The sequence below is a fragment of the Pseudonaja textilis genome, chromosome 2 (genome assembly GCF_049901715.1).
Source record: "Pseudonaja textilis isolate UNSWEBS1 chromosome 2, rPseTex1.2, whole genome shotgun sequence".
Lineage (NCBI taxonomy): Eukaryota > Metazoa > Chordata > Lepidosauria > Squamata > Elapidae > Pseudonaja > Pseudonaja textilis.
This window is the reverse complement of record NC_141991.1, coordinates 30,003,057-30,075,145: the sequence shown is the minus strand read 5'-3', so window position 1 is coordinate 30,075,145 and position 72,089 is coordinate 30,003,057. Positions and strand designations below refer to the sequence as shown.

The 72,089-nt window shown below is 41.4% G+C and overlaps 1 protein-coding gene across 1 annotated transcript; it reads left to right on the top strand.

Annotated features, from left to right (window-relative positions):
• Positions 1-19,720: 19,720 nt before the first annotated feature.
• On the top strand, positions 19,721-25,470 carry LOC148126818 (uncharacterized). The gene is made up of 5 exons (XM_087923155.1): positions 19,721-19,747; positions 20,526-20,822; positions 21,830-22,018; positions 22,548-24,536; positions 25,025-25,470. The coding sequence occupies exons 1-4, from the start codon at positions 19,721-19,723 to the stop codon at positions 23,784-23,786; spliced, it is 1,752 nt and encodes a 583-aa protein (XP_087779281.1). The 3' UTR covers positions 23,787-24,536; positions 25,025-25,470.
• The last annotated feature ends 46,619 nt before the right edge of the window (positions 25,471-72,089 follow it).

The following is a 72,089-nucleotide window of genomic DNA, read 5'->3' as shown; positions in this document are numbered from 1 at the left end:
GTTCAGACCGGTTCGAGTGAACCCCTAGCTCTGATGATCAGCTGCCCCCGAACCGGTTCGCTCCAATGATCATGTGGGCCCGTCTGCCCACCCGCCCCTGTACTGTATATCTGCTCAGCTGATTTGTGTGGCAAGAGTGGATTGCCGCACCTCAGCTGTGTTATTTCCCCAAAGGAACATCCAAGATGAGTAATTATGAAAGCTGCGCATGCGCAAAGTGCTCAATTAGTGAACTGGTTGTTACACTGGCAGCATCCCACCACTGCTGGAATCCCCAAGTTGGAAATACCAAAGAGGTGTCAGTGCTTTGAGCCCAGATCATAGATTCCACACGAAGATTTTAACTTGATTTTATTGAGAATATAAATACAATCTTGCAAGCCTGATTGTTCTTTACCTCCGTTTCCTATTATATCCCAGTGCTGAATGATCCTGAGCAATATTTTATTAGCATCTGAAATTAGGGATGTTGAAAGATAGTCTCCAACCAAATCTCGCCATCAAACACAGATGAATGCTCTACATAGAAAAAAAGCAGTCCAGATGTTCAAGCTGGCTACAGAAAAGGCTGTGGAACAAAAGACATCATGCATACGGGGTAGTTGAGAATGCCAAAGAACAGTCATATGTGCTTCATTGATTATAGACAGCCCTTTGATTGTGTTCATCATGTCAAGCTGTCCTAAAATAGAAATTCCAGAACATCTCATTCTTCCTATGCAAAACCTATGCACAGGACAGGAATTTTCAGCCTGGAGTACAGATTGAGGAAAGCTAGTTGATGAATATGATTTGCTCGGCTGATAACACTACTCTGATATCTAAAATGCAAATGATGCACAAGTACTAGCAATGAAACTGAGGGAATACAATGATAAAGAAATAGAAGTAAATATAAATGAATATAAAAATCAAATAATTACAACAAGCACATTAAAAACAACTGCTACCTACCACTTAAATATCTTCACTGTCAAATTTAATGCTGGTCTTAAAATTGCCAATAAAGATATTCATGTAGTAAACAGCTTCTTTTTAGGACGAACAATCATCTAAAGGAACCAGCAGACAGGAAGAACATTGAGGATTAGCACTTCTTAAGATAGGAATGGGGACCGTGGAAAAGATATTCAAATGCTGAGGCCTGCCCATATTTATGAAGATCAGTATTGTGCAGGTAATGTTTTTTTCCATGTGATATCTAAATAGTTAAAGCTATCTATCTGTCCGTTCATCCATCCATCTAATTCTAAACTTTGAAGAAGCAAAACTGAAGAAAAATATATTGATGCTTTGAATGTTGAAGTTGAATATGTATGCTGCCTACAAATGGAAGAATCAAGGAAATCACCACATGGATCATTGGGGGAAAAATGAATTCGAAATTCTTACTCAAAGCACAAATGACCATGCCTGTATTATCTTACTTCAGACTCATTATGTGAAAAACCTAGTTTTCTTGAGAATTCTACAATACTGGGAAACATGGAAGGAAAGAAGAGAGTACCCTTAGGGTAGATGGACTTGATTACAGCATGAAATAATGAAATCGTTGAATGGAATTGTTGAAGGGCCAATTTTGACCAGATCATAAAGAGGCACAGTGGCTTAAAAATGATGAAAAAGGTCCGTTCAAGTCCTGTTAAAAATTTTGTGTTACATCTGAATCAGAAATAAATTTGCATAAAGATGTTGCCTCCAGCCCTAACCTGCTAATTAGTTTGCTCTGTTCTTTTGGAGTTTGACTTTGGGAGCCTATTTTGATCCAGTGAGATTTATGTGTAAGCTTTCATGAACTATCTGATTGCTGCAGAAATAAGATGTAAACCTATCTAAAAGTATTCCCTATAGTGACTTCATTAGAAAAAAACATGGTGGACAGACAAGCTGCCCACCGTTTCTTATTGCTGTCCTATAGCTGTCATGGAAATTTTGTAACATTGGATATTTTTCCAGAAATGCATGCAAACTGAATTACCCCCCTTAAAAAAGAATTCCTATGCATTCCAACTCAACAACTCAGCTTTAAGAGGAAAGTACAATTCATTAAATTTGCAGCTGAGTTTTATAGTAGCCTAGTAACTTAATGTAACTAAATAATCTCTGTACAAAGATTATCTGGAACTTAGAGACGGTGAGTTTGTATATCAACAAAGCATCTTTTTCTGGGCGCTGGTGTTCTATGTTTAGTTGCATGCAACTTTCTGAAAAGAAAGGCTAAAGAGATGCTGACCTTCTCTATTTATATAGCAATTTATAGAGTGCCAAGTGTTAGGCAGGGCAGTCACTATCTGCAGTTATTGACAAATTGATGGAGGGAGAACATTTTAAAATAACTTTTCTTAGACACTGTGATGTTACACAAGCTAGCCAAAGCCTAGCTTCACAAGAGAATTTCTTTCTCAGGCAGACTTTCTGTGTGGTCTTCTACTTCAAAATAGCTAGCTGAACTGAATCAGAACATATGTGGCAGATTTTTTAAAAATTAAATGAATCAGCCCATATCCAAGAGATTTACAAATAAGGACCAAATTTAGGTCACCTGAAAGTAAATACATGTATTCCTGCTTTTTTAAAAATGTACCAGTTAGATGGCCAGTTCATGTAACCCAAATTACTATCCCCAGCCAGCGGGCATTTGGTACCAAGTGGGTGGCAATTAAGTTATTATAGCTTAGGGATCCAACTACTAGCAACCTTCCCCCCCAACCCCATTTCTGGCTGAAGATCAGATACAAAAGTCCTCAACTTGGAACGGTACTTCTTCCCTCGTTTTCTTTCCAAGGAAGAGAGTTACAGAATGAATGCACCTCTGAAACCCACTAAAGTCATATCAAGAAGGATTTTCGCCCCCAGATGGACAGGTTTTTGTCTTGTTAGATCCCCCTTAAGAAGAAATCTTTAGCGATGGTGGTCATAGACACAATGCCAACATATTTTTGTTCTCTGTTGATTTCTTCCTCCACTACCATCCGTCTTTCATCTGTCTACTCCACCCAGAAAGGCCAACAGCATGAACAGATGACTTGTCAGAGATCCAGAATGAGCCTTGCCAGACAGCTTTTAAAATCGGATTGAAGACCAAAAATTCCAACCAACTTTGTGGCATTGAGAATACCGCCTTACAACAGCACTTGGTATAATATCCATAAGCTCTAAAAGCAAAACAAAATATTTAAAAGTTGTTCAAACTTTGTTTTCACAAGATTTTACACAAGATCCATGATGGTCCCATGAAATTTCAGCAATCTACCACTAGTTTTTGGAGGAGATACTAATGTCACTCTGTGAAAATACCCAGTTGCACAGGAAAAGCTGTTGATCTTTGTCTTAAAGCAATTGCTGCAGGAAATCAGTACAAAATGCAGATGCTAAATCTAGGACAAACTTCCTCTCTGGTGTTACAGTACATAAAATTATCTAAAAGCTTGTAATGTCAGACCATGTAAATCGAGTGTCTTAGCTACTGATAATTTCTATACACCAAAAATGAATGTCCTATAGGGAGATTTAAACTAAAAAAAGATAGTCATTTAAAAAATAACTTGGGAATCCTATCAGGGGAACCTAGGCTCTTTATTCATGAGTGATGTTGAAATAATTTTATTCTCCTTTTGCTTAAAAGCTTGAACTTAATGTCATACAGAACAGACTTGCATCACTATTCCATACATGTGTTCCACAATAAGAGACAGAAAGCAGTTATGATGGGAAGGCTATTTTTGTTCAAGAAGCATTTCAGTTTCTTTTAAAAATAATAAGGTTTGGCATGGAAAGAGATCAAAAAATAAGGATGGGGAAAGAAGTAATTTGAAGACCATGTCAGTCTTGGTCAAGCTAAATCATACTTTCTTCCTTTCCTCTCCAAAGCCATTATATATGCAGGTTTAAAAACTAAAGGCTGTATTGCAAAACACAGAGAAATGTGAAATGTGAAAAGTAACTGCATTTCAATCTATTTTAAGTGTAAATAAAGATGAGGACCGGCATATGACCGGCATCTCTATGATGACTAACTACTATGAGGACAGCAAATTAAACAACCCATTTTCCTTGCAAGAATTGTAAAGCAAAAGCATTCTAAAATTAAAGATGGATCTGTCATCCCAGAATTTGGAGTCAGAATGTGAACATGGAGTTATGCTCTTCTAATGCAAAAATGAAACACACTTTTGGAAGAAGAAGAAAAAATCCATTTTGAAAGCGCAGAACACAGAGAGAAAGAATAAGCTTCATGCTAAACTTAAGATTTCAGATTTATTTTACAAGACCAATCCTACCACTGATCAGGGTGAGGCAGCAGCTGTTCAGAGCTGTGTTTCATCTGTTGCTTTCAAGTTTGGTAACAAATGCTATCCAACTGAGCTGCTATTGGCACAAAGACTGAAAGGTAACACCAAACTCTGTTTCATTTTTTTTAAAAAAATAAAACTTAGTTTTACTATTTTCCCTCACTTAACAAAATGTCTTAGGCTAGCTATACTGGTTTCCTCATTCTATTGGGTTTGGCAAGATCAGAAACTAAGTAGCTACATATAATTCAGGTGTGTCAAACTGATGGCCCGCAGGCCAGATGCATCACCATAACAACCAAACTTATATTTGTGCTACATATACATGATCTCAGAATGTGAAGAATCCTTGTTCTAAGACTGATTCAGCCAACTGGTGAGGAGTATTATCTATTCTTCAAGATCACTGCATTCTGATCAAGTTTTTACATGAAATAATTCACCTGCCAACTTCACTTGGTAAAAGAACTGTACTAAAGAACTGGATTATAGTATTAGTCTATAGGTAAACATGATTTGGGAAGGGAAATCAACACTCCTTTCATGAAAATTGTGCTTCCTAAAGCTTTCGCTCAGAGTGCCAACAACAATATGAATAAGAGCCAATGTGTCAGTATATTACGCACTCAAATTTTCAGGAGTTCTTAGAGAAAATCATTCAGCAAAGGCCATTATGAAAAAGAATGGTAGGTTGAGGTGGTGGGTTTTGATTTTATAGTTTTGCAATGGTCTAGTCATTGGGTGGGCAGAATGAAAAAAAGACAGGGCTGTTCTGCCTTAAATAATTGTTCAAAAAAGGGGGGATTTAGCAAGTATAGCTTTTGTAACAAGGAGCATCTACTGAAATTGACCCTTCTACAGTATCTTTCTAGTTATTATAAATACATTAGCTTTATCCTCTTTTGCATCTGGTATTTTTAAAAAGCAAAGGAACAGATTAAACACTCAATGTGTACCAGTGCAATGGCTAGAATTATGTGAGAAGAGACAGCCTAGCTGACTGAACACTGATCCTATAACTGCAAATAGCAGGTCATTTTGAATTTGGTTTTTCATACAAAGATCGAAGAGTTCCATACTGTGACATATTTGCACCTGACTGAGCAGAGTGATCAGTCATGCAGTCATACATTGAGAGTATTTTAACAAACTGCCTCACTGTTTGGTTTGGTGGCTGCAGTGCCTCAGAGAGAAAGTCCATTCAGAGAGTGGTAAGGACAGTGGAGAAGATCATAGGAAGCTCCCTTCCTGTCATTCAGGATACTACTTTTAAGGTTTATGTGTTTAGAGCTCAAAGCATTGTTAGAAACCCCACACACCCACTTTACAGTCTGTTTCTGTTGCTCCCTTCTGGGAAGAGATTTCAAAGTATTTCTATCAGGACTATCAGATTCTATAACAGCTTTGTTCCCTATGCCATTTGTCTGTTAAACTCACAAGATTCATTTTTCTCGGCATGTACATGTATACATCCAAACTGGACTGTGTTGTTCCTCTGTGTCATATAATATATATGGGTATATGCATATTTTTGTATTTATTTATCTTGTCATGTTTATGTTTATATTATGTGTATATTGGAGGTAAGAGAGAGCTGTATGAAATGAAATTTCATTTTAATGTATGCTGATTAGTGTACATTCAAAGCGACAGTAAAGTTACTCTAAGTTCTAACATAGAGGAGCCTTGTCATGAAATGACAAACAAATTTAATCAATAAATAAATACAGCAGCTTCACACTGAAAACTCAAAAATGTTTAATACAGCAAGCTATTGCTAAAGTCTCAATTCAGCCTCTTTGTTTTATTAATCAAATCTGGTAAATCACATGTGTTTTTCTGAGAGAGAGAGAGAGTGTGTGTGTAAAAATAATTTTATTCACACAAACACACACACACACCACACAAATTGGTAATAACTTCTTATAAAAAGAGGCTCTGTTCTATCTGTTTCACAGAATTATTTATGGACTGTGCAATGTCATTCCAGTTTTGCTATGGTCCATTAAATATTCACCTGGACATTGCATCATTTAACAAGTGGAATGTGGTGTTCCATGTGTGTGTTTTGCTTTTCTAAGAGTGCCATGGTAGACATTCGGTATTGTGTATATACACTACCTGTTGGGTCAAGCAATGCTCTGTATGTTTTCACAGGGTAAAGTTATTATACATTTCATTATCATTACATACAGCTGTAGACAAAGCATTGGTCTAACTCTTACTACAGCCATTGCTATTTGTTTACTGTCTCATGACAACAATATTTACTAAATAAATTTACTTTGGACATAATATCTCCACATGACCAGATTTCTATGCATAAGACCACAAGCACATAGCCTTTTCTTGTTCTAGTTATTCTTCTGATAGGGAAAGAAGTATTATTGAAAAATGATCTCTGGAACCCTTGAAAATGGATAGATGCTATTCTAGGTCTCATGTTCAATAGTTCTTGCACAGATTTTTCAAAAATCTCATTCATTTTCATGGAAAAGCAATTACTTGACAAACTACAAATGATTTTTTTACAATGGAATCTTTATGAATTATAGCAAGGTACAAAACTAGCAATAATTAATAAAATAAAATGTTGGCTACCTTTTTAAGAGTAAAGTGAGGAAGTTCTTACACAAATATATGAGTCACCATAGGATACTTAGTGGAGTATTGCCACTGAATTGAATAGATGCATTGTGAGAGAAATCACCATTCAAGACCTTCTCTTATTTGGCTTTTTCCAAAAAGACTGGTGCTTGAGGTTTGCTGCAATACAGCAGTAAAGTAAGTATCAAGGCAGCCAATAAATGTCACTTGAAAACATTCTAAACCTCATGTGTATGAGATGAAACCAGAAGCATTTTTCCTAGGTGTTTTCAAAAAATCCAAAGGCAGATTTACTTAGCTAGTTAGCTGATCCATATCCTGTCTTTCAGCCCAGAGCATTTTCTGTCCCACCTCATTGGAAAAATCGGCTTGGGTAAAAATTAAGAAACAAGCTCATTATTTTACTGACTAATATTAAGTTCTGCAAGGAGTACGAACCAGCTAAAAAGGTTGGCCTCCCAGTACATTGTTGGTATCCACGAGCGGCAAATTTTTACCAGTTCCAGATATCTAATTTTATTGAACTGGGTTGTCACCTTGTATCACCTGTGCATCTTGAAAATTAAATAGAATATATATAATATACAGTATGGTTGGTGATCTGGCATAGTTCCTATATTTAATTAAATACATTTTAATTTTAATTACAAAGAAAAATTAATTTAATCAATTGAATTTAATTTTTGTCCTGGCCTCACATTTTACAATTCAAAGATGAAATGCAGTCCTCAGCTCAGAAAACATCATGTATCTCTAAAATGAAAGAATCTACATATAGAACTTACATATAGACCCTGCTTCTTCTGAGAAACAATGGGCCTCCATACCTAGATCTGGAGACTAAATCCTGTGAAGAATGACTAAAAGGACTATATATGTTTATTTAACAAAGATAAGACTGAGGGAAGACATCATAGCAGCTGTCATAGGGAAGAGGATATCAATTTATTCTCCATAGAATCTGAGGTTAGGACAAAAAGCAATGAGTAGAAGCTCATCAGAGAGACACCCAACATGGAAGTAAGAAGGAATTTCCTGAGAATAACTTCTATTAAGCAATGGAACTCCTAGAGCTGTGGGTGTTCTATCATGAAGGTTTTCCACAAAAAATTTAACAACCATTTGCACTAGATGGTTGAGCAGATGAGGATTCCTGCTTCTGCGGTTGGACTTCTAACATCATTTTCAGCCCTATACAAACTAAAACATTTATTTATTAATTTGTTTATTTATTTAACTTTCTTTCTCCTCTTTTTCCACCTTATAAAGTTTGAGAAGAGTCTAAGTTTTGTTGAACTGAAGTCCAGAATATTTTTAGGTCTTCCTAAACTTGATTCCAGAATAGCTCTGAGGTTTGTCAGTCCAGAACACTTTTAATATCTTCTAGGCTCAGGATGGAAAAATTTTTGAGTTTTGCTGGATTAGAGCCCAGTATGGTTCTGAGATTTTCTGGTTGAGTTAGGTGATCTGTGTAATACAACTGAACACAGTGTTACAAAAATCATTGCAAAATTTGCCCTTCTCCTCTTTGCCCTTCTCCTATTTGCCCTTTTGGGAGCCATTTTACACAACAAATAACAAGGAATTTTAAAATGAATAAATGTCTTTATGTAAGTTGAGTGTGCTTTGGATTCAACCCCAAACCTAAGCTGTCCTTTCCTTTGATAAAGTCTTTCATGTTCCAGATCTCCTCCCACCTTGTTAGATAACAGAGGAAACAGAACGTGATAAAAAGTTCCTTTGTAAACCAAAATCATTTTTATCAAACCTTTTCCTCTCATAGCTACACAGCACTTCTCTGAGATTAGGAAATCCCTGTTTGAAGCGGTTAACTTCAAAAAGTATAGAAAAAAATAAAATAAAACAACAAATGGATTGGTTTCCTCCCTCACACAAATACAGATCTGTTCTGATTTGTACAGCACCAAAAACATGATCTCATCTTTATGCTCCTCACTAAGGCAAAAATAAACCAACTGCATTGCACCTTAAAGATAAGGCAAAAGTAGTTGCATTCTTACAAGTAAAGAATTATTCAGAAGTAGGACTGTCTTCATAAGGAGTCTCCAGAGAAGCATGATATGGCCCACTGCCCACCCAAAATTAATAATTGACCATGGTAGTTATCTCATCTTTCCAGAACTGCAACACATATCAAATGATCTTACAGGTAACTTCACACAACCCAAATGTCTGCCAATGGAACTTAGCTGTACTCCAGGAATTTATGCACACAATCCTCAGTTTTGAGTAAACAGTGCTAGAACAATGTTTCTTGTTTTAGTTTTCCCTTGAATATCTGCAGTAGTTGATCCTTTAGATAGTTTATTGATTTTGACTTTGTTGGTCAATTCCAATGAGTGGATTTGTGCCTTGTTGTCTGAACTGCTGGACAATTAGTGAAATCATAACAGAAATTATTTTGCAGACCTAAGGAAGAGAATGTGGCTTTTGATGAATTACCAAGACTCTAATAGGCAAAGAAGCATTTTTGTGCTTTTGATGGATCAGTGTTAGACTGAAATCACTCTCACCCCTTCTGGATGTGACAAGCCTGCAGAAAGACTGGAAGTAAAGTCATTCATAGCAGCCAAATAGAAGTTCAAAGGTCCTAAATAAACAGAAGTAGAATTGCCAAGACCTTCAGAGTAGTTAGTTTGTTTTCCTCTGACATTGTTGGTGAAAGAGAGAGACCTTTTTACATTTTGGTAGAAATCAAACATTTAATATTTACTCATGTTACTTTTTTCTTGTTGCTGTTGATTCTTGATAGCTTGGGTTAGGACTTTAGAAAATCAGTTTTAGGCATTGTGCGAAACAATCCATCAACTTATTTTTACCAGAAGAAACAGGCCAACAAAAAGCTATGCCACCAAGAATTTAACTACTGTGTCAAAACTCTACCTTTCTGAAGTTCTTCCATTGCTCCACTGATTTGTTGCATAAAGTTAGTTCAAATGGCCCAATCCCTAAGTTTGATAAACAATAGAAGTAGCTCTCTAAATTTAGGACAGAGAGATGGGGATCTAAGCAATATATGCCTCTACTATTGCAATATTGCATAGAGGTAGAAAAGGAATTCTTGGTGGAACATAGTGGATTTTGTGGGCAACTCAGTGCATGCTCTGAAAATGTCTACTTAATGGGGAGGCTGGCCATTCAAAAAGGGCAACTATCACAACCCTTTGATTTTCTTGAATATTTCCTGCTCTCTACATAATGGTCCTTCCCTACAACCTACAGTACATCTTGGGAGGGGGCACTTTAAAACAGTGTCTTGAATTTTGTATTTACAAACCCATTTGCATTATGAGGTTGGATAGTCTTGATTAACTTTGTAGCAAGTCAACTTTCTATTTCTTTTTGTTTTGTTTTTAGGAAGAGTAGCCTTGTTCCAATCCAATCCAATAAAAATAATAACTTTTTCATGTCTTTCCATGGCCCAAGGTTATGTGCAAGGGATGTGTTTAAACATCGAAATGTAGTTATGACAGAACAGTGGCAGGATTTCATGTGGTGGTAATCGCCATATTGATTTCTTACATATGCCATTTATACCTAACACCCATAGGAATTCCCCAGTACTCTTGTCTCTGACAATAAATTCTCTTTAGGAAGCTGATTGTAGCAAATAAATGAAGGAAAATTCCTGTTCTTGGCTGCATTCCTAATATTAAATCACCTCCTTTGATTAGTTTTCAATTCTGCACCTTCCATTTTATTTCCACCTGCAGCTCTCAGTTCTCAGTCACACTATTACAGCCTAAAAGGGAAGTTTATTTGATTCAATGCCGGTATAAATGATCTACTCTAGATATAAAAGGGAGCACACAATTTTTTGCTGGAAAAGTGGCAGCTAAGGTAGAAAAGAAGGGATACTTTGACTGTGAACAATTAGAAGCTTAGGGTTCAAACATGAAATATGAGCAAGTCGCCCATATACTTCCAAACCTTGAGCCATTTTCTGTGCCAGTCTTCTGTTTCAAATATAAGGTGCATTTCAGAAGTCTGTAAACTTAACCTGTTTAACTCTTTGCAAACAGCCAGTGTTATGTTGTTGGTATCCCTTGGCAGTAAGGGAGAAGATCTGGTAGAATGTGCTTTTGTGGTGTACCCCTTGAAGTCAGAAATAGAGCGAGACTCAGAGAACTTCTGGAATTTATGAGCTATCCTTCAGTGTAATGGATTACACTGACTATCTAAAATAGTTGAATGGTTCTCAAGTCAAGATGAACAGACCCTGATCTCCTTGATGGCAATAGAAGAGTCTACAGTACTACAGAAACGGCTTATTCTCCCTGCTGAACTCCAGGGCCTGAGAAACGAACAGGTGAAAATAGCTTTGAGGCTCATTTTGTGGCTCTTTCTCTCCCGCAGTGTTAAACCACTCTGGTCATCGTTGGCTGTGACAGATGTTTATTTTATAGCCACCCCTTTTTTCATTGCAGTGTTTTATTTCTTTTTGCTTGTTCTTTCTTCCTTCCTTCCTTTCTTTTTCTTTTTTAAAGAGGGTGAGGGAGGATAATTTATAGGCGGCAGAAGTAATTGATTACCCCTGGCAAATTTAGTGAAGGGATCAATTGTTCCATATGGAAAGAGCCACCGGGCGCTATTCACCAGGGAAGACTGATGTGTTGAGGGGCAAAAGAATGTTGCTTTCAAGTCCCACATTCCTAGCCAAAGTGTGGCATTCAAGAGACCTTGGTAATACAAGGGGGCCTGGCGGGCTGCTTACGTGAGGAGACTGGGAGCGTTCCCAAGAACAAGGATTCCCTGTTCAGAGTCTCTCATGTCTGAAGGATCTAACAAATCCAGGAGTTTTTATACATATTCCCTCTAAAATGTATTGGATGTATTGGTTTGGTTTAATTTCCAAACATACCCCCTAATCCCCTTCATAAATCTAAATTGCAGTTTAGTGCTATTCTTTCACCATTCAGGGTAAAATTGCTACAAGCTACAAAGGGCCATTAACTCACCACTGACACAGCAAACCAGAGAAAGTGAGACTGAATGCATTTGCTTATTTGACCTCAGATATTCCCCCAAATGCCTAGATAATTCATTTCATGGATTATACTGAATTATACTGAATTATCTGAGCACAATTCACACGAGGAGTAATCTTAAAGTAGAAGCATTCTTTGACTTACAGTCACTTAGTGCAGTGCCCACCAACCTTTTGAGTACTAGGGACTGATTTTGTAGAGAAAGGTTTTTCCGTGGATCTGAGGGAGTGTGGATTTGCATGCTGTCTACATATCATAGATGGGGCTTCACTTGTTTGTATGTCCCAGTTACTGGCATGCCATGGCCTGATGCTGGTCCACAGACTGGGGATTGGGAACCCCTGGTTTAGTGACTGTTCAAAGTTATGACTCACTCCAAAAAGGGGACTTACGATCAGGATTCGAATGTCCAATGATCAGGGGCCCCTCTGTGGTGACATGACCAAACTTCAGACACTCAGCAATACAGCTGCATTTATCACTATTTGCAGCATCTTGCAGTTACATGACCATGTTTTATTACAGTTTTGCCGAAAACCAGCCCTTAACTTCTAGTTTTCCACACCCATAGTAAACCATTAGTTTCCTTAACAACTAAGACAATTGCTAACACTTGTGAATTCATTTAATGACTGTGGTGATTCACTTAATGACAATCTCAAAAAGGGTCCTAATTTTTTAAACAGCTTTACAATACTTTGTGTTATGTCCTGAGGACTCCAGGAGTTCTCACTCAGGTCCACTCACTTTGTGTGGGCGTTATTCCCCTATCCTCATTGGTTGGTTCCTCCCCAGCAGCCAGCTATAAAAGCAGGCTGCGGGGTCCAACCAGTTGCTGATTGCTGCGAGCCAGTTCCAGGCGTGGCAAGCACGGTCAGCCCTTTATTGTAAAATAAAGTACTGTTGCACTCATGCTCTGGTTCAGCCTCTCATTGCTCAAACTTAACACTGGCGACGAGGATGGGATGGCTACCAGAAGCACCATGCAACCGCTGAGTCACTAGCCACCGAGCCGCAGCCCAGAGAGAGCGATCGGCTGGCAATAAGAGGAACGCTGATCCGCAGCCAGAGAGAGCGGTCAGCCAACAAAACGAGCGATCAAAAAGAGCAAACGCTGATCCGCAGCCAGAGAAAGTGGTCAGATCCAAAAGTTAGAAGCGTCTGTAGCCGCTTGTTAGCCCCGCTATAGGGAAAGTGAAGCGCTGCGAGCCGCAGCCGCTCTGAATTTGCCGAAATTCAAACGGGTGTCATTTGAATTTCGAGCTGGTATGAGACACAGCACAGCGCTGTAGGAAGTCACTAACGCCCACATTTGGCGCGAATCGAGACACCTCCAACGGCTAACAGCCAACGTGGTAACCCAGAGAGAGAAGAGAGGGTAGCAAAAAACCTCTCCAGAGCTGATATCACTAGTAACCCACGAGCGCCCGTTGTCCCAGAGAGATTTTTTTCGCAGGTAGCCCAGCCGTTCCAGCACCATGAGTTCCAACCCAGTATTCCCGGCGTTCAAACCAGACGAAGAGAAGTGGGAATCGTATAAGAACCGTTTCAACCATTACATCGATGCGGTCGGCCTGGCGGATGCGGGAGAGCATCGGAAAAATCCTATTTCCTAATCTACTGCGGAGCCACCGCCTTTGATACCGCCGCAGCACTCGTGGCGCCTAGAGAATTGAAAAACGCCCGTGGTCCGAGTTGCTCGAGATCCTCACTAACCACTATGCTCCCAGACCTTCACAAATCGCCAGGAGGTTCACGTTCCGTATGAGGAAGCAATCGAGTAAGGAGACCATCAATCAATATATGGCCGCCCTCAGAACAGCAGCCCTGCACTGCGGGTTTGGAACATACCTGGAGGACATGCTCCTCGATCAATTAGTTTGTGGGGTCAAGGATCTCAACCTACAGAGGCGCCTGCTAGCAAAAAAAGACCTCAACCTCGCGCAAGCGGTCGAGGAGGCCCTGGCAGCCGAGCTAGCAACGAACTCAGCCACCGAAATTCAGGGCCCTAGTGCCAAGCTGGCATCGTTCCCAGTCCACTCCGAAGAGGTGGAAGCGGAGGAAACCCACAACGACGAAAACGACGTCCACCGCCTCGCCAACGACAGACGGTCGCAGGTAGGGGCCAGACAAGAAAACATCGGTCCACCCAAGCACATCACATTGTGCCTAGCCTGTGGGGGATCGCATCAAAGGGCCACCTGCAAGTTTAAAGGAGCCACCTGCAACAACTGCCATAAGAGGGGACACATCGCGAGAGTATGCCAAGCCCCCCAAAGCGCTGCACACAGGCCCCCTTCCTCGCACTCGGGACCACAGAGGCAAGTACTAAATTGTCGCACGCACCGCCTTGCCAGGCGTACTTGCCACACTGTTAGTAAAATTTCTCTCTCCGTTTCCCTAGAAGGTAAACCGTGCCACATGGAGGTTGACACAGGGTCAGCGCTCTCAATAATCTCGTGGAACACCCTCAAGAGACTCCACCCCAGCCTATCTACTACCCGGCTTCAGAGATGCCAGTTCGGTCTGAAGGACTACCAGGGGAAGACCATTCCCGTGATCGGCAGAGGCAAGTTCTTTGTCAGTTTTAGAGCTTTTAAAGGCCACCTACCTCTAGTGGTAGTTAACGGCAATCTACCCACCTTATTGGGGCTCGATTGGTTTCCCCACCTCGGCCTAGGGCTAACAGGAGTCCATGCTGTCTGAACCTCAGACACTGACTCCTTATTCGCTGACTACGCAGATGTGTTCAGCGAGGAGCTGGGGTGTTATAATGGAACCCCATCTCGTTCACCGTTGACCCCAGGCAGTCCCAATCAGACTAAAACCACGTAGAGTTCCATTTGCTATTCGGCCAAAACTAGACGCTGAATTGGATAAACTATTAAAACAAGGGGTCATTGAACCAACAGATTTCGCCAAGTGGGAGACGCCCATTGTCACACCCCTTAAGAAAGATGGTAGCCTGAGAATTTGCTCGGACTACAAGACAACAATCAATAAATATTTACAAGTTAGCGCCACCCTGTGCCCGTCATCCAGCATTTATTACACACATTCGAGCCGGGCAGTATCTTTGCTAAATTGGACATGTCACAAGCATATCAGCAGTTCCCTGTTGATAGCCAAACAGCGGAACTTCAGACCATCGTCACTCACAGGGGTGCCTTCAGATGCAAGCGTCTCCAATTTGGCGTAAGTGTTGCCCCGGGTATTTTTCAATCCCTCATGGAGCGGATCTTACAGGGCCTCCCTGGTGTAGTACCCTACTTCGACGACATCTTGGTCTCGGCCAGGGACAGACCCCAACTCTTCCAGAGAGTGCAGCAGTGTTAGAGAGGTTCAGACAGCATGGCCTCAGGTTAAAAAAGAAAAATGCGCCATTGCCACTAGACAGGTGGACTTTCTGGGTTATAAAATTGACGCCTCTGGCATTCACCCCCTGGAGTCCAAGGTCAGGGCAATCCACGAAGCTCCCACGCCAACCTCCAAAACAGAGCTGCAAGCTTTCCTGGGGCTGCTGAACTTTTATGCGTCCTTCTTGCCCCATAAAGCCTCAGTAGCCGAACCCCTACACAGATTACTAGACAAAAAGTCACCGTGGCACTGGGGGCACAGAGAAGACCAGGCGTTTAACGCCGTCAAATCACTACTTACGTCCAGAGGCGGTGCTCATCCAATTCGACCCCAACCTTCCTTTAGTACTGGCAGCAGATGCATCCCCTTTTGGAATTGGGGCGGTCCTTAGTCACAGACTTCCCAATGGCGCCGAGGCTCCCATCGCCTTCTTCTCCAGGACGCTCTCGGCCACGGAGCGAAACTACAGCCAGATAGACAAGGAAGCCCTAGCAGCTGTGGCGGCCGTGAAAAAGTTTCACGAGTTCCTTTTTGGCCACTTTTTCGAACTGGTCACTGACCATAAACCCCTCCTGGGCCTACTGGCGGCGACAAACAGACCCCTCAAGTCCTTTCCCCTAGGATGACAAGGTGGACACTTTTCCTAGCGGCCTACTCATACAAACTTACTCACCGCCCGGGCAAAACCTTATCCCACGCCGACGCTCTCAGTCGCTGCCCTTTACCCGCGCCGGCTGAAGACCCAGCTCCTGTCAACGCCATTTTCGAGATCACCCAGTTGGACCTGCCCATCACCGCCTTTGACATCGCCGCTAAAACCAAGGCAGACCAAACGCCGCCCAAGTGCTCGACTGGGTGAGGAGGGGGTGGCCGGGAGGCAACGTTGATAACAAATTCTCACCCTTTAAGACTCGCATGCAGGAGCTGTCCAGTTTGCAGGGTTGTCTACTGTGGGGCACTCGAGTGGTCATTCCGTCCTCGCTGCACTCCGAGTCCTGGAGGCGTTGCACGAAGGACACCCGGCATCGTGAGAATGAAGGCATTAGCACGCAGCTACGTGTGGTGGCCGGGTCTAGACGAGGACATTGTCAATTGGGTAAGTTCCTGCAGCATTTGCCAGGAATCCCATCCTGCTCCCCCATCGCCACCCCTACCAGATGGGAGAGCGCCAGCGCCCCTTGGTCTAGAATCCATATCGATCTGGCCGGCCCGTGCATGGAAAAATGTTCCTAGTGGTCGTGGACGCTTATTCCAAATGGATAGACGTGGCACAGCTATCCACGACCACCTCACTAGCAATCACCAACGCATTAACGCGCCTGTTCGTTACACATGGACTACCCGACTCCATTGTCTCCGATAATGGCCCACAGTTTGCATCAGTAGAATTCAGCCGTTTTGCTGCCAACCTGGGCATTCGCCACATTTTCACAGCCCCATTTCACCCTGCCAGTAATGGGTTGGCTGAAAGGGCCGTCAGGACCACCAAAGAGGCCCTCGCTAGGTTTGGCAGGATGACTGGCACCACAAACTCTCACGGTTCCTGATGAGCCAGCACTCAACCCCTGTGCAGTCACCAATAAGTCCCCAGCGGAACTCCTGATGGGCCGGCGCCTGAGGACTGTATTAGACAGACTGCACCCACAATACTGCCTGACTCTCCCCTCGCTTCTACTTGGGGTTAGACATTTTTGTTACAGGAGCCAGTCTTCGCAAGGAATTTCGCTGGGGACCCACTTTGGATTCCAGGCGAGATCGCCGCTGTCACCGGGCCGAGATCGTATAGGGTCAGGCTGGAGGATGGTCGCATCTGGAGGAGACACATAGACCAGCTTAGAAGGCGCCTCAGCACCCTTGCCAACAAGAATCCTGAGTCGCCAGCCGAAGGGGACCGCCTCATCCGCCGCCCAGCCTCATCGCACCCAACGACCAGTTTGCACCAGCAGTCGTTCCGGTCAACCCGAACTCGGACAACAGTGCCCAGAGAGTTGACCAGCCTGATCCAGCCCACGAGAGATCGACCCCAGTACCCAACCCGGTGGTTTCAGAGGATGCCCAGTCCGGAGAGAGCGTTAGCGACACTATGCCGGCTCAACCGTCACAGACTGATACCGAACTGGCAGACAATGTCCCCGAGCTGCGCCGTTCCGGGCGCCAACACAAACCCCCCGTCTACCTCAAAGACTATGCATGTTCGCATCTGGGGGGGAAGGGGTGTTATGTCCTGAGGACTCCAGGAGTTCTCACTCAGGTCCACTCACTTTGTGTGGGCGTTATTCCCCTATCCTCATTGGTTGGTTCCTCCCCAGCAGCCAGCTATAAAAGCAGGCTGCGGGGTCCAACCAGTTGCTGATTGCTGCGAGCCAGTTCCAGGCGTGGCAAGCACGGTCAGCCCTTTATTGTAAAATAAAGTACTGTTGCACTCATGCTCTGGTTCAGCCTCTCATTGCTCAAACTTAACACTTTGGACACCAAATGAGAAGGAAGGCCTCACTGGAGAAGAGCATAATGCTGGGAAAGATTGAGGGCAATAGAAGAAGAAGGGGACGACAGAGAATGACTCCATTATGGTCATATGTTAAGGATTATCTGTATTCTTAAATGTGTTGTGTCAGCAGCCTTTTAATGACCAAGGGCTGTGTTCAATTTTTAGGAGGGGATGAGAGCTTCAAAATAGTGGGGCCACAATATACATGTATGTATGGGGACCAGGGATAATTTTTCTGATCATCTGTGTGTGTTACAGTGAGATGCCTATTTCAGGTCAGATATTATATTCTTCCCACACCAAAATGATGGGATGCTGCCAGACTGGTCAGAATGGTGAATTCTGCGCCACATTTGACCAGTCCTCAAGTACAGGGAAAGAGAAAGAGCAGGCTAAACTACTTTAATCCCAGATCGTTGAATAAACCATAACTGCAACTTTTGTCTTTTTTGAAAGATCTTTCCTCTGATGCTTCAGAAGACAACAGCAAAATGGGACAAATAAGTAACATGAGCTTTTAAGCTGCAAATCAGAGATCATCAGGAGGATCAATTCATCTGTAGAAACTTTTCACAATGGTGGCACCTCAGCTTTCACGGTTCTAGTCTTTCTTTTTTTTAAGCAAAGTGCCAGTCTCTTACTACCATCTTTATTTATAAGAATGCTTCTGAGCCCCAGAGACTGAAAAACTCAAAAAAGCATTTAGTGACAATTTGCCATTTGTCTGAAAAGTTTGTGCTCAGAAACAAAAAGACAGGAAAAAGAGAGAGAAAGGAAGTTTGAGATCATTCTCGAGCAAGATATTAAACAAACAAGAAACCATATGATTATTTTGTGACTGGTTATGCCCCCATAAAGACAATTTATAAACAGAGAAATCTCTCCTAAGTAGCTTTTTTGAGAGAATACCCATAATATATTTCCCAGATTCCAGATTCCTTTTTAAACCCAAAAATGTCTTCCACAGATTCCCCATATAGCTTTCAAGAGTTATTTTAAATGTAGGTCTCTCATTATATGATCCCAACACATTAATTGTACTTTGACCTACCGCGCAAGTCTAGGTCTAAAGTCATTGCATCCTCACAGGCCACATAGGCCCACAGTTAAATATGTTCAAAATGGCATCTAAATTATAATATATCCTTTTGAACTTCCCCCACCCCAGTTGGAAAATACAATTAAAGAATGCTTATGTAGCTACATGTTTATGAAGCCAGTTTGGTCTAGTGGTTAAGGCACCAAGCCAGAAGCCTGGAAATTATAAGTACTGGTCTCACCATGGGCATGAAAGCCAGCTGGGTGTCTTTGGGCCAGTCACTCTCTTTCAGCCCAAATCACCTCACAGGGTTATTGTTGTGAGGAAAATATGAGGAAGAAGGAGAATTAGGTATGTTTGCTGCTTTGAGTTATTTATAAAAATAATAAATGTGGGAAATGAATGAATAAATGAATAAAAAACCCAAGGGACTAAATGACTTAGAAGTAGACAAAAGACAACAACTTGTTGACTTAAAGGCAATAATTTGGTCCAAGGTCAAATCTCATATATTAGGTATACAATTGTGAAAAGTGAACAAGAGTAAAGCCATTTTCATGTCATTTTTTGATCAGAATATTACTTTATGATCAGACTTCATTTTGTAAGCTGTGTTTCAAAAGTATATTCCAGTAAACTTTCTAGAGGAAGTAGTTTTCCAAGGAGGGATTGTGACAGTTATTGAAACACCTATTAACCACAAAGAAGCACCTGTATCCTGTTTTAAGATGAATCATTGTAACGTTAGTTCCTTGTAAAAGAGGATAAAAAGATGAGTGTAACTGTGTTCGGGGTTCCATCTTTTGCCTTGGATGTGAACCCGTTCTGCAGAATCGTAAGAATAAAAGCAACCTGAACAAAGATCCGTGTCGTGTCGATGTTTGTGTGAAGGCAATCTGACAATCTGGCGAGCCAGGGGGGAGGCTTCATGGCGATCCTCGGCGTTTGGGGACAGGTGAGTTGTGGCCACTCAGTCTCCTTTAGAGACACCCTTCTCCCCGATCGCTGAGAGGTCCCAGGAGCCTCCGAATCCGAATACCCAGAGAGAAAATTGTGGCCGACCGGACTTCGAGAGATAGAGTGATAGAGTGATGGTACCGTCGGGAGAAATGGTCTGGGACCATATAGAAGCCTGAGTCGGGGACGCCCGCACATCCGCAAACCCGAGGAGGGTCCCGGAGTGATCAGGTAAATTTGTTCCTTTTCAATAGGAGTAGAATTGAAGGCACGTCCTTAAATTTTCTTCTGGGAAGAAAGTCCAGCGCCTGCTGGAGGATTGGGGCTAGGAAGAGAGGTCCTTAAACTCTCTGGGAGAATCCAGCGCTTGCTGGAGGACTGGGACTGGTGAGTCAAGGCTCTGGGAGCCTGAAAGAATAGAAATGGGGAAAGGACAAAGTGAGGGTCTTGGAGACCTGGAAGAAGCCTGTCCGGGACAGGGAAGATTTGACAAAGGCAGCAAACCTATTCCTGTGGATTCGCCTTTGGGACAACTGTTGCAACAATGGTTCTCCCCGAATCTCAAACATTTTACCCGGAATCTTGAGAAGAAGCACATGATTTATTTGTGCAAATATAGGTGGTCAAAATATCCTCTGATTGATCCTAAATTTCCATATCACTGGAGTCCTGAGGGGGAAACCAGTACCTATTGGATGACCAAATTGCAAGACTATATTCTCCAACACAAAATGACCACCCAAATTGCATAGAGATGTTCAAAATTTTCCCTTCAGCCAAAACCTGAAGTGGATGCATTTCCTCTTAGGGAAGTCCCTAATGGGATCAATGCTGCAGGCAATCCGGTGACAGTCTTTGTGGCTGTCCCCATAAAACCAGCCGAGTTGCGAGAATTGAAGAAGACTCTTCCAAAGCTTCATGAAAATGCTCATGAGGTGGCCGAACAGTTAGAGCTATGGTTGGGTCCGAATGATTACACTTATCAGGAGCTGATGTACATTTTGGGACATCTATTTACTCCTGAGGAGCGGAATCTCATCCAGACCTCAGCCTGGAGAGTGTGGAATGAAAGAGTGAATGGAAACAAGGGGCAGTGGCAGGAGATCAAAAAATCCCCATAGAAAATTCAGAAAATGTATAATTGGGGAGCTGTGGGAATGGTTGATCTCCTGAAAGCAGCCCAACAAGTTTCTGTGAACAGAGACACTGTAAAAAAAAACCAGACAGAAATCACAAATGATGGTTGCAGCTGTATAGGCTGCAACAAAGAGCAAAGTAAAGAAAAGTAGGAATTTTGAATTTTGGGAAGGGTCCAATTGGAGAAAGAAGAGAGAATTTTTTGGGGGTATACAAGCAGGGAAGTTTTCGAGATAGAGGAAGAGGTTCCAGAGGAAGAGGCATGGGAATGAGACAGCCTGGAATGGATAGGAGTTGCTTCAGGTGTGGGAAGGAAGGTCACTTTGCGCGCGAGTGTCCTACCAACCAAGAAGAGCGGAGTTATGCATTGTATGATGATTAGGGCTGTTCTGGCTCCTTTAAGAGGACCTGCGGGGAGCCATTGGTAAACATTTTAGTGGGTCCTAACCATCAGGAGCGGCTGTTCCTGATAGACACCGGCGCAAGCCGGACTTCTGTGTGTGACCTGGTAGAAGGTGCACATAGATCAAGGAAAGTGATAAAAATAGTTGGGGTGAGTGGAAAATCTCAGGATGTGAGTGTGTTTGAACAAATTAGACTGGAAATGAATGAAGTGGTGACTGAAGCTGAAGTGTTGTATATTCCTGATTCTGGAGTGAATTTGCTGGGGAGAGATTTGTTGCCTGTGTTCAGTATCCAGCTGTGGGATACCGGGAAGGAAATAAGGATGATTAGTTAATGATTTGAGAAGGATCTCCTGATCCCTATACTATCTTGGAACGAATTCCTCCCAAAGACTGTGATAGATCTGAAGGCCTCGAGGAAGGAAGTAGAGACCTGTTTTGCATTTGAATGGAATGATCCTGGGACTGGGAGAAAACAGCAGTTAAGGTGGACAGTACTTCCCCAGGGCTATACTGAGAGCCCTTTGTTGTTTGGACAGGCTTTGGAAGAAAAGTTAGTGTCTTTTGAGAAAGGGAAAGGGATTGTGTTGATTCAGCATGTGGATGACTTGTTGTTGACTGGGGAGAAAGAGAAAGAGGTTAGAGCAGCATCTGTGGCTTTGTTAAATTGGCTGAAAGAACAAGGATTGACAGTTTCAAGGGAAAAGATCCAGTTTGTGGAAAGGAAGGTGAAATATTTGGGGCATTAAGTCAAAAGCCCTTGGATTGTTGGGGTATTGTAGAGTCTGGGTGGACCAGTACACTGTGCTAGCTCAATTCCTGCACAGGAAGCTGGAAGGAAAAGGAGAAAGTATAGAATGGTTAGAGAGAGATGATGAAAAATGGGAAGGTTTGAAGAAGGCACTGTCATCCGCACCGGTTTTGGCTTTGCCCAATTTAGAGCTCCCATTTCATCTGTATGTGTCAGCAGCCCAGGGAATGGCTGTAGGAGTGCTTGCTCAGAAAAGGGGGGGGGCGATTTCAACCCATCGCTTTCCTGAGCAAGACTTTGGAGCCTGTGGTGAGAGGATGGCCAGTATGTGTACTAAGGTGAGGCAGGACTTAGAGGAAGTTCCCCTGGATGAGGGAGAACGATGGTTTGTAGATGGTTCTAGTAGAGTGGAAGGAGGTATAAAGAAAGGCTGGGTATGCCATTGTTGCTCAGTCTGGGGAGGTGATTGATGGTCAGCTCAGAAATGTGAACTTTTTGCATTAAAGAGGGCTTTGGAATTGGCTGAGGGGTTGGATGTCACTGTGTGGACAGATTCCAAGTATGCTTGGGGTGTGGCCCATACGTTTGGGAAAATTTGGCAAGAGAGAGGATTCATCAAGACTGATGGGAAACAGATAGAACAATTGGGGTTAGTGGAAGGAGTGCTGAAAGCTTTGATACTTCCTCATAAGGTAGCAGTGGTACACGTAAATGCACACCAGAAAGGGACAGAAGTTGAAGTAGTGGGAAAAAGATGGGCAGACAAATGGGCAAAAGAAGCAGCTGGGGAGGTAATCCTGCAGATGGTATCAGTACCCATGTTGCAAGAAGAGCCCGAAGAAGCTTGGGAGCCAGATGAAAAGATCAGGGAAAAGTTGAAGAAAGAGGGGTGTCATAAAGCTGAGAAAGGATGGGTAACAACAGATGGGGTTAGAGTGTTGTCTGAAACCCAAATGAGAAATGTTATGCAGTACTTACATGAGGGAAGTCATTGGGGGACTGAAGCTTTAGTTCAGGCAGTCAAGCCCACATATTGGAGTTTGAATATGTGGACTACTGCACATGCTATTTGTTGGAAATATTTACTGGTTATTAAAGATCATTTGACTGGGTGGATGGAAGCCTACCCTGTCAGGCAGGCAACAGCTGCCACAGTGACTAAGATTCTGCTGGAACAAATCATACCCAGATATGGCATGCCAGAGGTAGTAGATTCAGACAGAGGCACACATTTTACACAAAAGATATTACAAGAAGTCATGAGGGCTGTGGGGGTGAAATGGGATTTACACACCCCGTGGCACCCAGAATCCAGTTCTAAAGTGGAGAGGGGGAATGCAGAATTGAAGAAACATTTGACCAAATTACAATTGGAAAATGGGTTTCCATGGACAAAGAAGTTATCCTTGGCACTGCTCAGAATCAGAACATGTCCCTGGAAAGAAACTGGGGTCTCTCCATTTGAGATGCTAATGGGGTGGCCCTACTTGGCAAAAATAGGGAATCCAATTCCTGAATTCAAAGATTTGTTCTTGAGAAAATATTTGCAGACACTGTCCAGGTCTTTGCTTTCTCTTCATAAACAGGGATTGTTGGTGCAACGACCACCTCTTGCTGGCAGCCAACATCCCCATGAAGTTGGAGACTGGATCCTGATAAAAACTTGGAGGACTGAGAAATTGCAACCTAGCTGGGAAGGACCATATCAAGTGCTTCTTACCACGGAAAGCTGCACCAGAACCTGAGAAGCCTTGGAGAAGCCACCCAGTGGAAGGACAACCTTTGAAATTGACTCTGAGGAAATAATTGGGACTGAGAAATATGTTTCTGTGTATTTCAACTGTACTTGTGAGTGTTTTTGTCTTACAACAGGTTGGAAGAGCAGGAACCGAACAGACTGAACATGTGCAAAGAGCTGGAGACTTGGGAGATGACTTGTGGACAGAGAATTCGTATATTAAGGACATCAGGAAGACCGCACAAACTTTAAATCTGACAAATTGTTGGTTGTGTATGCATATGCCTGGAACAGGGAAAGGAGGGGTTATATTGCATGGAATACCACTAACACGACAAATGATGGTGCCAGATGGGACAATCAAAACTACTGGACCTGTGGGTGGGGCTGTAACAAACAAGGTATTCATTCAATTAAGGGAGACAGCCTATGTTTGCTTTAAAAGAAGTGTTAAAGGAGGACCATTCCTTGGAGATTGGGAAAAGTGTAATAAGACTTTTGAAATCCCTGCAACATGTTTCAATCATAGTATAGTTAATGCTTATGAATGTAAGAAAGAATATCTGCCATTCTGGAAAAATTATTGTCAAATGTGTGTTTACTTTGAGGACATGATTAACTGGACTAGAGTGTCAAACTTAACTTGGACTATGAGAAGGAATAAATGGTTGCTGTGTGGGAAGTACGCTTATAGAGAAGTACCAAAATTATGGTCAGGCACTTGCACTATGGGGTATGTGTTACCTGCAGTTTACAAGTTGGACGAACTACCCAACACTCAAATCCGGAACAAAAGAGAGGTTGATTCTGGGATACATCACAGGTCTTGGTATGAGGGATTAGCAAGAGCCCTAATATTCCCTCTTGGGGTAGGCATGAACTATAGGGATATGACTCGAATGAACAACTTTACTATTGCCATGTTTAATGACACCGTTAGAAGTATTAAGATGATTAATCAGGAATTATCTGAAGTCAGGCAAGTGACCCTGCAGAATAGATATGCTTTGGACATAGTCCTTGCAGCAAAGGGAGGAGTATGTGCTCTGGTACATTCCCACTGTTGCACATATATCCATGACTATGAGCCCAATATTACTAGAACTGTAAGAGATATGGAAGATCGAATTCATGAATATCAGAAAGAATGGGATGAGTCAGGTATAGCAGGATCATTGTGGGATGCTCTGTGGTCCTGGCTACCTGATGGTTCCTGGTGGAAATCTATTCTGACCACTGTTGTAGCCATAGTAGTTATGTTAATATGTTTATGCTGCTGTATACAATGTATTCCAAACTTGATAAACATGTGGGGGCGAACTTGGGGAAAGATTAAGTTCACTAGGGATGAATAAGAGAAATTGTTATACAGCATTTCAGGGGATGTGTTACAAAAAGTAAGTCGGGATTTATGTGCTTTTGAAACAGAAATGATCCAGAAAAGGGGGGAATTGTGAAAAGTGAACAAGAGTAAAGCCATTTTCATGCTATTTTATGATCAGAATATTACTTTATGATCAGACTTCATTTTGTAAGCTGTGTTTCAAAAGTATATTCCAGTAAACTTTCTAGAGGAAGTAGTTTTCCAAGGAGGGATTGTGACAGTTATTGAAACACCTATTAACCACAAAGAAGCAACTGTATCCTGTTTTAAGATGAATCATTGTAACATTAGTTCCTTGTAAAAGAGGATAAAAAGATGAGTGTAACTGTGTTCGGGGTTCCATCTTTTGCCTTGGATGTGAACCCGTTCTGCAGAATCGTAAGAATAAAAAGCAATCTGAACAAAGATCCGTGTCGTGTCGATGTTTGTGAAGGCAATCTGACACAATGTTACACACTTGGACAGTATTTCAGTTTTTGAATGATAGAGTAATACCTGTTTCATAACTTTCTACTACAGTTTTCAAACAGTTTTCAAGAAGTGGGACATGGAGATTTTATTAAAGAGCCTGAGAGTTTCCTTTATAATGGAAACATCTATTCTTGCTGATGCCAACTCCAGCCATTTGGCCTTATATTTAGTCTTTGTGGCATGTCCTCTGGCAAAGGGATTTATTGTGCATTATTGTTGTTATTGTTGATCATTTAATGTTTTACCTTGGCCTACCCTATCTGTAATATAGTCTATGTCTACAACAGAGAGAGAGAGAGAGAGAGAGAGAGAGAGAGAGAGAGAGAGAGAGAGAGAGAGAGATCAATAGTTGACAGACAGACAGACATTGAAGAGTGTCTGTGTTGCACAGATACATTTGTTTGTACAGAGTATGTACATGAATTTTTCTGTGAATTTATTTCTTTATTATCTGTCTAATCTTCATTTTTCATAGGATAAATTCTTTTTAATAGAAATTGTCTGGGGGAATATTATCCTTTTGAGCCTTGGGCCTCACTAGTAGAAATGGTTCAGATTCTCTTGAGAAAGAAGCATTGGGAATTCTCCCCTGTTCATGCTTTTATTTATTTTTTTCTGCTGAGAGATCCACATAGTTAGAAATATGTTTGTGTATTTTTACACAAATGTTCTGGTCTATGACCGAATAAAGATTCATTTGATTTGATTTGATTTGATTTGATTTGATTTGATTTGATTTGGATCAAAAGATAAGCGGGATCTCAAAGGGTAGAAAACAAAAGGAAAGGAATAAAAGATTAATTTATTTAACACCAAAAACAAAGCTTACCTCTTGTAGTTTTGTCCCATGTGGGAAATAGAACATGGAAAGTTACTTCCATGTGTAGGGCCGATCATGCTCTGAAAATTTGACAACACAGATGCCCTGAAGCTCAGAGTGACTAATTCTAACAAGCTGCTCGCAGTGTTACAAAAGGCAAAACTTCTGGCATTTTCATCTCTAACCACCTGGCTTGGACAAACACTGTTTACAAATACCACATATGTCATCTGGGATGGACTCAAGAGGTGGAGTGAAGAATTCAAGGGCTAGAGAGTTGAAAGCTGTGTTTTGTTTTTTGGGCCAAGGATTACAGGGTGAGGTTGGGGGTTGGGAATGTCGTGAGCTATTTTGCAAATGAACCATTCCATAAGGCCATGAATTATTTTGTGCATTGTGGAGAGCCTCTAAGTATCAGGGTATCTGCTCACGATGTCTCACTTTTGTTAATGTTGGACAATGGCATTCTGAGAGCAAACCAACCAATCTTTGAAGGGTTTTGTAATATTTTATATTTGCCTTCATAAATATTTGACTGAAAGCACCACACAGAATAATTTAACCCTGTCAAAAAGTAATCTGAGCTTGCAGATACTTATTGTTTGAGAAGGACTGCAGCTTAAGGGTATATCATTAGTGCAAATATAAGATAGAAAATCTGATCTGTATTCTCTGATTAGAGATGATTTGGGGAACTTTCTGACTTCCGGTGGCAAGGCAAGGATGAACAGAGGTGCAGAAGCCTGTCTGTGGTTTCAGTTAATCTCTTTTTGTGGTTGGCGAGATCCTTTGAGAGTGCACAAGTCCCAGAGAGATTCATGCCGGTGTGGGGAGACTCGGGTTGCAGTGTGGGGAAGGCAACCCCACTGCAGCAAGAGGAGCCCTCCATAGCCCCCTGTCAATGGTGGTTCCAAAGTCCGGACTGCCACTGATGTAAAGAAGTGAGTGAGTGACAGTTTGTGAGATCATTGGGGAAGAGTGTGGCAGAGAAAATTAGCGGCAGAGAAGATGATTGGAATGTTATAGACTTTTATAAGGCTGTTACAAGTGTCTGTCCGGAGCCCTAAAAGAAAGTGGCCAAAAAGCGAATGCAAGGCAAGTGAAAGTGAAAGGGCTTGGCAGACAGAAGAGAGAGAGAGGACAATATCGAGTAAAAAGGGAAGTTTACAAGGTCGGGAGACTCGCGGCTGGAAGGTGCCTGGAAGTTGTGGAGGATTTGGACTATCTCATTTGATTTTTATTCTGAAAGGCTTTATTAAAGCGGAGATGGGAAGAAGATTGGAGCTGACAGAACAGAGGCAGTGTGGTGCCACAGGTGATACTTAGAAACCCTGAAGCTATCATAACAATATAACTGAACTAATACTGAACTAATTGAGAAGGTGGTTCCATCTGAAGAAAATCAGGAAAATTGAACTTAGGAACGCTAAGACAAAAAGTAAAAGTGGAAGCTTCCGAATGTGTGGAGATACCATGTAATTGCAGTCACTACTCAGCATTTTTTACCTCCCTACTTCTGGTGCATTTGGAGTGAAAGCTCTCAAACTTAGAGACGGAGACGGAAAGCTAAAAACCTACTTCAAAATTCCTTTTTCCCCTTCTTTACTCCCCTTTTTCTGTATACATTGGCTCAATTTTTTTTTCCTTTTTCCCCCACCATCCAGCGCTATGATGAAATATCTCTCCTTCTTTATTCTCTCTTTAGAATGATTATAAATATGTATACTGGGGAAAGGAAAACTGATTGTTGTAATTGATTGTTAAATGATTTAATTGATTTAATTGGTTTATTAATAATAGTGATAGTTATACTTTGATTAGATATATAGGGAAAATAGTAAGAACATTAAGTATTATTTAATTAATAATTATAGGACTATATGTATTAATATTATAATTTATTGTATGATCACAATTAATCCACTTGGGGATGAATGGAATACTGTTTGTGTTTAAGAATATTTAAAATAAGTTTAGATAAATACATGTATTTATTTATAATATTTAAATATAGTTGGATTTGGAATATATATATATATATATATATATATATATGGATCTTTGGTTGTTCGGGTTTCTCCCGCGTAAGATTCAAGTATCTAGGCAACGTTTCGATGAAGTCTCATTCATCATCTTCAGGCTTCTGTCTCCGGCTCTGTGCTTCTCAGAGTAATGTGAGATTGCAGCTGCTTCCTCCTTTTAACTGCCAGTGGGGTGGGACTTGATTGGGTGGGGGCTTGGCTGTGTTCTGATTGGGTGGGGTGTGTTCTCATTGGTAGGGGTTTGGCTGTGTTCTGATTGGTTGGGGGTTAGCCGTGTTCTGATTGGTTGGAGGCGTGTTCTGTTCAGGTGGGGGCTTGGTTGTGCTCAGGTTAGTCTCAGTTGCTGGGGATTTGAGTTGGTGAGCTGTGATCTTGCTGTTTGGCTTCGAGTTCGTGGTCGTGCTGCATCTTCATAGTGGGTGTCGGTTTGCTTCATGTATGGCTCGGAGGGGTTTGAAGTGGGTAGTGATGCAGCTGCAGTGCAGCTTCTGGTCCATGGTCATGTCTCATCTTCTGAGTGGGTGTGAGTCTGTTTTCTACATGGAAGTGTGGTGGTGGCATCTTGTGTGGCTCTCATGGGTGTGGGTCTGGTGTCCTTCTTCATGTTAGGTACTCGTCTGTTCATGAGGGCGGGTTTCCAAATGGCTGGAAGGCGGAGGTGTCATCTCGTTTGTTCATGCTGTGTGGGCGTTTTTCTATCTCTATGGCTTCTCTGATTATTCTGCTGTTGAAGTGTTCGGTTTGGCGATGGTTCTGGTATTTTTAAAATCAATTTCATGTCCTGTGGCTTTGAGGTGTTGGACCAGGGAAGAGGTCGTTTCTTCTTTTTGATTGAGTTCTTATGTTCTTCAATGCGTGCACTTATTCTTCTGTTAGGTTTGTCCAATGTATGTGGTAGGGCAGGCAGTGCAGGGGATTTCAGTATACTCCTTGGTTTTCTAATTCGATTTTGTCTTTGGGGTTTCTTAGGATGGTGGATATTTTTCTGTTTGTGCAGAATGCTGTTTTGATGTTGTGTTTTTGGAGGATCTTGCTAATTTTGTCTGTAGTGCCTTTTATATATGGGAGGAGGCTTTGCCGTTTTCTTGTTCTCTGTCTTGGATTTTGGTTGGGGTTTCTTTTGGATTAGGTGGGTAATCTTCTTTCTTTGGAATCCATTGGCTGTAAGTACGTTGGTGAGAGTGTGTAGTTCGGTTTTTGGTGTTGTTCATCGGCTAAGCATTTTGTTCTGGAGATGAGTGTCTTGGCTACGGAATTGATCTGTGCTGGGTGGTGGTGTGAGAGTGCATGTAGATGGCGGTTTGTATGTGTTTTCTTCTGGTAGATGGTGTGTCCTAGGGAGCCATTGGATCTTTTGTATACCAAGACATTTAGGAAAGGAAGTTGATTGTTGGCTTCTGTTTCCATGGTGAATTGTATTTTGGGGTGTAGGCTGTTGAGGTGTGTGAGGAAGTTGTTCAGTTTTTCTTTCCCGTGTGGCCAGATTATGAAGGTGTCATCTACGTATCTGAGCCAGAGTTTGGGTTTGTGGTCGTATTTTTCTAGAGCTTGTGTTTCAAAGTGTTCCATGTAGAGGTTAGCGATGACAGGTGAGAGGGTGATCCCATGGGTGCTCCTTCTATTTGTTTGTATTTTTGTTCATTGTAGGTGAAGTATGTATTGGATAGGCAGTGGTTGGTCAGATCTAGGATGTGCTTGGGGGTTGTATTTGTTTTCGGATGGCTGTCAAGGCTTCTTTTATTAGCACTTGGGTGAAGAGGATATGACATCGAAGCTTACTAGTAGGTCGTTAGGTTGTAAGTTTTGTTTCTTTATGATGAACTGGAATGAGTTTCTTACGTGTGAGTTGATGGATTCTGCATAGGGTTGTAGTTGTTTGGCAAGAAATTTGGCCAGGTTTTGTAGAGGTGAGCCTATGGAGCTGACTATTGGTCTGAGTGGGGTTCCTTCTTTGTGTATCTTGGGAGACCATAAAGCTTGGGACATTTGGATGATTTCTCTCTGGGTATGATTCGTTTGCTGGATTTCTTCACTGATGGGGAGGCTTTATTTTGGATTTGGTAGTTTTTCTAGGTAGGTGGTGGGGTCTGTCTTTAGGGTTTGTATCGGGTCTTGGAGTAGGTTGGTTAACTTGGTTTGGTATTCAGATGTGTTCATAACCACTGTCGCATTGCCCTTGTCTGCTGGTAGGATTATTATGCTGGTGTCTTCTTTCAGGTTAAGTAGTGCAGTTTGTTCTTCTTTGGATAAGTTGCTTTTGGGTGGTTTGCTAGTGCAGAGGATGTTGGTGCTTTCAAGTCTGATTTTGTTAGCATCATCAGGGTTGGTTCTGGTCAGGCTGGTTTCAACTCCGCATATGATGGTTTCTGTGGGGATGTGTTTGGGAGTGACAGCAAAGTTGAATCCTTTTGAAAGGACCTTGGTTTCAGCTTCAGTGAGGATCTTGTCTGAGATGTTGTGCACTGTTTGTTTCATGTGTGGCTGTGGGGGGAGGAGTTGGTTTCTGGCATTGTTGTAGTTTCCTGAGTTTGTTGGTGTGTGTGTCTGTCTTGAGGGTGGTCTGTGTTTCAGCTCTCCAGACAGCGAGTTGTTTGGATTTGTCCCAAAGTAGGGGGTGAATCTTGTTGCTGAATCTGAGGTGGAGTGTGAGGAGAACTTTGTTGATTTGGTCTAGGAGAAACCTTTTTGTGTGAAGTTCATTTCTAATTAGGGCCAGTTCTGTTCTTTTTAGAATGCATTTGGTGGCTGCTGTGTTGGTGTGGAATTTCAATTGGAACAACCAAAGATCCACATACAAATACCCGCGAGAACCTCAGAAAACAAATATTGCACCTCTACGGGGAGGAAACCCACCATCTGACCAGGACTTATGAAAAACTTGAAGTCCAAAGAGCCTCCATTTTATGTGACCTTGCATTCCTATGCAACTGCCGAGATCAAAATTTAATTCCCACAAGCTTCCAATTGAAATTCCACACCAACACCCACTCAGAAGATGAGACACGACCATGGACCAGAAGCTGCACTGCAGCTGCATCACTACCCACTTCAAACCCCTCCGAGCCATACATGAAGCAAACCGACACCCACTATGAAGATGCAGCACGACCACGAACTCGAAGCCAAACAGCAAGATCACAGCTCACCAACTCAAATCCCCAGCAACTGAGACTAACCTGAGCACAACCAAGCCCCACCTGAACAGAACACGCCTCCAACCAATCAGAACACGGCTAACCCCCAACCAATCAGAACACAGCCAAATCCCCACCAATGAGAACACACCCCACCCAATCAGAACACAGCCAAGCCCCCCACCCAATCAAGTCCCACCCCACTGGCAGTTAAAAGGAGGAAGCAGCTGCAATCTCACATTACTCTGAGAAGCACAGAGCCGGAGACAGAAGTCTGAAGATGATGAATGAGACTTCATCGAAATTGCCTAGATACTTCGAATCTTACGGGAGAAACCCGAACAACCAAAGATCCACATACAAATACCCGCGAGAACCTCAGAAAATATATATATATATATATATATATATATATATATATATATATATATATTCTTAAGTTTTCGTGGTACTTACATATATGGCATTCAGCTTTGTTCGGGTATTTTCCCACGCCACTGTAGTTGTGCTTTTACACTACTGTACACTATACACTGTACACTGTACACTATACACCATACACTATATACTGTACACTATACTGTACACTATACAGAAGCCTGATGGTGGCAGATGAGATTCTGCCAAAACGTTGCTACAACTTTTAAAAGCACAACTACAATGATGTGGAAAATACCCGAACAAAGCTGAATGCCATACAGAGATATATATATATATATATATATATATATATATATATATATATATATATATATTCTTAAGTTTTCGGTACTTACATGTATGGCATTCAAAGAAGAAGACCTGGAACAACTAAGGGTGGGAATACTGGCTGGACTTTTGGAAAAGGATAAAGATGACATATTGAGAGAGTTTGATGAAGTTTACAGGATTAGCACTAATTATGCGATATGCCACAAATGCCCAAGAGAAGTCCATATACTATTTGCAAGAAGGAATGCCCGGAATATCATATATAGGATGTCAAGAGATGAAACAATCACATATAAAGGCAAAGAAGTCTTGATTCTCAAACAAATACCAAGAAGAGTAAGAGAACAAAGACAAGATTACAAGTTCTTAGCAGCTTACCTAAATCAGAAAAGAATCGTATTTAAATGGCTAATCCCAGAGGGGATGTTAGTTTTTTGGAATGAAAGGAAAATTAAAATAGACTCCATGGAAAAGGCCCAGGAATTTTATGAGTGGTTGGTAGGTCCGGAAGACCAGACCAGTAAGAATGAACTGGAAACAAACTCCCAGGAAGATCAAGGCTATCATAAGAACAGAGATGGAACTTCAGGAAATCAAGGAAATACTCATCTACAACAGGAGAGAGAAGAAAGTAGGACACATCTTCAAGCACAAGGAGAGACCAGAGCCATTACAAGACAAAGAGCAAAACAGAATTAATTAAATGGAAGAAGAAAAGAAACTACTATCAATTAATATAAATGGCTTAAACTCGACAATAAAAAAGAAAAGGATAATAGCCAAACTAATCAAACAAAATGCTGATATAGTATGCCTACAAGAAACTCATATAAAGAAAACAGATGAAAAATACCTAGAATGTCCTAGAAATACCTAGAAATTAGGGAAGCTACTTACCGCACCAGCAGACATGGGGAAAAAGAAAGGGATTGCAGTATATGTTAAAGAGGATTTGAAAGCAGATTTAATATGGTCGGATTCTGAGGGAAGAACTCTGGTTTTGCAGATCTGAATTAATAACATCCCAATTCTCTTAGTGGTAATCTACACCCCGAATGGAGATCAAAAAGAGTTTTTTAAGCATCTTTATGGAAAAATAGTAGGATTGGAAAAAAGAAATATTTGTATCATAGGAGACTTTAATTCTATTGCTGATTATTAAAAAGACCACAGTAATGGGGGAAAGAACAAAGGTGGGGGAGAGAGAGCTTCCCAAGATATGTATGGAAATGATGAAGGAGTTAAATTTGATATATGGAGAAGATTACATCCTGAGAAAAAACAATTTACATTCTATTCAAATCCTCATCAAATATGGACATGAATTGATATGGCATGGATGAATGGGAAAATACCAAATCAGATAAAAGGGATTGAAATTTTACCAAATGAATGGGCAGATCACAATCCAATTCAGATAATATGGAAGGGTAGGGAAAAATCCAAGAAAAGATGTATGTTAAATACTCAGTTAATAAGAGAAAAAGAATATACCAACAAACTCAAGGAGGAATTAAATTATTGTTTAAAGGAAAATGATAATGGAGCAACTATGAAACAAAACATTTGGGATACAACGAAGGCAGTAATAAGAGGTATAACAATCTCTTATAATGCCAAGAGGAGTAAGGAAAGATACACCCAGCAAAACAAATTACAACAAAAAATTAAGGAATTAGATAGAGGATAGAGGAGGATTCAAAATTGCAAAATCAGATAACAATAACTAAACATAAATTGAATTTAATTGAATAAGAGAGAATGATTATAAATTTGAATACAACCAGACAAACTTATTTTGAGCATGCTAATAAGCCACGGAGATGGCTATCATATAGACTTTTAAAAAGGAAAGGAAAGAGATTGATATACCAGCTAGTAGATGGAAAGGGGAATATACAACAGGAGATAGAACAGAAAAAAGAGATGATTTGGAATTAAGATTTCCTTATCCAATCTTTATTTTTCCATTACATTTGACTTTTCTATATTTGGGAAATATAGAGTATTCTTACAGATAGTCCATGATTTACAACTGCAATTGGGACCAGCATATCTGTTGTTAAGCAAGTGAGTTGGACTCAATTGTAAGACATTTTGCCACAGTTGTAAAGCATATCACTGCAGTTGTTAAGTGAATCACATGGCCATTAACTAAATTTCGCTTTCCCCCATTGACTATACTTGTTGGAAGCCAGTTCCAAAGGTTGCAGATGGAGGCTACATGGTTCCAGAAAGATACAATTGTTGTAACTAAATGCCAGTTGCCAAGTGCTAAAATTTTGATCACATAATTGTGAGGATGTTGTGATAGTCATAAGTGCAAGGACGGATCATAAAGCATTTTCTTTGTGCCATTATAATGTTGAGCAGCTGCTATATGAGTGCTTGTAAGTCAAGAGCTACCTATACGTATATGACCTCTTACACTCTGTTCCCAATGGTAGACAGCTAGGATTTGGAAATTCTTCTGTGAATGCCTCCAGTTTAAAACATTTTAAAGAATTGCAATTTAAAAGTTCAAAGATTGTGTTTATTTATGAAAGCCATAATTGCCTTTTTAAAAATAAAAATAAAAGAAAGACTAAGTTAACATAGACTATCAAATGAAATGAAATATCAGATTCCTGAAAAAAAAATCAACAAAAAAAGACACCAGGGCTAAAATACGGTTAGGCAGTGTGATTTTTTTAAAAACAAGTTTTATTCAGTTTTCCACATTTTAACATCTCTTTTTAGTGAACAGCATGATTACAGGTTTCACATATACATACAAATATGAACATAATTACATATTCAATTTTTGTATTTAATTTCTTATCTTAACCATGCTTTTATACATTTTCTATTTTATTATATTATTCCAAATGCTTATCTCATTATTTAATTCACATATATTAACTTCATAATTATTATACTTTAGTACTTTTAACTGTCACATTAGTATATTCCATCTTAAATTCTGATTAATAACACGCCTTCTATAAATTGGTTTCCCCCCCTAAAATATCAATTTAAGTGTGCCACCTCTAAGTTACATATTCATTAATTATCTCCCCTTTTAAATCCCATTAAATGTTTAACATTTTATTGCCTAAAACATTAAAATTAATAATCCCATTTAAAACTACATAACATATATAAGTCAGATTCTGCATGGTTTCCCCTTTTTAATTTCATAAGGTTTATCTACAATTTCAGGAAAAAAAAAAAGGACATATTAATCTATTCATTTAATCCTAAACCCTGATGTTAATTCCATTTCAGCTCTCCTCCTGTATCGTTTCATTTATTTCAGTATATTTAATACACATATTCCATTAATTATTCCATTCATATTTAAACAAGAAAACCAGCATTCCAATCCTAAAAGTATTTCAATATATTTAATAAACATATTCCATTATTTGTTACAATTATCTCTATGCATAAAGGAAAAGAGCATTGAATTCCATTATCAAAAAATAGCAGTTTTGTTTTCCATCTTCCATGTCCCCATTTCACAACTACCAATTTATTTCTGTTAGTCCCCAGTACCTTACAGTATCCCCTCTCCAAATATCAATCACCCATTATCTCTATGTCTAATTAAACAATATTCCCATTTTTTTTTTACAATTCCCATATTTCTTTGTTCCCAAGTCCTGTTTCTTATCCCTTCTTTCCCCTTGTATTTTCCCCTTTATTCTTTCACTCCAGTTTTTATCCCCCTCTCTATTTATAACTTCCTTCCGCCCTTCAAATTTCTGCTGATTCTTTTTCCCTTTTTTAATTTTCTGGATATTTCCCTCTTTATTCAACTTCCCAAATCTCCAATATTTATTTCCAACTCTTTTCCTCCTTCTTTCCAGAGTTCTTTGTTGTCGATGGTAATTAAAGATGGCTCCTTCTATGATTTGCTCCACTTCCTCTTCTGTCCTTTGTTGTCATACTCTGCAATCGCGTTTTCAATGAATTTTAAAGAAAAGCCCAGCATTTCACCTCATTCTTGTAATATTTCTTTCATGTTTCTAAGTTCCATTTTTAATGCCAGAAGAGATATCGCCATTTTACAGCTTTCTAATTAGCAATTTAATCCAAACAGTGTTTTTAAAGTTAATTTCCAACAGTCAGCTTTTATTTTCTTCCTCTTTTAATCCTCAAATAATCCAGTGCCAAATCCATATCAGAATCAACAATTAATCCAAGGGCAGAATCTTCCTGTTTCTTTCTTTGTTTCAATGTTTTTTTTCAAAGTTCTTGTTTTATTGTATCAAATTTCCTTACAGTTTTAAGAAACAGAGTCTTTTGAAAGAAAAAAACAAGTTAGATTTAACTCAGATGGCACTCTTTGTTATGACAAATCTACACCCCCTCTTTTCTTTTTTCTTCCCAATTATTCAGAGCTTTTTAAATCACAATCTTCCAAATAAAGGTCAAATTCAATTGATATTAAATCTTCCCAATCAGCTTTATTAGTGCCTATATAGAATCAAAATATACTTATCCAAATTGATTAGAGGATTCCTTCTTCAGCTTCTACCTTTCTTGGTTCAAAGCCCTGCCGCTGTCAAAAGCAATTCACACCTTTCTTCTCTTTCTTTCTATTCACCACTTTAAGTCCTTTCTTGAAAATTATTTGAAATGTGAATCCTGCGGGTACCTTCCATTTAATTGTATCGTCCCATTCCTCCTGCTGTTCACTTCTTTCTCTCTCTCCTGCACAAACTTATTCCAGTCTAATCTTCCCCTTCAGGGTAGCCATTTTAGACCACTGCTCCAGGTGTCTTTGGGAGGGAGCAATTGCCAAGCCAGGGAGAGGATTTGCGACTCCCCTCTACTCAGCTGATGGTCTCCCCTTCCTCCGCCGCTCCTACGAGGTGGCTTCTGCCCCAAATCTGGTCGGTTGTGGCTCTCCAATGCTGAAGCACGAACCAAAGCCACGCACAATCGCGGTCAGAAGTCCATCATCAGGGAAGCTCCTAGGCAGTGTGATTTTGATGTGCTTGAATGTATCCATGGGGTCCACTTGCCTTTCTCTCCCACCTGATATAATTCCATAATGATTTTTTTCAACTACTTAAATAATGGGAGCACAGCATATTGTAATACCAAGCTTCAATCTTTAGAAGCATCTTGATTTCCAAACATGCCTGAATTCCAAAGAGGTTCTAGACATCTTTCTATACAGAATATGTGTGATTGCAGACCAAGAAATGTATTACCTGAAACTGGGATAACAGAGGACATCTTGGGAAGTAAGGACAACCTTACCAGGTGGATTTTCTAATACAAGGGTCTCCAAACTTGGCAACTTTAAGACTTGTGGATTTTAACTCCCAGAATTCTCCGGGAGTTGAAGTCCACAAGTCTTAATGTTGCCAAGTTTGGAGACCTCTATTCTAATAAATAGCATCATTTTGTGAATAGTCAAATCCTTTTATCAGAGTCCCTATAACATGCTCTAAAATTGCAGTTGTGTCACATGAAGAGTTTGGAGTTTTCACTTGAAGGACCCTCTTTCCTAGAACCTATTGTAATGACAGAGAGAATAAGGATTTTTTTTCTCCCTGATGCTGCTTGGAGTGTTGCAATATCCAGGATCTACAGTTTAATAAAGCATAATTGCAATTAGCAGTTCTACCTTTTACATCACGTCTTGCTGGGCAAGAAAAGCCTTAAAAATCACTGCAGAGTATATATAATTATGCCCTAGGACTGCAGTCATAAATCACAGGCAGTAACTGCAGTGTATCTCACCTTCTAGACAGCAAACAAATCTCCTGCCTCTAGATGAGTAGCACTACCAGGATTAGGACAATATAAAATAATTTTTGTAAGGAGTAGCACCTGTGTCACACCAGAATATATTTTTCCTTCAGGTCAAAACTCAACACATATTTAGCATTGTTTGTAGAGCCATTACCTGTTATAACATCTGGAAATGCTTAAACCATAAAGTCCTTCCATTATTTATACAGAGAACTATACTAGAAACTCCACCATCTATTCCAGAGTTTTTATCAGCTCCACCAGTAACACAAAAGATGTTTTCACATTCTTGCAGTATTAAAAGGAGCAAGGCAATAATCCTTGGTGCACACATATAAACATGCTTTTTTGCTTGATAAATTATACAATCATGTGTTGAATTTGTCCAAAACTTTCCCTATCTGCCAGTCTCTTTATCAATTATTATGATATCTCAGGGAGAATTGGATCTTACATATCAGTTGACATCTTGGAAGACATTGGTGCCAAAGTCAATCAGAAAATCTAAACCATCCAGGAAATCTGCTACTGAATGTGTCAGACCAAGCACAACTTATTAATCACATGAAATATATTTTAATTTCAATTTATTGTGGTTTCAGGATGCATAATAAAGTTGGCCTTTCCAGTACAAAACCATTCAAGTGCACCTAAAAAGCTGGGACATTTTTGATGAGTGCTGAAGATTTTTACAAATCTTCATTGTTTACTTTTTCTTTTTCGACTTTGTGGTGCCCCCTTTGGGCGTGGTGCCCTAAGCATGTGCTTAGTCTGCTTAATGGTTAATACACCCTTGTGTTAACCAGAGCTGTTGATTTTGTTTCTGCTCAAAAGTTAAAATTTCAAGGTGGCACTTATTTGTATTTGAACTGATATTAGAATACCCACATTTTATTCTTCATGTTATCTGCTTTTTGTAGAACAGAAAGTGTTGAATACTTTTTATAAATTAAATTTATAACCAATAAATGCTACACTGTACTAAGATGGCTGCTGTTTTTTTAACGTCACACTGAATGTTCTGGACGCTATAATATTTTTCTATCTTTTAAAAACACCTTGATTTGGAAGCACTGTTCTGTTCATCTGCAAATTGAACTGATAAATTCTTAAATTAAAGCTAATATAATTGATGGTTTAATATTTTCTTAGTCAACTGTCAAGTTTGTCTGTATCAGCCAGGAGGTTCAGAAGAAAGATTTGTGCTGCTGAGCTCTGAAACTGAAAGTGTAAATCTAGATGAATTTTCTTCAGCCTTGCCTCTTCCAGTTGTGTTTCTAACAAGAGCATTTTTTCTGGAACATTTCAATATTCCCAGATTGGATGAATAATATGGGCTACAGATGATGAAATTCCAACATAGAACTTCTTCTCTGGTAATGTCACACTATTAACTAGAGCATACAAAACATTTGCTAGACCTATACTTAAATACAACTCATCAGTCTGGAACCCACATTACGTATCTGATATCAACACAGTTGAGAAAATCCAGAAATATTTCACAAGAAGAGTTCTCCACTCCTCTACTGGTTGCAGAATACCTATGCCACCAGACTTGAAACTCTAGACCTAGAAAACCTAGAACTATGCCGCTTCCGGTCTGATCTAAATATAGTATATAAAATCATACATTGCAATGTCCTACCTGCAAATGAATCCTTCAGCTTCGGTCATAACAATACAAAAGTTCACAATAGATATAAACTCAAGGTTAACCGCACCAAACTTGACTGCAGAAAATATGATTTCAGCAACAGAATGGTCAATGTTTGGAATACTTTACCCCACTCTGTGGTTTCTTGCCCAATCCCCCAAAATTTTAACCTTAGACTGTCTACTATTGACCTCATCCCTTTTCTAAGAGGTCTGTAAGGGGTGTGCATAAGCACACCAATCATGCCTGTCCTATTGTTTTTTATTTTCTTATAAGTATCTATCTCATGTATTCAAAACTATATTTATTCTTATACCTGTATCTTGTAAGTGATTGACAAATCAAATAAAATTTAAAATGTACATGGAGGGCTTCAAATCATTCCCATTAAGCCTTGAGATTAATCAATTGAAGGTATTGTTCTAGTCACCAGCCAGTTTATTACTTCTATTCCTGAATCAAATGCCCTAATCTTTCTATAAATCTCACAGGGAAGTATCATTAATCTACTAATATTATTTATTTTAAATACATATTGCAGCAAACAAAGTATCCCCTGACTTGTTTGAATTAGTGGTATGAATTACTGGAGGGAAATCTATTTGACTCTCATTTTAATCTAGTTGTAACTATTCAGATACAAAACAAAACATTATACCCTGTTATTCACACTTTGCTAAATATTGTACTTCTGTTTTTCATTTATGCAAGAATTGGGCTTAACAGATGTATAGCTGAAAAAACAAGAAATGGAACAACACCAAATCTTCTCAGCTGCATGGTTCTTTGGTGGAGTTAGAAACTTACTTTTCTCTTCATGCTATGAAGGAAATAATTTTGCTTCTTGCACTGTGGATGAAGTAGGTTTCCTGTCATCTCACATGTGGTCTTGCTATTTGTGTATTGACCAGAATTTTATCTGAGGCAGCATGTTGTCATTTGCAAGAAATTACTTCACTCTGGCAGCGTAGTTGGCAACAGCAAGTTGACACTCATCGCTGCTTTCTATGAAATCATACAGCTATACAAAAGTCTCTGACCTCAAAAGGTTCTTGTAAGGGACCAGCTGGGACTGGAGTTGAGCCAGTACTGAGTTGTGTAATAGTCACTGTGATAAAATGTGAAAGGTTTTATTTTGCACTGACTGAAACTAATCAAAACCACCAATCAACACTAGCTGTGGCGCACAGGTCCGAGCTGCAATATCCAGGACAACCACAAAATGGCAACCCAGAGGTGTGATAGATAGATAGATAGATAGATAGATAGATAGATAGATAGATAGATAGATAGATGATAGAGAGATCTAATTACGTACATTATGATTCTTGATTCTTAATGAATGTATCTTTTCTTTATGCATACTGAGAGAATTTACACCAAGACAAATTCCTTGTGTGTCTAATCACACTTGGCCAATAAAGTATTCTATCTATCTATCTATCTATCTATCTATCTATCTATCTATCTATCTATCTATCTATCTATCTATCTAATGATCCCTTCCAACTTCCCCCTGGATTGAGAATTGTATCCAACCATGTTCTTTTCCTCAGGGAAAGCAGGTTTTGTTCAAAGCACTCGTCAGTCTAATGGTGGGGAAAATAATAATTGCCAAATTCTCTGCAGTTTTGTGTTCCTTTTTCTATGCCAGAGATGACCAATCCTGGGACTGAAGAAAACTAATGGGGATTGATACAAATCTCTTTCTTCTTTTTCTTTTTTTTTTGTGTGACAACAGACTTATCAGTAACAGTGTTGAAAAGAACCTTGGAAGTCATCTAGTCCAGGGGTCCCCAACCCTGGATCTGTGGACTGGCACTGGCCCAGGGCATACCAGACACTGGTCCACACAGGTAAGTCAAGCCCCATCCATGGGATGTAGACAGCATGCAAAAACAGATCCCCTCCAGTCCACAGAAAAACCTCTCTCCACAGATCTGGTCCCTGATGCCCAAAAGGTTGGAGGCCACTGATCAAGTCCATACTATTTCTGATAGACGGCTGTCCAGTCTCTTCTTAAAAGCTTCTAGTGTTAGGGCACCCAAAAATTCTGAAAGCAGTCTGTTCCACTGGTTAATTTTTCTCCCCTGTTAAAAATTTTCTCCTTAGTTCTAGGTTGTTTCTCTCCTTGGTTAGTTTACATATTTCTTGCCCTGCCTAGAGGTGCTTGGTAAATAGATTTGCCCCCTCTTCCTTGTGGCAACTCTTCAAGTTGAAGGGTTGGAAGGCTGCTATCAAATCACCCCTGGTCCTTCTTTTCACTAGACTAGGTATACCCCATTCCTGCAATTATTATTTGTATGTTGTAGCTTCTAGGTCCCTAATTTTTAGGGGCCTAGATTTCTTTAGGAGGAGGACACAATTGAAAGTGATAGTAACTGTCCTATCTCCAGGGATGGGGTTCTATCAGTTTGGCCCAATTTGGGCAAACTGGTAGCTCTGATGATCAGCTGGGAGCAAAGGTTCAGTTTGCTCTGATAATCAGCTGTTGGGCCCATCCGCCCGCCTGTACTCTAGGCTGTGCTTGATATCCTGTTTTTCAAGCTCAGCTGATTCGTGCAGCACATGTCAGTTGTTTAACACACAGGAATTGCTGGGGAAGGTCAGTAGCAAAGCACACGCCCACTGAACTGGTTGGTACACCTGTTGAATCGCACCCCTGCCTATCTAGAATTTCTTCTAGTTCTTGATAATTTTTTTTCTTCTCTATTGCAACTAGTTTGGTATTCGGAAAGCAGCACTTTCCTTCCCCTCGAATTCTTTTGGGACCGTGAGTTACTACCAGGTCTGCAGTTTTTATGTTGATATATAGAAAAGCTCAACCACAGCAGAATCCCTCTAAAGCGTGTAATGCTTTCTACAAGTCAATGTGCAAGAATGAGGCTGCTGACACCTTTTAGTTGATGATTTATTCTCTCACTGAAAGCCTTGCTTACTGCATAGTGTTGAGCAGCTCTCTTTTATTTCATCCTGCTCAGTTGAGTCATCTCTGAGAGCATTTCTAAGAAAAATTGTAAGATATATCGGCAGTTCATTGTTCAGGATTGGTAGTACTGTTGTTGTTTTTTTTCAAGTGCAAACACACCTTACAATAACAGCAAACATGTCTGAAATGTGATATTCTTGAAAAACATTGGCAGAAGACATATTGTTGCCAGATTAATATTACAATAAGTAGATGGCTTCAAGTGAACATGGCAGTGTATTAATCAAAGCTCCATAAACATATTTGACTTAATACTAACAGAATAACAGAGTTGGAAGGGACTTGTACAAGTACAGTATATGTGGTACCTCATTAAATAATAATAATTATGACAGGGATCTCAGGGTCCTAGTGGACAATCATTTAACGATGAGCCAGCAGTGTACTGCAGCTGCTAAAAAAGCCAATACAGTTCTAGGCTGCATAAACAGAGGGATAGAATCAAGATCACATGAAATGTTAATATCACTTTATAATGCCTTGCTAAGGCCACACTTGGAATACTGCATTCAGTTTTGCTCACCACAATGTAAAAAAGATGTAGAGTCTCTAGAAGGAGTGCAGAGAGGTTCAACAAAGATGATTAGGAGACTGGAGGCTAAAACATATGAAGAATGGTTAAAGGAACTGGGTATGTCTAGTTTAATGAAAAGAAGGACTAGGAGATGACATGATAGCAGTGTTCCAATATCTCAGGGGCTGCCATAAAGAAGAGGGAGTCAAGCTATTCTCCAAAGCACCTGAGGGTAGGACAAAAAGCAATGGGTGGAAACTAATCAAGGAGAGAAGCAACTTAGAACTCATGAGAAATTTCCTGACAGAACAATTGATCAGTGGAACAACTTGCCTCCAGAAGTTGTAAATACTCCAACACTGGAAATTTTAAAGAAGAGATTGGATAACCATTTGTCTGAAATAGTATAGGGTTTTCTATAGCAACCCCCTAAGCAGCGGGTTGGATCAGAAGACCTCCAATGTCCCTTCCAACTCTGTTATTCTATTCTATTCTATTCTATTCTATTCTATTCTATTCTATTCTGTTCGATTCCGTTCCATTCCGTTCCATTCCGTTCCATTCCATTCTATTCTATTCTATTCTATTCTATTCTATTCTATTCTATTCTATTCTTCAGATCTAACACCCCTCCCCCCGGCTCAATCAGGAGACCATTTCAGAAAAATGGCTATCCAGATATTTCTTCGGTGTATTGTGGTGATCATCATGTTTTCAGCCCAGATTTTTGCAAACCTGTTACACCACAGTTCTGATTTTAATTGAGAATGGCTCAGAAGCTACATGTTGAACTAGGTGTTTTGTAAATAGGAGATCTCAGGTTCCCAATAAATTCAGAAAAAGCTAAAAAAAAAATCCCTTTCAAAAATCCTGAAGAGCTGCTAGTAGTTGTGTATGCGAGGTAGTGTGTGCAGGCAGTTCTACATAAAGAGACATCTATGATCTTGCAATAAAAAGGCACTTGTTGCATATGTTTGTGCCTAAATGTTTTTCCACAAGCATTTTCTACAATAAACTTCTTTTGATGTCCACAACCTTCAACACCTATTATATTCCATTTGGGCACTGCCATGCTTAGCAGCATTATGGAGAATGACTAGTCATCCACTCTTCTCATTTCTAAACTGGTTGTTCTTAAATGGACATTATAGTCCTAGTGTTGAGATTTGGAACATATCTAGATAAGGCTTTGGATTTTGGTGAGTTGGATTATACCTATGTGTAATTACACTGCTTTGACAATTCAGCCAATTCACTTTTGACACAATTCCAACTGCAGGTGAGTTGTAAAACTTCTGTATTAATCTTGAGGTTGGGTGCACGTTGTGTGCCATTTCACATTGGTGAGAATTTTTCCAAGCTCTCTTTCCTTATCAGCTTTACCAGGTGGGCCAGACAGCAAACACAACCAGATGAGCTAATTTTATTTTATTGTAAGCTTACCCTGACTAAATCTTGCAAATATACAAGTATATTTTTCCCCTGTCTCTTTACAGCCTGAGAAACTAAGGAAGGTCACTTTTGAACCTCCTGCTCCACTTCCTATCCAGCTATAGATTATGATGTGTCTTATCTGACCATTCCCTAGGCAGCATATCTTGGCCTAGTCCCCCAAGGTCATTCTCACACACCATTGCACTTCCAAATCTTTAGCTTTGACTCTTTCTGTAACTGCTACCTTGCAACTGCTACTTACAAGTTGCAGCACTCTTGATTTGTACCTGTGAATTGCTTTTTTCCTTTTATGTTCAAGAGAGGAAAAAAACCCACAGTGAATGGATGGAGGACATTGGGGACATTGTGCCTGTGGGTGGAGGAGGCCCACCAAGAAATAACTCGGGGCACTGCTTGTTGGGAAAGCTCACTCTCCATATCAGTGTGATTTGGCTCCATTATAAAATGTTCACACCTAGCAGTATGAGGATGCCTAGTCTGAATAAACTGGTGCAAGTGTGTAGCACACAGATGTAAATTAGCTTTAAATCATTCCCATTTGATAACTATACTATTTGTTAGGAGTGGTCTGGAAAACTGTGTATACTACGTGCCAACTTTTTCCAGTGCCAAAATAAGTCAATAAACTGGCTTCAAATAAAGAATGGAGGAGCGTTCAGAACATGTCCAGACTTCAATACAAAGTAGAAAATCCAGGATATAGTTCACACCTTTATTCTTCAAGTGTGTCATCTTTACACTGTTTCTCCTTAAATTCTGTCACTGCAGGGAATGCTTTACTGAGAGCTTTTCCTACTAGCTCACCTGTTTGCCATTAGCAAATTAGCTAAAAGATTTAATTTGATTTTTGCTTATCCCTGGGTTAATTAATTCACTGCTTGTGTGTTTCTTCACTGATGAACATGAAAACGATGAGTTATAATTCAACCAATCAGAATAACCGATAGATTAGATTTCTTTGCCCTTCTGCTATCTTAAATCCCATTATTTCTGTTTAGCTCATGTATTGTCTTGCCGTGAACCATACATAATGAATAGTAATCAAGTCCTTTGCTTTATTCTTGTGCAACAAATAAGGACAATTAGCATTGGAACAATGCTATCTCTATATAATATGTGGGCAGCAAGGGCACATCATATGGAGATGATAAATTTTGGGTCTAATCACATAAACTTCTGTCTCCCTGCATGTCTGTCTGTAATTTTTTAGGAAGAAAACAAGATGCAGAGTTTCAGCATATATCAGGAAAAGCTGCCTGTTTAAGTTGCTTTAAGGTTTTGAGAAAGAACACAGATAAGATTGTGTATCCCTTTATGATAACTGTAACACAATACAAGATATTTAGACTACTCACCTGAGCAATTGGTTGGGCTGACAAGCCTGGTGAAATGAGAGGTCTTTTTTTTGTTTTTGAGATGTTCTAGTTAAACCGCTTCCTCTGAAACATCCACACCGAATTCACGGCAAAGGGAAGCAGGCAGTAAAGTAAACCCATTTTCGTTTTTCTTGACCTTCAGGAGTAATTTCACTAATATGAACATAACTGCTGCTTAAAACTTTCAGTGAAATGAAAGGGACATTACTATATTTAGGAGATGTAGCCTTATTTTTCTTGCTTGTACTGATTGGCCAAGAAAGATTAACAGGCTTAGAATTGAAAAATAATAAAGCTAGATCTAAATTTAATCATGTTTGGAGTAAATACATTGAAATCAATGCAATCAGACCCAGTTGGTTGATTTCAAGAGATCTGTTTTATATTTGGATCTAGTTTTACTAGGGCTCTACCATAAGTAACTTTACAGAAATATTAGGAATAATTCAGAACAAACAACATTTTTAATCACGCTCCCACCAAATAAATACTGAGGGATGTTTTTAATCTTGTTTCCTGCACTTTAATCTTTAGATTTCTGTGAACTCAATTTAACAAAATATCCCATAGTTAGTTTAAATGGAGCAAATTATTATTAAGAGGCATTTTCCCCTACATTATAGAAAAAATATCCTAGAATCTTAATTGTTTCATCTAAGTGACCTCACTTTGCAAATTCAGCTTCTTTACTTTTTGCATTTTTTTTTCAAATTGCTTATGTTTTAAAGCCAACACACACAACCACAGAGAAAGAGAGAGAGATGCTGTGGTAGTGGTTTATGGAGGCCAGTATTCAGAAAACTATTTTCTTGTCTACCATTATTTAATAGAAAAGAATGGGAGAACAATGTAATGGCTGAAAAAGGTTTTTGCTATGATCATACATTGCTTAAAATTACCTTTTCAAATGGTTTTATTTAAAAGAAAGTATAATTCAAAAAGTGGTATCTAGCAAGTATTCCATGCAATTTTTACAAAAGTTCTTTTCATATTGTGATAAAAGTTTTGCTTTACCGGAATCTATTTGAAGAGCAATTTGTGGAACCACAAAGAACCTATTCTAGTGAAAAGAACAACTAGGGAAGACATTATAGCAGTGTCCCAATATTTGAGGAGCTTGCACAAAGATGATGAGGTCAATCTATTTTCCAAAGCACCAGAAGGCAAGACATAAAACCATTTTCCAAATGAATTTTTGGGTCCACTCTCCTCATTGTCAGCTTTGGGCAATGGGGCTGCTTTTGGTGTCTGTCTGTCTGTCCTGCTCATGTACCTCAAAGCTTTCCCACTGCCACACCCTGCTGGTCTTGGGATACCTCCTGGAATAATAGTATGCAAAAGGCTAATCCATAACTGGAACATATTGTCCAACAAGCTTATCGTGTTCATTACACAGAGGTGCATTGTAGCCTTTTCACTTCCATTTTTTTTCTCATCCACTTTACACTTAAAATATGAGGGTTACCCTTGAATCACTGAGAACACAACAAAGGGAACCGATTTTTTTTTTCCTGACTAATGTGGGTGGGTGGGTATTGGGATTAGGAAGAGGAGTTAATTAATTCAGATGCACCTTCCTTTTCAGTAACTACTGTGAAACTACTTCGAGTTGAAGGAAACAGGACTTAGCTAATCTTGTCTGGGCTTGAAATCTAAACAGTGTAGGATCTTATTAATACTTGGCTTGAGCACTATCAGGAATTCCAGAACTGTGAGATAGACCAGGAATTAATTTTTAAAACGCCCCAGAGAAGGCAATGGCAAACCACTCCTATGTTGTTTCTAGGAGAACTTGGTGAATGTGTCATGTAGTCACCAGAAGTCAAGCTTGATTTGAAAGCATCTTTATTATATTGTTCATAATTGTCTCAAGTAACTATCCTCAGCAGAAGAAATTATCAGTTTTCTTATAATTAAAAACATTAATAAATTTCACCTCAGTCTTTTTTCTTTTATAATCCACCCCGCCCCGAAATAACCACTCAGTGTGTCAAGCACCGGATGAAAACCTTGAAGACTGAAGTACTCCCAAGTCCATTTCTTGAGAATTACTTGTTTCAGCTTTGTAGGAGAACCATGTTAACCTATGGTCTAGGGCAGTGGTTCCCGAAGTGGGCGGTACCGCCCCCTTGGGGGGGCGGGCGGTGGGATGCCTTAGGGGGGTGCTAAGAGGCGCCAGGAGGATGCTGGAGGTGGCCCCCTTGCAGGGCACAATCCAGGGGTGGGATTCTATCGGTTCATTACCGTTCCGGTAATTGGAGAACTGATAAACGAGCCCCTGCTTGGCCCTGCTCCTCTCCGCCCGCTCCTCCGTTCCTTGGCCAGTCAGTCCTTATTGCGCATACACGACATTGTGCGCATGAACAACAATTGCTGACGGCCACAGCGGCCGGTTGGAGAAGCAGAGCAAGCAAAGTCGGAGGTCGGTAATTTTTGCTCCAAAAAGCATCCAGACGCTGTGTGTTTTTTCGGTGCGGCTGGAGTCCAGCCACACCAAAAAAAAAAACACGCGGCAGCTGGAGGTTTTTTGCAGGCACAGGGGATCAGCGCAGTGCAGCGCTGCAAGCGGGATTCATCCTTCCCATCCCGGAAGCGCTGCCTGCACCGAGCCGCAACAGGTCCCCACCTGGGCCAGGTCAAGCTGGCTGCAAGGAAATCTCCCAGTGGCTGACGGGATGGACCTGTGGCAGGGCGGTTCTCCCAGCCCGCTGCTGCCTCCGACTCACCCAGAAAGCTCAACAAGTGATGCCCAGAGCCATGGAATGAGAGAGATGGAAAGCCGGACTTCTTCCCCGGCGCCACCCAGATCCCTCTAGCAGTGGCTAGAAACAAAGCCTCCTCCGCAGGCAGGCAAAGGGGGTTCTCTCGGGGAGCAGTAGTGAGGTGCGAGGAAGGCAAGACGTATGCGCCCCCCCTCATTACGCCAAGATTTCCAGCAAAAAGGCAGCCAGGTTTTGAAAAGCAAAGGAAATGATGACATTTGTACTGTACAGTATAGTATTTTCACATACTCCTTCCATCTTTGTTTGATCTCCTTTGAACTGGTTACTATCTGTCCATTAGCTTCCTTTACTACCCAATTTGTGGCTGTGACCTCCTCCTGAGTTCAGAGAACTTTTGGATAACTTTCCTTGGTTTTCCATGTCTGTTTCTTCAGTGTCTGTACAGATATTGTTCTAATACTGCTTGTCTCTGCTAACAGCTCTCTGAAATTCTGTGATCTTTGTCCTTAATTTTGACTTAGAAACTGGGAAACCATGAATTGCTCAATTGGGGATTAAAGCTGCCTGGGTCACTTTCTCTTAGACCAACCTACCTAACAAGGTTGTTGTGGGGAAGAAAGAAGAGAGAACACAGCTTTGAGTAATATACAATTAAGGTGTGCTATAAATATAGGAAATAAATAAAATTGACTTAATTCCACAGTGGTTTTCTATCAATGAGGTTCAGCAATTGAACCAGTGTAAATACCCTTTCCTGTTGCTACAGCAAATAATATCACAGATAGCCCTCAATTTATGGCCACAATTGCTCCCAGAATTCTGTTGCTAAACAAGATTATTAAGTGAGTCATGCCTAATTTATGCAGTCCAGCTGCACCGAAAAAACCATGGCCATTGCAGGCAGCTGCACCGAAAAAACCATGGCCGCTGCAGGCATTCATGACAAGGGTGACATGGGCTGGTAGGGAGCCCAGCGACAACAATGGCTCAGCCTTGACTTGCCTTCCCTGGTAGCCAGTCGCAGGAGGAAGGAAAGGTCATGGCCATGGGACGACGAAAGAGGTGGCCGTGAGTGAGGAAACAGGGAGATTAAGGGCCGGGACCTCTGAAAGGGAAAACGGGGTGATGCAGGATTAGCCCAGGCCTGCCTGGGCAGAAAATAGGTAGATAGATTAAAGAAGGGATAGAGAGAGAGGGAAAGAGAGAGGGAACAAGAGAGAGAGAGAGAGAGAGCTGATGCATCAGATTGAAATGAGGCCTAGTTTAGAGGCCCTTTTCCACATTGAAACATCTTTGCCAGCATTTGAAACATCTTTGGCTTCTAATTAAAGGTTTTGTGGAGAAAACATGGTCAAGACTATCAGGAAGCTCTCACATTTTGTCGAGGCTTTAAACTGGATCCGTTGGACCAGACCACCACCCTAAAAAATTACTTTTCCCTAATGTATTACAGTGCCAATTTTGAAGAAGGCAAAACCAAATTGTACTGGTAAATTACAAGGAGAACACACACACACACACACACACACACACACACACACCACACTCCCTTCTAACCCTGCTGGAACAGGTGATTGGACTAGAATAGATATTATCCTTCTCTTCCCTCCCTCCTTCTTTATTTCTTTTCCTTTCTGTCCCTTCCTTCCATCCCCCCCTCTTTCTTTGTCTGTCCCATTTTCTTTCTGTCCCTTTTCTTTTCTTCCTTCTCTCTTTCTCTCTCTTTCTTTTCTCTCTTTCTCTTTCCCTCTCTCAGGCTCACCCCATTGACTTAGTGCACCGCTCCGCTCGGACTTGCTTGGGCAGGTCCCTCCAATGAAGCGGGCTCAATGGGGTGGACTTGTGGGGCTGGCACCTAGAACGCGGCAGTGGAGGAGTGTTTGAAAAGTAGAGTAAAGCCAGAGGTCAATAATTTTTGCTGCGAAGAATCACAAAAGCTTCTGGGTTGTGCACAAGAAGGGACAAACTTGTTAATGCAATTCAGCAACATAAAATAAAGAAATACAAATAAAACAAATCAACAAGAAACAGCAAAGCATCTCTGATTAGATTCTATTCACTACTAGAATCTAATCAGAGATGCTTTGCCAATTCTAGTCCAATGACCTGGTCCAGCAGAGTTAGAAGGGAGTGAGTGTGTAATGTGTGTGTGTTTGTGTGTGCATGGCTGTTAAAACTCCAAAAACAGGTCAAGTAGCTCTGGGGAGTCTAGTCATAAATTAGAACACTCGCTAAGCAACTGGCCATTAAGTGAGGACCACTTGTATTTGGTTTGCCGATCACCTGGCCACAACTACTCAGTCACGTGACCACCAAACCACACCAGTCATGTGACTACCAAACCACGCCCAGCCAGCAAGCCATGACCAGGCAGTCACGTGACCAGCAAGCCACACCCACCTAAACATGTGACTAGCAAGCCACACCCTCAAATTAGGCCACACCCACAGAAATTTGAATCCCACCCCTGGGTGGGGGGCACCAAGGATGAGTTTGTAGCACCAAGGGGTAGTGGGGGGTGGATTGAAAAAATTTGGGAACCACTGGTCTATGGGATAAACTTTTGTGAGCTGCAGCTCACTTTATCAATTGTATAGAGGAACTTGACTCATGTAGAATTTAAATTGGGATTTAATAAAATTAAAATTAATCGGAAAAAGTGCTACCACAGTTCTTTTTCTGATTTTATATTGCTATCTCATCTTTGCAAACTATCTGCCAACATTCTACTTGAAATGAAAACTGAAGTGACCCTCTCTTCAGACAGTCTCCTTATCTAGCTTCATCTGTCTCTTGAGATGGCATTCAGATTGCTTTACTGTGAATAACTTGTGAACAGAACTTATATGTTTTGTTAGGAATATAAGTCACCTAACAGGTATTTGGGTTAGAAATATATAAACCAGGATAAACATTTTAGTACTATATCTTTAAGAGAATGCAAGAGCATGCAATTGGGTGTGGTTTCTCAAACAGCCATAAGATGGAGCCAGAAACCTGGGTTGTTTAGTCTTAGTCTTAATCTCAGAAGAGAGTGTGTCTCTGTCTCTGTTTCCTTCTGTTGGAAAGTATTGCCGTTCCTCCATTTCTTCTAATTGACTGATGTTACTGGATTTAATGTAAGTCTGATACTGAACTGTTTTTGACACTGGAATTTGATATTTGGATTATCCCTGGATGAAAACTGACTGATTTTACCTGTGAATGACTTTTGGATTGCTTATTTTGGACTTTGCTAAAACCTTTCTGGAAGTAAAAACCTACATTTACTGTACAGTGTATCTGTGTACTGTGTGTGTATTATTCAAACACTTCTCTCAAATACATCTCCCCGTATGCGCTCATTCTCCTAACGGGGAATTACCTCAACATGTTTGCTGTGAGTTAAAAAGTTGCAGTCTTTTTTGTTGTTGTTCCGGTCAAACTTTGGGAAAATTGTCCTCATTATAGGATGAAATATTTACTGAAAGTATGAATCAGCTCGCTCTCTCCCAATACTTGTGCATAATTTTTGTGTATAAATTTTGTATATAATTTAACAAATCTATGTTTTCTTCTGTTTTGCCTTGCAAGCCTTGTAATTTTTGTAGAGATTTTACTGACAGATTTGTCCTTTTTACTTTTCGGGATTTTTTAAACAAAAAATAATTTTACTACCTGTGTTGTTCCTACAGTTCTCTCTGAGTTATTTGAAGATGATCCTCTTTACTTCACTTTTCTGACTCCTAAACAGGAAAACAAAGAATGCAAACTATTGCCCCACTCTGCCACCATTTAAAAGTATCCTCTCCATTACTCCAAGCCAAATGCAAGTGAAATAAATTAGTTTGCATTTACAGCCCTGCACAGAAAGGAGGAGAGAGAGAAAGTATTACTGCATCTTAGGTTCATTCATCTGGCTCACATGAAGAAAAATCCCAGGAGTTGCAAGAAGTGAGAGAAACTGGCATTAAGCCACCTTGCTCCTTGGAAGGTCAGTAAATATGGCTGCGATCCAGGAACCAAGAGGGGGATCTGCAAAATAGTAGTGGACCACCCACAAGATCCACAGAACTGATTCTAGTTCTCCGAATGAGAATTACATTGGACTCAACAAGCAAACTGGGACAATAAGGTGAGATCATGAGAGTCCCAAGCAAATCCTAAAGGAACTCAAACACCACATGTGGAAATGTCCTAGGTTAGAGAGGTAAATAAATAGATAGCCTGTTCCTATTATTGTGCTTTGAATTTTGGGATGGAACCCAAAAAGATACAGATGGACTTTAAGGCAAAAAGCCCATTTTTAAAGCAAAATGAAAGCTGGTAAGAAAGAAGGTGATGGTTATGATCAGTTGGAGCTGGAGGAAAATGGTAAATAATCAGGCATAAAAAATGTTGCTTTGTTTTCTTTCCATCCAAGCCCCTTGTCTACTACTTGTAGAATCTTTTCTGTGCAATTTCCTTTCCCAATATGTCTTCAAATTGATCTTGGGAACTAGGTTTTGATCAACATTTTCGTGCACTTTTTATGAAATATTACAACAGCAAAATGATTTTCCGTGCTTTACTCTTTTTTCTAATAAATAGATATTTTCATATTTCCATGCTAGACCTGCAGTTCCTTCTCCTGATAATTAAAAGGTAGCCATCAGGTTACCTGCTCACTTATTTTTATATGATCAAAACAAAGCACTAGAGTTAGCGAGATAATTTGATTACATATAGCCTGGTCCACTCTAAAAAAATTAAACAGAACATGAACTGAATTAAACAGAAAGCTATATCTGTTTCTTTCCTTATATTCTACTGGGTCTTTCTATCTGTCAGCAGGTCACAAGACATAACAGACATAACTATCTCAAGGGTCATCACAAGACATTTTGCTGTCTCAGCTGAAAAAAGAAGTTGTCTTCCCTTACATGTGCAGAACCTGACCCAAACCTAACTCTTATTTTAATCCTGCCAATTGGCCAACATTAAGACTAATAGGTATGGACTCTGATATTTTGAATGGACGCTAAACAGAAGCAGCGGTGGGATTCAAATTTTTTTACTACTGGTTCTGTGAGCATGGCTTGGTAGGTATGGCAGGGGAAGGATACTGCAAAATCCCATTCCCTCCCCACCTCATTAACCTGCTTTCCAGCTCTGTTCTCCTGTGCAGTGCAACAAAAGAAGATCCAGCCAATCAGCTGGGACTTGGGAGGCAGAGAATAGATGGTGGTGGTGCCAGTCAGAGGTGGTATTCTGAACTACTCAAAATTTCTGCTACCGGTTCTCCAAACTACTTAAAATTTCCACTAACGGTTCTTCAGAACTGATCATAACCTGCTGAATACCACTTCTGGACAAAAGCATACAGGGGTGGGATTCAAATTTTTTAACAACTGGTTCTGTGGGTGTGGCTTAGTTAGTGGGCATGGCTTGGTGGTCATGTTATTAGCTGGGCATGGCCAACTCAATATCACTCACATCGAGACACGCATCTCCTCCCCTGGCCTCTCATGACTGTGGGGATGCTGCAACAGTCATAAATGTGAAAAATGGTCATAAGTCACTTTTTTCAGTGCCATTGTAACTTTGAATGGTCACTCCACACAAGCAAAGTACCAGCAAAGGAGGGAAAGAAAACTCCAGAGAAGTTCCTGAGACAGGAAGTCTAGGGTTAACAGAGAGGCAGATTCTATCAGCGACACCAGAATGTTTCCTTCCTGCCTTCCTTACAGGATTAGACCAGTAATTTCTTCTAACAACCGGTTCTCTGAACTGCTTAGAATGTTAACAACCAGTTCTAGCGAATAGGTGCGAAGTAGTAGAATCCCACCCCTGGAAGCATATATATAGAAGGAAGATACTGCACAAAAATATTTACTGTCTTCTACTGTAGTAGTAATCCAGATTTTTGCAAACCTAATCAATATCTTAAATGTAGTAAAGAGGCTGCTGAAGTGGGAAAACAAGGCCAAGAGAGTGTGTAGGAAGAAGAGCAAGCAGATTGTAGTAACCTGACAATTCATCTTGGTGCTCATCTCTGTTTCAAAGGCATTGAGCCAGTGCTGTCCAAAGACGTTTCCGCAGTCATGTGGCCAGCATGATGTCATGAATCACTGTTACCTTCTCACCTATTTTTCTATTGCATTTGAATACTTTCAAAGTGTTATGTTGGCAGGAGCTGGGGCACGAATGGGAGCTCATCATGCAGCACTCAGGTCTCAAACCTGACCTGTCGGCTTTCCAGCTGACAAGCCCAGCATCTTAACCACTGAGCCACCACACCATTCCAAAATAAAAGTTGCCTTCAAAATAAAAGCAATGCAGTTGTATTGCATGCCTGGCATACAGTTATTTGACTTCTAATTTCTGATTTAGCTCATTCAGAATAGACAGGAACAGCCAAAGCGTTCAGGGGAAAATAAAATGCTTGGGTCTGTTCTAAAGGAAGGTGAAGTGCAACCATTTTCAAAACATTTCCCTAGACTCATGAACTATGGCTATTCTAGTATTTTAATATTTAAAAATTTCATGGTTTTGGCATTCCAGAGAGGACAGGAACATCGCTAATAGCTTCATGCCTACAAGAGGAGAATTTGGCATGGGCTTGGAACAGTTTGCCTCACCTCACTCCAAGACAGAAACTTAACTGGCAAAGGTTGTTTATCCATTTCAACCATAGGACATTTTAAAACACAATTAACCTTTTCATAAAACAATATCTCCCATTGAAAAAATGCCATAGTTTTCAAAAGTGAACTGTTCTATGTTAACTGTATGCTGTAGATTTTAAACAAAATATTTGTGCTTACATAAATACTTGGAAAAGGTAAAAATGTCAAAACAGTTGGTGTTTGTTATTAAAGCCACAACTCATCATCAGCTTACAACTGAATTTCAAACAAAGATTGTATTGTGCAGGCTCCGTTTATTCAAGATTTCAGTGTTTAAAAGCCAAAGGAGATTCCAAGTAAGGCTCAGACTGCAAACCGTTTTTTATAAAACCTGACCTTCATCTGAATAGGCCCGTGTTTTAGTACATGAAATCTCCAGTCTCTTTCAGCTATCATGATTACCTGTAACAGAGCCAAATTATTTATCTTAAGATCCATTTTCAAATATCCAACCTCACAAAAGTCTTAGGAAACTTCCAGAGGACCTGCCTTTAATGTCTCATTTCTTCTGACGCCAATATAAAAGAATCTGAGATTGATCCAGACGGTTTTCAATATCTTAAGATCTGTACAGTGTCTTCCCATCCTTGTGATTTTTCTGGGGATGCATAGCCCAAGCAAAATGAGCCATAGGGAACAATCTGATATGCAGAATTGTTCCCCTGCCTTCCACCCGCACTTCAATAGCTTGATCCTTTGTTTCTTTCTTTTTTCTCTCACAGGGATAATCCCCAAGCAATTAAAGTCCTCTTTTCTTCAGCAGTTGTGTAAGACATGTTGTGCAAAGGTCCATGTTTGGTTGCCTTTCCCAATCGTTATCCAGTTGATAGAGAGAAACTTGTCTTCCAATAGAAGCTCCTCATCCACTAAATAAAGGGACGTGATCAAGATTTTGCACAATTCCAAGATAATGGTCAGAACGTTACTGTAGTACTCATCTTATGTCAAATCCAAGATTACGCCCTGTCAAACCATCATTTTCATTTCTTTGTCAGTCACTCCCTGGTTTCTTTTTATTTCCAAAGTTCCGTAACTAAATATCCACAATGCTTTTTTACTAAATCATATAAGAAAGATTTCAACGATTTCTTCAGTTTATTGGCAGGAAACTTTACCTACTCAGAAAAGCCACTCCAAGTCTATTCTCCAAGTACAACTTCCACTTAATCCAAACCTTTTCTGATTCATAACAGGGTGTTAGCTGTCAAAACCCTTGATATATTTTTTCCTAATGGGAAATATTCACATCCCCATATTGATTCAAACATCCTGAATACATCTTCTTATACCCAGCCACCGTGATTTATAAATGATTGTTTATAACATGAATTATTGGATTGGCTACAAGGATCTTCTCTGCAAATCTCTGCAGTGTACTGGGAAACCAATTAAACTATCCTTGAGAGGTGGCTATGAGTCTTTCTTTTCATTGAAAAAAAACAAAAACTCCAGAGATTCAGAAAACACAACTTCCATATTCCACTGTTGTACCGATCTTACAGTCAGGACATTTTTCCTTATATTTAAGCAAAATCTAGGCATCTGCAACTGCTACCTATCATTTCTGATTCTATTTTCTTGCCAATGGAGACCAGTTCTTGACCATTTTTGACTATTTTGACCAGTGAACATAGGGGCAAGCATTATAGCTTTTTTAAAAAACTGGGCTTCATTCACATGGTAGCAACTGCCAGTTTAACTTTTTTCCCCTGCAGAAGGCCCTGATTGTATAAATCTCCGTGGGTTTTCTTATTGCAGCTGTCTAGACCGGTTGCCCAAGAAAGCCATTTTTATGTCTCCTTCTGGATATGTCAAGCCTTCTACAGTCTTTATAGAGTCTACAAAGATTTTTATAGAAGTTAGAAGCTGAGCGAATTCATGATATTCACAATTGCCTGGAAACCTTCACAAGTAATGCTCATGAAGGCTTCCTGGCGTAGACAGTTTTACTGTATTCCTAGAGGATTAACCTACAGGAGTGTGGTTTTGTAGAGCAGAACAGTTGCTGAGATCTGCTCAAGTTGTGGGCGCTATCAGCAAACTATGGTCTGAACAGGATGAATATCTAAAACCTATGTATGGTATATAGCAATAGCAATATAACTTAGATATGCACTCTCTGGGTGGTTTACAGAATCAGCATATTGCCCCCAAACATCCAGGTCCTCATTTTAGCAATCTTAGCTGAGTCAACCTTGAGTCAGTCAGAGTCAGCCTGTAATATTCCATTCTAATCACTGTGAAACTAGAGCTCTTTGCATATCTTTGTATGGTTAGCCTCAAAGTGAAGTCTTTTTGAATTTCCCCTTTTCTCTGAACCATGAAAGAATAGTGATTCTTCTCAAAACTGTTTTCTTTTTCTTTTTTCAGTACATTAATTTAATCCCTGCGATACATCATTTTTCCTGATTCTCTCAGCAGTAGCATATGTGTCCATGTGCCAGGAGATTAGTTAAGGGAAGTTTAATCCATCCATCCATCTATCATCCATCCATCCATCCATATGTATCCATATCTATCTATATCAGGGGTGTCAAACTCAATTTCATTGAAGGCCACATCAGGGGTGTGGTTGACCTTGGGGGGCCAGTTGGGTGTGGCTGACAGGGTGGGCGTAGCCAACTGGGTGGGCATGGCCAACTGGGTGGGTGTGACCAGCTTGATGCCACTCTCCAAACTGCTGGCATATTTCTTCTTCGCATTGGGTAGATGGGCTGAAGCCCCACTGGCTTGATCTTTCCTCTTTGCACTAGGTAGATCAGGACGACCCTGTGGGCTGGATGCAACCACAATGTGGGCTGGATGCGACCATATCACAGGCCAAATCCGGCCCATGGGCCTTGAGTTTAACACCCCTGATCCAGGGATGGGATTCTACCGGTTCTGTCGGGCTCTACAGAACCGGTAGCTCTGAAGAGCAGCAGACACCGAACCGGTTCCGTGTCTGCTGCTGTTTTGACCCACCCACCCTCCCGGCTCTTACCTGTCCTTTATTTCCTTCTTTTTCAACCACAGCTGCTTTGCGCAGCACAGCTGCAGTTGAAAAAACAGGAAAAGGGGGCTTTTCCAACCACTGCGCACCTGCACACAGCGCTGCTCAGCAGATGCAATATTGCACTCACGTGACTCGCGCATGTGCGCATGACGCAGAGCAACAGAACCAGTCAGATCCCATCCCTGCCCTCATCTATATCTATTCATCCATTCATCTATCTAATTACGATACACTTGTGTGCCTCTGGGCAATTTACAAATAAAACAGTAAAGCCATATAAAAAGCTGCCAAGACACAATTCTGGTATCTGCCCAGTTGCCAAGGCATAACTCTTCCTGGTTTCAATAACTGAGGAAACTTGTGGATATAGAACAGAACTCTCTCCAGAGCCACCTATGTGTTAAGCATGTGATTGGGAAGATCTTGATTTTCCTAATCTATATACATCAGTACACACCCACACCCACACCCAAAAAGCTACCAAGATGCAATGCAGCAAATTGCCGAGGGTTGTAGTGAGGGCAGTGTTAAGTTTGAGCAATGAGAGGCTGAACCAGAGCATGAGTGCAACAATACTTTATTAAATAATAAAGGGCTGACCGTGCTTGCCAAGCCTGGAACTGGCTCGCAACAATCAGCGACTGGTTGGACCCCGCAGCCTGCTTTTATAGCTGGCTGCTGGGGAGAACCAACCAATGAGGAAAGGGAAAGAACGCCCACTCAAAGTGAGTGGACCTGAGTGAGAACTCCTATAGTTCTCAGGACATAACACCCTTCCCCCAGATGCGAACATGCATAGTCTTTGAGGTAGGCAGGAGGTTTATGTTGGCGCCCGGAACGGCGTAGTTCTGGAACATTGTCTGTCCGTCCGGGGTCTGCCTGGGTTGGCAGAGTCGGCAAAGTGTTCCCAGTGTGCCCCTCGGTTTGGGCCTGCCCTGGGCTCGTAGGGTTGCTCTCTGGGAATGTGCTCTCGCAGGCTGGATCGGGCTGGTCAACTGTCTGGGCGCCGCTGTCTGTGTTCGGGCTTTCTGAACCGGTTGAAGGTGTGAGCTGATCGCGCGGGCGTGATGTGGATGTGAGGCTGAGGATGAAACCTTCCCTCGTCTAGAGTCTCTGGGTCCCTGCTGGCGATGGTGCTGAGGCGTCTGCGCAGTTGGTCTATGTGCCTTCTCCAGACGCGGCCATCCTCCAGTCTGACCCGATATGATCGCGGCCCGGTGATGGCTACGATCTCGCCCGGGATCCACAGGGGTCTCCAGCGAAGTTCCTCGCGAAAACTGGCTCCTGTAAGATAAAATGTCTAACCCCGATGAGGAAGCGAGGGGAAGTCAGGGCAGTATTGTGGGTGTAGTCTGTCCAATACAGTCCTCAGGCGCCTGCCCATCAGGAGCTCAGCTGGGGACTTATTGGTGACTGAACAAGGAGTTGAGTGCTGGCTCATCAGAAACCGCGAGAGTTTGTGGTGCCAGTCATCTTTGTTGAACCTTGCCAGGGCTTCTTTGGTGGTCCTGACGGCCCTTTCAGCCAGCCCGTTACTGGCAGGGTGAAATGGGGCTGTGAAAATGTGGCGGATACCCAGGTTGGCAGCGAAACGGCTGAACTCAGTCGATGCGAACTGTGGGCCATTATCAGAGACGATGGAGTCGGGTAGCCCGTGCGTAACTAACAGGCGTGTCAACACGTTGGTGATTGCTAGTGTGGTGGTCGTGGATAGCTGCGCTACGTCAATCCACTTGGAATAAGCGCCCACGACCACCAGGAACATCTTCCCATGCAGAGGGCCCGCTAGGTCGATGTGGATCCTAGACCAAGGGGCGCTGGCGTTTCCCATCTAGTAGGGGTGGCAATGGGGGAGCAGGACGGGATTCCTGGCAAATGTTGCAGGAACTTACCCAATTGACAATGTCCTCGTCTAGACCCGGCCACCACACGTAGCTGCGTGCTAACGCTTTCATTCTCACGATGCCAGGATGTCCCTCGTGCAACGCTTCCAGAACTCGGGTACGTAGTGAGGCCGGGATGACCACTCGAGTGCCCCATAGTAGACAGCCCTGCAGACTTGACAGTTCCTGCATGCGAGTCTTAAAAGGTGTGAATTTGTTGTCAACATTGCCACCCGGCCACCCCCTCCTCACCCAGTCGAGCACCTGGGCGAGTGTTTGGTCTGTGTTGGTTTTAGTGGCAATGTCCATGGCCGTGATGGGTAGGTCCAACTGGGTAATTTCGAAAATAGCGTAGACAGGAGCGGGGTCTTCAGCCGGGGCCGGCAAGGGGCAGCGACTGAGGGCGTCAGCGTGGGACAGTGTTTTGCCCGGTCGGTGTACCAGTCTGTAGGAGTAGGCTGCTAGGAAGAGAGTCCACCTTGTCATCCTAGGGGAGAGGACTTGAGGGGTCTGCTTGTCCCCGGCTAGGAGACCCAGGAGGGGTTTGTGGTCAGTGACCAGCTCGAAAAAATGGCCGAAAAGGAATTCGTGAAATTTTTTCACGGCCGCAACAGCTGCTAGGGCTTCCTTATCAATCTGGCTATAATTTCGCTCCGTGGTAGAGAGCGTCCTTGAGAAAAAGCGATGGGAGCTTCGGCGCCATTGGGAAGCCTGTGACTTAGTACCGCCCGATTCCAAAAGGGGAGGCGCTCAGCTGCCAGTACTAAAGGGAGGCTAGGGTCGAATTGAATAAGTACCGCCTCTGACGTGATTAGTGATTTGACGGCGTTAAAGGCATGGTCTTCCTTGTCCCCCCAGTGCCATGGTGACTTTTTATCCAGTAATCTGTGTAGGGGTTCAGCTACTGATGCTTTATGGGGCAAAAAGGATGCGTAAAAGTTCAATAGCCCTAAGAACGCCTGCAGTTCTGTTTTGGAGGTTGGAGTGGGTGCCTCGTGGATTGCCTTAACCTTGGACTCCAGGGGATGAATGACAGAGGCGTCAATTTTATAACCCAGAAAGTCCACCTGTCTAGTGGCAATGGTACATTTTTCTTTTTTCAACTTGAGGCCATGCTGTCTGAACCTCTCTAACACAGCTCGAACTCTTTGGAAGAGTTGGGGTCTGTCCCTGGCCGAGACTAAGATGTCGTCAAGTAGGGTACTACACCAGGGAGGCCCTGCAAAATCCGCTCCATGAGGGATTGAAAAATACCCGGGCCACACTTACGCCAAATTGGAGACGCTTGCATCGGAAGGCACCCCTGTGAGTGACAATTGTCTGGAGTTCCGCTGTTTGGTTATCTACAGGGAACTGCTGATATGCTTGAGACATGTCCAATTTAGCAAAAATGGTGCCTGGTTCGAATGTGTGTAATAAGTGTTGGATGACGGGCACAGGATAAGCGCTAACTTGCAGAAATTTATTGATTGTCGCCTTGTAGTCCGAGCAAATTCTCAGGCTACCGTCTTTTTTGAGGGGTGTGACAATGGGCGTCTCCCACTTGGCGAAATCTGTTGGCTCAATGACCCCTTGTTTTAATAGTTTATCCAATTCTGCATCTAGTTTTGGCCGAATAGCGAATGGGACCCTACGCGGTTTTAGTCTGATTGGGACTGCTTGGGGGTCAACCGAGAATGAGATGGGGGTACCCTTATAACACCCAGCTCTTCGCTGAATACGTCCTGAGTAATCAGCGAATAAGGAGTCAGTGTCTGAGGTTGAGACAGCATGGACTCCTGTTAGCCCTAGGCCGAGATGGGGAAACCAATCGAGCCCCAATAAGGTGGGTAGATTGCCGTTAACTACCACTAGAGGTAGGTGGCCTTTAAAAGCTTTAAAACTGACAAGGAACTTGCCTCTGCCGATTACAGGAATGGTCTTCCCTGGTAGTCCTTCAGGCCAAACTGGCATCTCTGGAGCTGGCTAGTGGATAGGCTTGGTTGGAGCCTCTTAAGGGTGTTCCACGAGATAATTGAGAGCGCTGACCCGGTGTCAACCTCCATGTGGCACGGTTTACCTTCTAGGGAAACGGAGAGAGAAATTTTACTAACAGTGTGGCACGTGTGTTTGGCAAGGTGGTGCGTGCGACAGTTCAGTACTTGCCTCTGTGGTCCCGAGTGCGAGGGAGGGTGCCTTTGTGCTGCGCTTTGGGGGCTTGGCAGACTCTCGTGATGTGTCCCCTTTTATGGCAGTTATTGCAGGTGGCTCCTTTAAACTTGCAGGTGGCCCTCTGATGAGATCCCCACAGGCTAGGCACAGGGTGATGTGCTTGGGAGGACCGCTGTTTTCTTGTCTGGCTCCTACCTGCGGCCGTCTGTCATTGGATAGGCGGTGGACTTCGTTTTCATCACTTATGGGTTCCTCTGCTACCACCTCCTCGGAGTGGACTGGGAGTGATGTCAGCTTGGCGCTAGGGCCCTGGATTTCGGTGGCTGATGTTGTTGCCAACTCGGCTGCCAAGGCTTCCTCGACTGCTTGCGCGAGGTTGAGGTCTTTCTTTGCGAGGAGTCGCCTTTGCAGGTGGAGGTCCTTGACCCCGCAGACTAATTGATCGAGGAGCATGTCCTCCAGGTAGGTTCCAAACCCACAATGCAGTGCTGCTGTTCTGAGGGCGGCCATATATTGATTTATGGTCTCCTTGCTCGATTGCTTCCTCATACGGAAGGTGAATCTTCTGGCAATCTGTGAGGGCCTAGGGGAATAGTGGTTAGTGAGAATTTCAAGTAACTCTGACCACGGAACGTTTTTCAACTCACGAGGGGCCACGAGCGCTGCGGCCGTATCGTAGACGGTGGCCCCGCAGTAGATTAGGAAATACGATTTTTTCCGATGCTCCCCGCATCCGCCAGGCCAACTGCATCGATATAATGATTGAAGCGGTTCTTATACGATTCCCACTTCTCCTCGTCTGGTTTAAACGCCGGGAAGACTGGATTGGAACTCATGGTGCTGGAACCGGTTGAATAACCTGAGGAAAAAATCTCTCTGGGGCAGCAGACAATGTTTTAGAGCCCGTGGTGGGCAAGTGCTTCCAGCTCGGGAGAGGCTGTTTTAAATCCTCTCTTTCTCTCTGGGTTGACCACGTTAGACTGTTAGCCGTTGATGGCGTTTGGATTCGCGCCTGAGTGGGCGTCAGTGACTGGCTATAGTGCTGTGCTGTATCTTTATGGTTTGAAATTCAAATGACAACCGTTTGAATTTCGCGCCTGATACAGAGCGGCTGCGGCTCGCAGCGCTTCACTTTCCCTGTAGCTGGGCTAACAAGCGGCTACAGACGCTTCTAACTTTCGATTCTGACCGCTCTCTCTGGCTGCGGATCAGCGTTTGCTCTTTTTGTTTGCTCTTTTGTTGGCTGACCGCTCTCTGGCTGCGGATCAGCGTTCTCTATCGCCGTCCGATCGCTCTCTCTGGGCTGCGGATCGGCGGCTAGTGACTCAGCGGTTGCATGGTGCTACTGGTAGCCATCCCATCCTCGTCGCCAGTGTTAAGTTTGAGCAATGAGAGGCTGAACCAGAGCATGAGTGCAACAATACTTTATTAAATAATAAAGGGCTGACCGTGCTTGCCAAGCCTGGAACTGGCTCGCAACAATCAGCGACTGGTTGGACCCCGCAGCCTGCTTTTATAGCTGGCTGCTGGGGAGAACCAACCAATGAGGAAAGGGGAAAGAACGCCCACTCAAAGTGAGTGGACCTGAGTGAGAACTCCTATAGTTCTCAGGACATAACAGGCAGATCCTCTTCTCTTCCCATGGTTAAAAGACACAGAAAGCAAACAGGAAAGTAGAATGGTGGACACTTGTTTTCTTTGCCCTCTTTATCCTCTTATCCAAAATTATCTTGACAGGACAGACTTGAACTTGAATCTGTGTTGCCCAGCAGTTTCAATCCTCCATTCTTCACCTTAAGACAGGGGTCTCAAACACAATTTACCTGGGAGGCCGCTGGAGGCAGAGTCTGGGTGAGGCTGGGCCGCATAATATTATACTTTATATTATACTTTATCTTTATATTATACACTAATATTATACTTTCATATCACGGTGGGGGCCACAGGATATCGTCCTGCGGGCCGCAATTGGCTCACGGGCGGCGAGAATGAGACCTCTGCCTTAAGAATTGTTTATCGATATCCACAAGATGCCAGCTTGAAACATAAGTTCATACAACAACTGTGCCTGCACTGAGGTGAGGGTGATGCCTTTCAGAAGATATGTGTGGGGTTTTCCATCCAGAATAGGAGAAGCCGCAAAGAGTAGTGTTTAGAGGAAAAACCCCAGTGCAAGTACCCTATTTAGGACAGCCTGCAGAATATGTTTGAACCAAGGTCCCTAATGTGGCATCTCGGGGGTGCCAATGTGTCTGCAAACACCACCCTTGGCATCTTTATTTCCAAGAATGCCTTTGCATGAGTTTTCTTTTTAAAAAATGATGGGTTGCTAAGGCTTAGTGTTTAGGCTGGCACTGGGCCCATCTGCCTGGAAAAATGACAAAGGTAAGAAGAAGTTGTGCAGGGCATCCAAGGGAAAGGAGGGAGAAGGGGTGGCACACAGCTTTCTGGTGAATGGGTGTTTTGTCCTTAACTGTATCTATACCCCATAGTAGTGTTTCAAGAAATTGGTTTCCTGTAATAGCCACTTTTGCAAGAGTATCCACAAATCAGCTTCAGAACTGCCACTGTGCCAACCCAGGCTGAAAGAACCGGGTAGGCTACATTGTTTTGCTTTTTAAAGCCATTGACAAATATAATTCTTTAGAAAACTTGCCTATAATTCTTCCACTGCTGGGGGAGAGCGGGGGAAACATTGTAATGACATAAGGCCAGAATTTTGATTTATGAGGAAGCTGAGTGCGTTGACAAAAATCCGGATTTTTATGATTGCAAAAGATGCCGAACAATATGCTTGTTTCTAAATTAAAATTATACAAGTAAATTGTGAATTAAGTTGCAATTAAATAAAATATAAAGCGGATACATTAAACCACTGTGTACTGCTTACATAAGTCAGACCAGTACATGTCTAAATTAAAAACTCCTAGCTTCAATTTAACCAAATACATTGATTGAATGTTGCCCATTTGGATTTATTTTGATCTGTGTAGACATGTGAATCCAAGACTCAGTGCTGGAGGACTGAATATATATTCATTTTGAAAATTAAGTAAGATTTATTTTTAGTATGTTTGCCACATCTGTACTGGCCTTTATGTTTTAATTTAATTTTTTTAGGCTTAAAAAATGTATAGCTTTGCTATGCTATTGCTATGCTATTTCACAATTTACTAACCTGTGAAAAGTTTTGTTTTAAAGGGCCACACACACATTCTTAAATAAATTGCAGTGAATAGAGAAACCCTGAAAAAGTTAAAGAAAAACCTGGCCTGTTGATTCTGGTGTAAGAGTACAGACTTCATGAAGTCCATGAAAAGCTGAGGGTACAGAACAGTTAGGGATAGAAGATTCCCATCTCTTAAAGATGTGTTTGTACTCATCGGCAATATCTCTTCAAGGTTTTGGATATACCTGTCACTCAAATATGCTAGGAAATGAAGGTGGGACCTTGTCCATGTACAGTCTTTCCTCAAGCAGGGGTGTCAAACTAGATTTCATTAAGAGCCACCTCAGGGTTGTGTTTGACCTTGGGAGGCTGGGATGGGTGTAGCCTGGTGTGCCAAGCAATCTGCCAGTGAAACGGGCTCCCGAGCTTCGTTTCTGGCTGTGACTGCCTCCTGCAATCCTCCCGAGCTCCATTTTCACTGGCAGAGGCACTGCAGGCCAGTCCCTCGCTGTTTCCAGGGTGGCCCTGTGGGCTAGATCTAAGCACCTCATGGCCCATATCTGGCCCATGGGCCTTGAGTTTGACACCCCTGTTTTAGAATAATCCAACTTTGAAATTTTCAGATAAATCCTCTTTCTTTGGAGGGGTATTCATAAGCTAATGTTAATAGACTTGGTACTACTTTAGAGACCTTATTGCTAATCAAGTTCTAAATCATATGAGTTGCTGCAAAAGGAATGTGAATTCTCTAAATTTGCAGAAGGACGGTATTAAAGTATGTTTTGATTTAAGAATTTGGTCCAGATGGATTAGCATTATCTTCAACCTTGTAATTACTACCAGGATTTAAAAAATGTGTTGCATCCACAGTTAACATTGGATTGTCATTAACTTTAAGAACTTTGGAACAAAGTATTCGAGTTATGCTGCCTTCATGAGAATATAGATCTAAAACCTGGAATTTCACTACTTAGACAGCATTAAGTCATATCATACCAATTTTCTTTTCTTTCCAGCCCAAAATAAATGTATTTCTTATAATGAATACAAGCTGAAGTCTTTCAACTCACATTGGAAATGCAAATAAAAATGAAGATCTTTTCAATATGTAGCAGACATAAGATAAGATAATGAAATGTTAAGATAGATTGCATAAATATGTATAGAACGATGAGATACAGAGAGATCTGTAGCTTACCTGACACAGACAACTGTTGATCCTGGTGTCCTGAACTTGAAAATGGAAACTCCTAGGCAGCTGGTATATGGAGATTATCCTGGGGCCTCTATGATCAGGCCTTACTTAGGCTAGGTTAATTACCAGAGAATTCAGGATTTGTGACTGTGAAATGAGTGGACAGAGCCATCCATATAATGTGGAAAATATGGATGGAAAGCAGGACAGAGGCTCTGAAGAGACATGCCAGCTAAGAGACAAGAAGACAAAACAGGAGTATCCTATCATGTGAAATCTATGGTTAAGAGTCTCAAAACATGCTTAAAAAATATTTATATGAACTTGAGATTCATTCAGTAAAGATTATTTTTCATGTTTATTAGATACCTTGGAAATTATTTCTGAAGGATTGGCTGTGTAAAACAATAGAAGAAACGCTCTTATAATGGTGTCCTTGATATTCTCTGATGTTGGCTGTTTCATTACCCAACTAGATAACACATTCAGGGCAACAAAACCACCAGCCTCATAGAGCACAAAGGACTCCACAGTTCAACCCTGAGCTAAAATATTCTCTTCTATTGGAAACACACTTACAATAGGAACTTGTTCCATTACTGTTTTGGTTTGATCTGATGTTCATGAATTTGTTATAAGGCTGGAAATAATATGCCTTTAAAATGTGGGTGTAGTTTTGGATGAAATTTTCAAACTTTGAAATATATCTATGTATGAGTGTAGTGGAGGAGGGGATTTATTTTTACAGTGATAAGAATCTTATCCCAGTTTTGTACACCTACATTGTAGATATCTGTTTGCTGTTTATTAACAAACCAGCTCCCTATTGACACACTGGAAAACAATATATTTTTCATGTGGTCAGGGTTTAAATTCTCTATTTACAAGCTAGCTTGAAACTATTGTAAAAAATTATATTTTATTTTTCTTCTGCTTCTTTTTTTTCCTGTATATTTTTTCTTCCCCTTTTGTAGTGGTGGAGTAAAAGGAAAAGAAAGAGAAATAATTTGGGTCTCAGGAGATTTGTTCATGTAACCTTACAATAAAGGTAGAGCTGGGACTTCTGGGTGTTCTTCTTGCATCAGTCTTGTAAGACTCAAAATATTTCTCCCTTCCTTTCCTTTTACTATCCAGAAAATTAGGGAGGATTTCTTCTGAAACATTTCTTCTGCTTTCCTTCCTATTGTGGTGAAATGCCTTTTAAAGTGCCCTGGTGGTGCAATGATTGGAATGCAGCATTGTTCTGTCTTTAACTTCCTGGCTGAATATAAAGACAGTTAGATAAACTCTACAAACGCTTCCATACAAAGTTTCTTTATTGGATTGTAATAGGCATCCTCAAGGTATAACTCACAGTTATGTTGAGATTAATCTAATGTCCAATCTTTGCACAGTCGTCCTCATAGTGTGAAAATATAGTTATCTTCATCCCATAATGATGGAGCAAAGGGAAAGACACCAGCACAATGCTGGGGTCCAAGCAAGAATAAAGGAAACTCCCCCAAACCCAACCAAGGGTCAATTCAATGACCAATCAGGATTACAGATGTGACCACATGACATGAACTACATTTCCCATGAGGCATTCTCTTAGAAGGACAGCTCCCAATTCCCAATTAATTATATATTGTCTGACCAACAAACTGTCCACTGCCAGGGGTTTGATCCTGACCTGCTCAAGGTTGAATCAAACTTTCATCCTTCCAAGGTCAGTAAAACGAAGACACAGATTGTTGTGGGGGCAATATGCTGACTCTGTAAACTGCTCAGAGAGTGTTGAAAAGCATTATGGGGTGGTATATAAGTCAAAATGCTATTGCTATTACACCCCAGGTTTCTGGTCTGTAGCAATTCATCCTGTCCCCCAAGGTCATTCTCACATACTATTCTACCTTTTCTCTTGTTTCCTCTATGCTGATGTGACATAATAAAGATTTGGGTGATTAATAGCAATTTAAAAAAAAATTAAATGGGAATTTAGTAGGAAACAATGAATCTCCTATGAAATAATCAGGCATAAATGTTTTTTCTAAGGATATGAATCAAATAATCCCTCCTACTGCATCTCCTACTCCATTAGTCTCTAAAAAGTACTTTTGACTTGCAAAACTTGCAAATGCAAAAAGAGTAAGATGCAAAAAACATTGTCCTGTTCTTGAATGACCACTTGTTTTGCACTTAACAATATTATTCTCACCTATTCTCCATGAGAAAGGAAAATAGCATAAATTACAAGTGAAACTCGAAAAATTAGAATATCGTGCAAAAGTTCATTTATTTCAGGAATGCAACTTAAAAGGTGAAACTAATATATGGGATAGACTCATTACATGCAAAGCAAGGTAGTTCAAGCCATGATTTGTCATAATTGTGATGATTATGGCTTATAGCTCATGAAAACCCCAAATCCACAATCCCAGAAAATTAGAATATTACATGCAATCAATAAAACAAGGATTGTACATAGAACAATATTGGACCTCTGAAAAGTATAAGCATGCATATGTACTCAGTACTTGGTTTGGGCCCCTTTTGCATCAATTACTGCCTCAGTGCGGCAGCTATCAGCCTGTGGCACTGCTAAGGTGTTATAGAAGACCAGGATGCTTCAATAGCGGCCTTCAGCTCTTCTGCATTGTTCGTTCTCATGTCTCTCATCTTTCTCTTGGCAATGCCCCATAGATTCTGTATGGGGTTCAGGTCAGGTGAGTTTGCTGGCCAATCAAGCACAGTAATCCCATGGTCATTGAACCAGGTTTTGGGGTTTTTGGCAGTGAAGGCAGGTTCCAAGTCCTGCTGGAAAATGAAATCAGCATTCCGATATAGCTCATCTGTAGAAGGAAGTATGAAGTGCTCCAAAATCTCTTGGTAGATGGCGGTGTTGACCCTGGACTTAATGAAACACAGTGAACCAACACCAGCTGATGACATGGCTCTCCAAATCAACACAGACCGTAGAAACTTCACACTGGACTTCAAGCATCTTGCAGTGTGTGCCTCTCCATTCTTCCTCCAGACTCTGGGTCCTTGGTTTCCAAATGAGATGCAAAAGTTGCTCTCATCAGAAAAGAGGACTTTGGACCACTGAGCAACAGACCAGTTCTGTTTTTCTTTAGCCCAGGTAAGATGCTTCTGACATTGTTTGTGGTTCAGGAGCGGCTTGACCAGAGGAATACGACATTTGAAGCCCATGTCCAGGATCCATCTGTGTGTGGTGGCTCTTGATGCACTGACTCCAGCCTCAGTCCACTCCTTGTGAAAGTCCCCAACACTTTTGAATGGCCTTTTCCTGACAATCCTCTCAAGGCTGCGGTCATCCCTGCTGCTTGTGCACCTTTTTCTTCCACACTTTTCCCTTCCACATAACTTTCTATTAATGTGCTTTGATACAGCACTTTGGGAACATCCAACTTCTTTTGCAATTACCTTTTGAGGCTTTCCCTCCTTATGGAGGGTGTCAATGATGGTTTTCTGCACAACTGTTAGGTCAGCAGTCTTTCCCATGATTGTGATTCCTACTGAACCAGACTGAGAGACCATTTAAAGGCTCAGGAACCCTTTGCAGGTGTTATGGCTTAATTAGCTGATTAGAGTGGGACACTTTGAGCCTAGAATATTGAACTTTTTCACAATATTCTAATTTTCTGAGATTGTGGATTTGGGGTTTTTAAGAGCTGTAAGCCATAATCATCTCAATTATGACTCATCGCGGCTTGAACTATCTTGCTTTGCATGTAATGAATCTATCTCATCTATTAGTTTCACCTTTTAAGTTGCATTACTGAAATAAATGAACTTTTGCATGATATTCTAATTTTTCGAGTTTCACCTGTATCTTCCTCCCACCCTCCTTAGGCTCTCTATATACAGTAAATAGTACATGGGTTGGTTCAGTCACTTGTGTGTAAAAAAAACCAACCAACCAAAAAACCTGCAACAGTCCCTGTAAGGCAGCGTAGAAAAAACATCAAGCCAATTTTTCCCTCAAACGGTCTAAAACTGAAGACAATGAAATGACAGGCTCCATCCACGTGAACGGGCAGGAGCTACCGCGCGCCTCCACCTTCAAGTACCTGGGAACTACTCTTGGGGAAGAAGGCCTATTACAAACTGAGGTGGCAGCCAGGATCAATGCAGCGTGGGGCAAATGGAAGTCCGTCACGGGCGTCCTCTGTGACAAGAAGATGCCGATGCGCCTGAAGGCGAAAATCTATAACTCTGTGGTGCGCCCCGTGGCCATATACGGCGCAGAGTGCTGGCCGGCGACCAAAGAAGTCGAAAGCAGACTCCAGATAATGGAGATGCGAATGCTCCGATGGTCGGTAGGCCTCACCCTACTCGATCGCGTCAGAACGAAGAAGTGCGTGAGACGGTTCAACGTCGTGCCCATCCCCACGGTCATGAGGCAGTCCCGGCTACGATGGTTCGGCCACGTGAGCCGCGCCAAGGAAGAATCCATCATCAAATCTGTAATGAAGGTGACTGTCGGAGGAGCGAGACCGCATGGTAGACCTAAACAACGCTGGATGGACACGATCAAGGCCGATCTAGAGATCGCGAAGGCAGACCCGACACGCGTGGCAGACAGAGAGGTGTGGAAGCAGTACTCAAGGACATTAGCGGACCTCGCCCGAGCGCGAGACAAACGCTGAAGAAAAAGAAGAAGAAGAAGAAGAAGAAGAAACGGTCTAAAACTATGAGTGAGATACATAGCAAAAGTAGACAGACTTCCCACAAACTCTGTAGAACTGAATGTTTTTCACATAGAGATAACCCACTCCATTAGTTTTACCACAGATTCAGAGATATTGCAGCTGAGTTAGAAATAGACTGACGTCTCTCAGAGTTTGTAGGATCCCAAAAATAGTTAAAAACCAGGTGTGGCTGCCTTCCCTTTCTTTTTGTTTTTAGACCCATCATGAATGTTCTTGTTCTGACCTGCACTATTTTTATTGCATGTTTATTTTTGAAGACCTTATACAAAATGTATTACAATAATATATAATATATACACTATTATTTCCTATGTATTACTTTATACTAAAACTCCTTTATAGATATATATTAATTATTGCATGTATGCCCCTTAAAGAATTATATTTGTTAATATAAATTTTAAAATATGTGCAGACATCGTTTTTCCAACTGGCCCCTATATTAGAAACATGTTTCCTACCCTCTATATTTGTCCTGGTCTCACATTCAGCTTACCTTTAAAAAGAAAGTGAAATATTTCTACAAAC

Bases quoted from the DNA above. Each gene is read 5' to 3' on its own strand.
- LOC148126818 (XM_087923155.1), top strand. From the start codon at position 19,721: ATGGCGATCCTCGGCGTTTGGGGACAG. The intron at 19,748-20,525 runs GTGAGTTGTGGC...TTTTCCCTTCAG, and splicing joins TCCTCGGCGTTTGGGGACAG to CCAAAACCTGAAGTGGATGC. The intron at 20,823-21,829 runs GTGAATGGAAAC...TTGTTTGGACAG, and splicing joins GGAGAGTGTGGAATGAAAGA to GCTTTGGAAGAAAAGTTAGT.